Here is a 72,089-nt window from a genome sequence, read left to right on the forward strand (position 1 = left end):
GGTCCTAGCAATAGCACCAAAGTACAAGAGATCCAACCACCACCGATGACAGAAGGCAAAGGCAAGGGCCTGTTGTATCTGATTTTGTCTATCCTCATGCTCCAAACCATAATTACCACAACCACCCAAGGCATCACTAGCACGGTGGATGCAAGCAATCTCATCCTAGGTGTAATATCTAGTGAATAAAGTGCAAGAAATAGCCTTAGACTCGAGTGGAGAAGCTCCAACAAACTGAAAAATGAAGAAATCAATAGCTGTGAATGCCAAATCAAGGCAAGATCCTAAGAGGCGGAAGATAGAGGCATCGACAATGTCTATACCTACAGTAATGCCCTTGTCCATGGGCTATGAGGAGTATGTCAAGGAGCTTCTTACACACCTAGACAAAGAAAAGGTAGAAAAGAAGATAGTTGTGTGGCTAAATTGGAGGTTGAAAAAGAAGAATTGGTAGCCTTCGAGCTGGAAAGGACTCGCCAAGTAGTAGGGTACCAAAAGGAAATCTACGAGCTAAAGGGGAAGAGCTCAAGACTAAGGAAAATAAATAAGACAATTGGCAAGAGAGGCTTGAGGAAGAAAGACAGAAACTAATAGGTTTGCAAAGGGAGTACAAGCTTATTCTCATGCAACATGAGGAATTAAGAGAGTAGTTGAAAATTATAGAAGAAGCAATGGGAAAACTTGAAGCAGAGGACGCAAAAAAAAGCTTAGAAAGAGGAAGAGCATCGAAGAGACATGAAGGAAATGGAGCATAGGCTGCTAATAGAGCTGGAAGAGCAAGAAAGTCTGGAAAGGGAAATTGAGCACCTGAAAAAAGAGAAAGAAGAAGTAATCCAAAGGTGGAAAGAATAGGAGCCAAGGATGGTGGCCTTAGCACAAAGGAAAAATGAAACCCTAGAGGAAATGAAGCAAAAATCAGAGGAATGGGTGGCCAAGAGTGAGGGAAGAGTGAAAGTATTGGCAAGCCAACTAGCCCATTGATCAAGGCAATAGAGTGCTAGCAAAGAGCAAGGTGGTAGAGGCCACGTACAGATGAGAATGGAAGCCCATCAACATGCCTTCCTCCTCAGCACCATTTTAGATGTCATGCAGCTAGAACAGGAGGAGGCCATTGAAACCTTAAAGAAGAAGCTGAAGATTACTTGCAGAGCCATAAGGCATGGCTTGTGTGTCCAAGCACAAGAAGTAGAAACCAACCCAATCTAGCAAGAGCAAAGGGAGTACCTGTTAAGGGAAGGACTAACAATTCAAAGAGGCAAAATTTCTAGGGTATATGGAGGAACAAGGACCACATGAGCTAGTAAGAGAAGAAGAATAGTAGATACCACTTCTTGAAGTAGGAAAAGACTTCGAGCTGTGGCAACAAGATGAAGAACAAGTCCCACAACCACCCTCTCCAAGATTGAAAGCTTAGCGCGAATTGCCACCAGAAGATACAACTGCGGAAAGAAAAGAAAAAGTCAGGAAAAACAGGAAGAAGATGCTAGAATAAGCATGAAGGAGGGTAAGGGCGCAACCCCTAGCAATCTTGGAAGCTCCTATCCCACAAAAAGAAGAATGCTTTCCTGTCAACTGGAACATGGAACTCGCAGTGTGGGAATAATGAGAAAACAAGTGCAAGCCCTTTGAGTTTATTTTTCGATACCCATCCGCACTCAGGCGAGTGCTATCCCCTAAAGTGGTGGAGGAGATAATAAGCATGGGCAGAAGGCTTGGAGATCGGTGAAACATAGAAAGAGAGAAGAATCCAACACTACAGGGGATGAAGGCATAGGACTATTGGGAAGACAAAGTCATGGAGGTGCCCAAGACTATGAAGGGGTATGAGTCACAGCCAAAGTGGAGGAGAAGAATTTGGGATGGAAACATGGATGCATGGATATCCTTTTGTAACACCCTACCCTATGAGAGAAATGACCCAACATACATGCCGTATCCAAGAAGGGTAGGAGTGTACTTTAACCTCTACATCCATGGTCATTATTATGATTTCCCTAAAATCTATAATGTAAATGCTACTAAGCTAGAGGAAGCCCTTACATTCTCCAAAGATGACCTAGGGCCCTCCATCTTCCATTTCCTTAGTGAATTCTCTTCTTGCCTCGATCCAACTTTCATCACAACCTGTAACTACCTTAGGCTACTTAGATTTTTTCTTAAGCAAGATCCTACCTCTCATGAATATGCCGACATAGATAGTTGTGCAATGGCCAAGCTCATGATGAGAGCCACACTCCTTCCATCCTTTTGCATGACCCTGCTAGATGACATGAATGACAACCAATTTACTAGATGTAACCATCCATTTTTGTTAAAAACCCCTCTAAATGTACATATGACATGTAGAGCAAGAACTTTCTTAGTATGTCCCTCAAGCCCCCAACCTCTTCCTCCCATGACCAGGAATACGATGACTAGTTCCTCATGTACATTCCAAAGAAAATGAAAAACAAAAAGAGAAAAAGAAAAGAAAAAGGAAACAAGAAAAAGAAAAAGAGAAAGAAAAGACCCCATCATCGACTCACATGACCACCCTTCAATCACCCGAGCCCTCATCAACAAAGTTCCGCAAGTGCCATGGGAGGACTAGCACTCGACTAGGAGGGGGTAATGTTAACCCTAGTACAAGACAAAGAAAAAGGAAGCAAAAGAAAATTTAAGAAAATTTAAAAATGCAAAGCAAAGCAAAAAGAGGCGGCCCGACAAAAGGATAAGAGGAAAAAGACCAAAAGTGCAACGGCAACCTTAAAAGTCGAGGCAAAGGCAAAGGCACATTTTAAAATGTAAAGACTCTCCCAAATTTTTATAACAGAGCATCAGGCTCTCTCCTCATGTGCAAGTTGTAAAGAGTAGACGGATATAGGTGAAGGCATAATGTAAATAGAAAGGAATAGGAAAAGAGAACCTTGGCAAGATAGCGAGTGATGCAAGAAAGGGGATGGGTGCCCAAAGGGATAAGAGCATATATAAAAGCCAAAAAGTGAATAGAGAAGCTCATTCTTGGTGTGTGGAAAAAGTGACTCTCCTCTTCTTCTTCTCTTCTCTTCTTCTTCTTCTTCTTGCTTAGTTGTGCTTGTGTTTGAGAGAGGGAGTGTGAGAGTGTGAGGGAGTGAGTGCGTGAGGGTGAGGGACCATGGTGGAAAAGCTCTCCATCTTCTCTTCTTCTCTTCTTTTATCTTCTCTTATCTCATGTGTGTGACTATGGAGCATGGAGCTTGAAGGGAGGATTGAGGTTGCTTGAGATCACATCTCGGATCATGGAGCTACTGGTGTGCTTGAAAGAGAAGGGTACTCGATTGGGCATTGAGGTAAGCTCACTACATTAGTAGGCTTGAGAGTGTGTATGGCTATGTGAGAGGTAGCCATTGGCATTCGGCTTGAAACGCTTGAGAAATAAGCAATCCATGGGTCTTGGTGGTTGAGCGAAAGCTCCCACAGCCTTGCATACTCTTTCTTAATAAATTTATTTGCCTTGGAACAATTTTTGAGTTCTCTGAAAATTACAGGTGAATTTGAGGCCAATAGCTATTTTTAAAAGGTTTTCTTGGTTAGCAAGCTAAATTTCTGGGCTTGAAAACTCAAAAAATAGGCCATATGTACAAAAATTTACATATGTTGGCCAAAACTCACCAAAAACAAATTGAAAACAAAATTTTCTCATACCATTCACCCAATTTTCTAATCTCTTACCTTTGATCAACTGAGGACAAACTAAACATTAGCTCACAACTCACCTATGATGAACTAAAATCATGGGAGTCTCTTATTTTTAACCATGGGCAACATATGACATTGAACACTATTTTTCTTATTTTGTTTCTCCGTTTCACCTATTAGGATGAGTTTTTGTATCTAATGTAACTTGAAGCAAAGGCTTAGCCATCTATTACTTCTACAAGCACCCTAGGCGAAATTTCTCCATGATTTTGATACTATTTCATCTTACAAACTTTTCATCCATAAAACATGTAGAGTCCTAGAGTCAAAAAGTTCTTTATTATATTGGTGGAAATGTGGTAATGGATTCTTACTAATAATATAAAACTTCAATTAGAATAAATAAACAAGGAGGTATCTTCAAAGAAAGTTGAGGGCACTTTAGTCTTCATACTCATGAATTCTTATTAGGACAATCTTGAATAATATGCCTAGGTTCTTTGCAATATAATCGTAATCGATGAAAGCGTCATCGTTGCTTCTCTTGAGTTGATAATGGCTTGAATCAGGTTGAATTAATTTGCATAGTAGGCTTGACACTAGTTTCTTGCTTCTCATGGATAGTTTTATCTATTGTTGTTGTCATTCTCTCTAAACTTAACAAATCCACACCCCCCATGATGCATCACCATGTTTGTGGCATACCCACACTTAGCAAGGTTCAACTCATGACAGCCTCTGTACACTTTACGGTTGTGATTGAGGAAGGATGTTGAGAGTTATGCAATCACACCCATGTGACAGCCTCTTCGTATGGAGCAATAGGGCAAGACTCAACTAGTTTACTAGAGAGGATGCATGAAATGCAAGATGCATAAATCCCATAGGCACAATGGAGAAAAAGGGAACCATCATGAGCCTATAAAGTGATGTACCTTCTTATCATTCAATGATGGAATACTATTGTACTTTGTCAATTCAATCATAGTCAGTGTCATACTCAAGATTGTGTTTATGAGTCCAAGCTTCCATCTTGGAACCTAATTCACTTGAGTGATAGTTGGTCTCTCTAAATCTATGTCATTATGAACATTGTTTGTTTGTTCCAACCGCCATAGCCATGCTCTAGATCCATGCATTTCAATAAGAAGGCTATGTATATATGTTTTTTGTATTTGAACATTGACCTATTTTTCATTGTTCACAGATTGTGGTGTTTTTCAATGAGTTGGAGTCTTTGTTGAGTGCATGACTCTTGGATAGTGCTATATATTTTATTTTATATACTTGTATATAATTCTAAAAATACTTGTAACAGATATAAGCAACATGTGAAGGTGCACTTACATTAAGCTAGGTATCTTGAAAATTGGATCAAAGCTTTGATCCACCCAATCACAAGTTGGATCCATTATTGCTATAGAAGCATTAGGAAAAAAATGAACTCACAAATGGGCCTTTTAGCCCCCCCTCTCTCCTCCTTAAAACAAGGAAAAGAGGAGAGAAGAATAGTAAAATAATCCTCCTCTCTCTCCACTTTTGCAATCTCATTTTGCATTTTTTATATTATCTACAAAGATATACTCAGCTTCCTTCTCTCTCCTTATTCAATAAGTCTTTTTCAACCAAATTTTATATTCAAAAAGGATTTAGTTACAGGAGTGTGGTGCTTCGTTTTAATGCAAAATGATTAATAGATACGAGGTAGCTGATTTTTTAATTGAGAACAAGGAAAATGAAATTTCGGAAGTTCCTTTTAAGATATTTTGGGGATTTTTTATATTCTAGCTTTTGGTCAAAAAACAAACCAACTGGTCAAATTTCGTATTTTTTGGAGATGTTTTTGGAGGTAAAATAGATATATCTAAAATACGAAAAGTCTTGGACATCCCTACTCTCTGAGCTATTTCCCCCCATATCTATACTCTCTCATGGCTCTATTGTGACCTCTTCTCTGTGTTTATGCAACCTTCATTAATAGAGTGAATTACTTACACTCTCCTTTCCCTTGGCACCTTTGTGTGTCTCTCTATGCATCTCCACTCTACCTCTTGTGACAACTAAGTAGGCTCCCCGTTCTATTAATAGTAAAATAAATACAGGAAAGAAGGAGCTGCATATTGAAATAGAGATTGAATATGCTCCATTATTCAAAAGAACGTAGCGTACCAGTGTCAACCCTCACGTTTTGCAGAGTTACAGATAAATGGGATTAAAACACGTGAATTTGTGGGTAGATGGGGGAATCTACCCAATTGACCCCTTAAACAATAGACCTCCAACTTTCTCAGGAATCACAAATTTGCTGAAGTATGTGTGCGAGGGTGAAAATGGATTACTCTGTTATACTAGGAGGCCAAGTGTTCAAAGTATTTACAACTTGCCAAGCAACCATAAAAAATTACCATGATGTGATCGATGCACATCAACTTCATATATAATAGCTCATAAGACAAGTGGTACATCTGAATGACACTATAATTCAACAAAACAATCAAATTATTTCAATGCAAGGCATTATCCATGACATTGGTATCTCATATGAGGAGGCAAAGGCACAATTGGACAACTTGAGAAAGTTCAACAACAAGCTAACACATGAGCGCAAACAAAAGAAGAAGCCAATCAATGAGTTAATTGTGAATAGCGGCCAGTGGAAGCGACGTATCAAAGCATGTAAGGTAGCTCAGAAAGAGAACCTAGGTGAGGGTGAGGTTGGATCGTGTATTAGTAGATTGCTAAAGGTAAGTACATTGGAAAGTGCTTTAAGCAATCCTAAGTTTAAGGTTGTGAAGGAAAAGGTGATTGAGTGCACATTAAAAGATGTGTGAAATGAGTTCTCAGCTATGGATGCACAATCTATTTGTGATAGGACCGGTATTAGCACAATGACTTACTCAAAGATATTCAAAGGTGTGAAGACTCGGTTTGGTCATGTGCTGAAGAGAAATAGAATCGTGCCTCTTCCTCAACCTTCAAAGTTAATAGAGGCCCGACTGTAACTTAATAACTTAATACAAAGGTTAGGAGTTGATAGGAGATCCCATGCATGTTCAATGTGTAGAAACACTAAAGGTTGGGACCAAAAATGCATATGAGGTGAAGTTCACCGAACTCAACAATTACTATTTAGATTTGAACAAGGTGCAGTCAATAATGGTAATGTACTACAATATGTCTATTGAGGAATGTAATGGTAAATTGTAGTTTGTTATAAAAATATATGAAAGTGAGGTCATCAAAGGAGTAAAGCTTGAAAGAGTTAGTGTAACTCTGATGAATAGAGCTTTACAATTCGACAAGAACAACCCAGGGAACTTTAGTGTTCAATCTGAGTGCCATGTGTGGTGGCTCACTGCATTTGAAGTTCCTAAGGAAACATTTGAGGTGATGCAACTGTTCTTTATGCACATAAGCATTCCAAGCATCATCAATCGTCAATAACATGGTGAGATGCTCTCAGTTGAAGGGTATGGTCAATACTTGGTTGAATGGCATCTTACAGGAGACTTGAAAACTTTAAAATGCATGTGTGGAATCTCCAATGGTGCAAATACAAAGAATTCATGCCTATATTGCTTGACAGAAAGTGTGGAAGGAAAGGACGGAAAGAAGAATTGGTGAAGGGTGACAAGCGCTACACCGACGCGCAATAGAGAAGATCCCACTTGGAAGCCCATCTTCAACATTCCCTTGGATCGTATTCACATTTGTTCATTGCATGCTTTTGTCAGGAATCATGGAGAAACTTGTATATGAATACATTTGCTTTGCTTATAGGATGCAACTAGAAAAAGAAGCCATTGCAACGTGTAGGAATGTGGAGCAAGTGCTATCAAAAATTGGGCTACACAAGCATCAAGTGAACGATTAAAAAATATGAGAAGAGATCAGGAAAATCTAGTAACTTGCCAAAAAATCCTTACTTTGGAGGAGCAAAGGCTAGGAATTTTCTCTCAGCACCCATTAATGAGGAAGGGAATGTAATGGTTCATAGACCACAGGACTATCATGGGTGGAAAAAGTTACATTTTGTAGTTCATGATCAAAGTAATGGAGGAAAAACAAGATTGGCCAAAGCTAAAGTTTGGATAAGTCTTAAAAAATCAGCTCCCTTACTTCACAAGATGGTGTTCAACAATGAAAACATAGTGGAAGTATGGTGGAAGCATGGGACAAAATCTCTATCACACATTACATGGTGCGTACTAAGTCAATATTTTAAAATTGTATGAATTGTATAAACTATTGAGAATAGTTTTACTCATGTGTGATATGTGTCTTTCTAGCATATCCTTGAGGCACATGAGCCATACTTTTTACAGAAAAGCGAAGCATCAAAATTTGGTCCACACAAGGGATGGAAAATTCACATTGGATAGCACATGGTGCATACTAAAGAAAACTGATCATGGTGGAGGGGTGAATGGTAGCAATCCAATGATCCAATTGCTATCTCGGTGGTATAGGATTATAGTAGTGAATGAAGCTAATCTCTCGCAAAAGAGAGCAAATGAAAGTGCTGATGAATCGGTTGTAGACATGATGGAATCACATCGTGTCACTAAAAGAGTGCGTTATGAAGCCTCAAGTGCCAAAGAAAACCATGCCAAGTGGCTAGAAACAAGGCTTCGATAAGGCAGCAAATGGGTTCAAAGAGAGCTAAGATAGTAAGATGAACAATGTGTTCAGTGTGAATGCAATTCATAGTTTAAGAGAGAAAGAGAGTGTGTGTATCTATGTGAATGAGTCTCACAGTCTAGGGTTATATAAAAGAGGGTTTCACTTTCTATCTTATTCATTGAGTTCTCACATCTCTTGTGTAGGAAAGATGGCTAGGTTTAAGGTAGTTGCAAATAAGCTTCCGCTCAGAGCCCCATATCATGTTCAGCCCCTTGGAGCATCTACTAGCTCAGATGCACCCCATTCTCAATCTAATCCACCTTCCTTAAGCCGCCCTCACAAGGGTCCTCTTCAGCATCCCCACAAGAAATGCAAGTGGAAGCCAAGTACAGTGGCCTTGAGAGAAATTAGGAGGTATCAACGCTCTTTTGATCTCATCATTCCGAATGCAAGCTTCTCGAGACTTGTTCGCGAGATTATGCAAGACCTCTACCGCACAGAAAGCAGGAGATGGTTTTTGGCACAAGGTCAAGATAGACCTGATCACTTCACAAAAGAATGTCTTCATGCTCTACAGTGTATTGCAAAGGCCATTTTAGTTGACTTGATGACTGATGCTCAATGTTGTGCAATACATGGGAAGCGCATCACTGTAACTCCCAAGGACTTCCAACTTATAAGAAATCTTCAAGCAGTGAAGGATGCATTCGTTCCAATGGAATGAACACTGTTTGTAATGTTATCTTTTTTGGCATAGTGTTATCCTCATGCATTGGACATATGACTATGTCCCAGTGCAAAATATTGTATGCGCCCTGAAAATATGAATTAAAATTTTACACTTGTCTTTCGCTCTCAACTTTGACTGTGCATCTTCGCTGTATTTTCAATTCTTACTTACAGTTTTTGTTAGCATTGTCAATTTCAATAGGAATAACATGCAAAAATTTGCCATTTCTTGTTACATACTTTACTCCTAATACCTCTGTATAGTCTATGTGGTGCGAAGTTTCTAAGGGCCAGTAGTCACGATGTTGATTTCTCAATTATCAATCCATCCATAATTTTGGTATGGGATAGTTTTTAAAATACTAAACTGTATCGAAATACGATGAAACTTCACACGCGCACTCGTTAGGTGGCCGAGAGCCCAAAGTTTTTTTGTTTGAAAAAAAAATGCATGTAGATCCCTAGTCCGAAGTCTAGCGTTTGGAGCTACTTTCCTAGCTCCCTCACCCATGTGATGGCGTCGTGAAATGCGCGTTGATAGCTCCACCCAGTATACGTGAAATCTTGTCCCGCAAGCCTTCCGAATTTCTTGTAAATATACTCGTGCCTTAGTTGCACTTTGGAATACATATTTGGGCCTTCACTTGGACCGTGGTTTTTTCATACCATGTTATCTTCATTCCGTGTCGTGTTACCTTGTCCCATGACGTGTTACACTCCCGCTAGCTCATGACGTGTTACGCTTCCGTGTTCCGTGCCATGTCATGATATACTTTCACAAAACTTTGGGACCGTTGATTAGGGGGTGATCCCTCATGAGGCAGGTTCCACGGGGTGGGTGTTGCCTACTCCATAATAGGCCTCAGAAGGAGTATCCATTACACTTGGCAGGAAAGTGGCTCTAAATGCCACACTTCAAACCAAGGGTCTGCATGCATTTTTTTTTCAAAAAAAAAATTCTTTGGGCTCTTGGCCACCTAGTGAGTGCACGTGTGACGCATTCCAATAAAAGGTTATGGATTTACGATCACACGATGGACAATGCGTATGAAGTTGCATTAACCCTGTTTTGGGGTTTAAAAGGGTTAAAAGTTAATTCTTCTTCTCATTTTCACATCTTCCTTTCTTTGCTTCCTCCATTTTCACAACCCTAACCTCTATCTCTTCTCCATCTTACCCTCCTTGAGCTTGCATGGCATGCACCAAGCAAGCATGTCACAGTTTTGGCCCCGGGAATACATCACACCAAGGCCCGCCACCTAGAGTACAAGGTGGAGCCTCCTCTAGTGTAGCAACAGGTTCTCCCCATAGAGCACAAGGACCACCATAGAAGAAGAGGAGATGGAAACCGGGCACTGTTGCCCTTTAAGAGATAAGGAGAATCCAATGCGGATACAAGGTTCTCATCCAGAAAATTTCTTTTCATAAGGTTTTTCAAGAAGTCATACAAGACTTGGAGCTAAAAGGGATGGGAAGATTTTGGGAATGAGTGCGGGATGGCCCACCAGGCATGAAGGTGGACTATTGCAGCTATGGAGACCCTACAAACAGCTGCTGTAGAGGGGTTTCTCATCGACTTGTTCGATGAGCGTGTCACAATCACATATAAAGGCATGAACTTTATCATTCAGCTTCGACATGGCAAGGGGACTCTGTCATAGTTTACTAGATTAATGATGCAAGGTTTGTAATGAGTGTTATAGTGCCATAACATCTTGAAAGGCCAAAAAATTTTGTATACTTTGCCACATTGGAATATTTATTTATATATACATAATATCTCATGCGATGTGTACTGAATTCAAATAATTGAGTAAAGTTGTTTTGTTTTGTTTCTTGAAATGCATGACTCTTAATTTTTGTTTAACGTACGAACGCATCAAAATTAGTAATACGTACGAATACAAGTTACTTTATTGCTTATGCATAATCGCAAGTGCAGTACTATGCGTTGAATTATGTTAATGTATGCAGATGCGTCATTCACGTATCACACATTATTGTCACACTTACACAATCACAAGTACTGTACTACGCATTGAATTATGTTAACATATGCAAATGCGTCATTCACATACCACACATTATCGTCACACTTATACGAATCACACATTTATTTAATAAATATTTATTTGTAGGGACAAAGTAAAGTATCTTATATTCATCAAGAAAAATACATGTGATGGATGTTAGAGATGGTAGATACAAAAAGTCGATAGCCAACAAGAACTCTCAATTGCTCCTTGGCTTTTTCATCGGTGGAGAGGAGGGGCCAGCTTTTGATGAAAATATAAGTTCCTTCTTTGCTTCAAAAATGATGCGCTCCCCCTTCAGCTCTTTCTCCAAGAGAAGAGGATTTGACACTTTAGCGAGGTCGCCTAATGTAGCAAGCACACACATTGATCCACCACGCGTTTGGTCAAACAAGTAAAGAAGCTTTGACCACTTGATTAGTACCACCTTCTCCAAGCTAGATGTCACAGGTATCTCTCAAAAATGTCCAAACTTGGTCAAAGCTCAAATTTTCATGATTATTTCTTGCCCTCCTAGTGAGAACTTCTCATGGAAGACCACCAAATCTGCAACAAGGCTACCAATATACTCCTTCAAAGTTGAATCCTTCCGTCGATCTGCATGTCGAGCTCCTTCTTGCCTTGATGCAAACTCATCTATATATAGTATGTCCTGCATGAAAAATTCAAATCAAACAATATATTTAGCGACTAACCTACAGTTATCAGAAAGGAATGAAACTTGACGATAAGGTGCGTCGGGTCCCCTAGAGTCCACCGGTGAAATCTTGGCCAAAAATAATGCCTATAGACACCAAAAAGTGGCCCCAGATGCCAGAGTTCGGACAGGATAGCTCCATGCATCATTTTTAGCCAAGATTTCACCGGTGGACTCCAGGGACTCGGCGCACCCTACCGTCAAGTTTCATCACATAAAAATATATGGTAGTTAGAAATCTCACCTTCTCCAGATCATCTTGTATCTTCATTTCCTTGCGTGTCAGGGAGGCACCTCTTTGGGTAGAGGGATCTAAAAACTCCTTGGTAGGAAGCTGGGGGCCTTGGTCCAAACAAATCATGCTGTAGTGCTTCAAATTCAGCATCTGGTACAAGGTAATCTTCTTCAACCGAGGTAATATTCTCATGTGCTTCTATGATGGCACTCACAGTATCTAAGCTTGTGCCATCATATCTTCCAATCTCTACCATCGTCGGATGCACATCCATGTAATCATATTCAATCAAGTCTTCCATTGAATCCCTGACTAGGATAGAAAACAACTCTTCTTCCTTCATTTCCAAGTATTGCAGTACATCTGATAGAAGTAAGTAATGTACACCATCTACTTCAATGGGCGTCAAGGAGGCAAGGTTGGGTTTATTGATTTGTGGCTATTCTGAAGAAGATGGCACCATGAAAGCCAACCCTTGCTCTGCCACCACTCGATGAAAGCCAACCCTTACTCTGAAGAAGATGGCACCATGAAAGCCAACCCTTACTCTGCCACCACCCGATGAAAGCCAACCCTTATTTTGAAGAAGATGGCACCATGAAAGCCAACCCTTACTCTGCCACCACCCGATGTTCCTTTTCAACATTTATGAGCTCTTCAATTGGTTCTTCTCCCGTTTATGTGATAGAAACAACCTATGGAGTTGTATCTTCATTGCTCGTCTCCTCTAGGGGTGCATCCAATGCAAGGAGGTAAATTGCCAATGTGCAATCACACTCCGCGAGATCCAAAGGTAATGTACCTCGTGCACTTCCCATGGGAACAGTGCATACTCTTTGCAAAGGATCCACATGGGTCAAATACCTATTCACCACTTTTTAGTGATTCTTCCTTGCCTGAAATACCATGAGTTGTTCCAGAGGCACCCAAGTCATGTCGGATCCCTCAATGGAGTATGTGGATGTAGCAATGGTGCTCAAAAAGTCTTCCAAAACTTGAAGGGGGGGATCCGACTATGAGAGCACGCTTTCAAGGTTGAAGTTCTTAGAGAAAACCTGGAATATCTCGACACCCTGGTTAACAAATTAGATAGTCTCATGGATCCACTCATCAAAGTGTGCGCAAGCATCCATCGTAGCAGGTAGAAGGGATGTGATGGATATAAAGAGATGAAGAGAGAAAGTGTGAAATGAAACAATGAAACAAGAACTAAACTAGTTCTACCTTTAAAACCTTAAGTTTTAAACCATTAAGGGTTATTCGAATACGATATTTAGTTATGGCTTTACTTACTTCTTTGTAAAGTTTACATGCATATATAAATGTGTTGATGTGGAAAGTGTATAACAAGTGTATGATTTTGCATAAATACTATATTTTTTAAATATTTCAAGTTTGTAAGCGACAATATTCTATTGGCCAAAAAAACCCAAAAATTTATAGGTATTGGATATTACAACTTGTGGTGTTGGGATTTTTAGGGAGACTCTATAATTTCTAAAATATGTGGAGCCATGCACTTTCCACTGGTAACAGTATCCTTAGCTCGGCTTCGAATTTTCCTACCATCTAGTTTAAAATAGAAGCTAACAGGTGGATTCTAGATTAACATTGTAATTTCCTAGCGCATTATACTCAAGGGCCAATCATCCTCCATTTGCAACACTTGGGGCTCACGGCCCTCACAAATGACAGTAACATCCACAGCTGCACTTTCACACATGTCTTGATTAAGGCACAACCATTTACCCTTGAGGATCCTCCATCTACGATACTTGAACACGGCATAAAGTCTGTCGTGCGACAAAGTACGTGTAATTGGAAAGGAAAGTTAGCCAATTCATCCCAAAGTCAGATAATAGTCAACTAAGAGAGAAAAATTTTACCTGAAAGCCATGTTCCTTGTTGTGACTCGACACTCCACTGTGTCAGGACTATGATTTACTTTTTATGTCCAAGTTTTGTACAGAATCCTTGTTACATAATTCTTTGATGCATTTTTTATGGCATACGTGCTTTTGGTACATCTGAAACCCTTACATTCCTTAAACATGTGTGCAAAAATTGCAATTGGTATGAACTAGCTTAGATGTACATTCTTTGAGGTAGTGCTTGGCTTCATAGAATTCAATATATCTGCTGAAATTTTTGTGCTACACATGTGCAAAATGTCGCTCTGCTACACAATGGCAATTCTATGCTATTGAGATTTGGTATGTGCATAGACTCAAGGGTTCCATATTCTCGACTCCCCTTGGGCAATATGTACTTGGAATCATAGAAGAAAAACAAGTTCCTTTGCGAGCTGCTTAGCTATACGCCCCTTAGAGAGAAATCTATCAATTTCAAGGTGGTAACACTTAAAAGAACTAGTGAAACTCTCAACATTTTGCCACTCACATCAATCCGAAGGGTATACTTTTGTAAATATGAGACAAGTTGTTACATAGATATCATGAAATTTCTCATTCTCAATGAGTTGCAAATACTTACTATTTGCAATGTTTCGTTGAAAGGGCATAGTGGGTGCAATATGTATTTGTTTTTACATGAATACATATTGTACAAATGCCTTTGTTACAAGGTGAGAATCAACATTCCTTTGTCTGAGAGCTAAAATTTTACCCTTCCAATGCTTTGATGCATCTGCAATTCTAGATGCTTTCACCTTGAAAGCTCCCTTCATACTTGGACGCATATGTACCCAAGATGAGCAATGATACATATGAGTGATCCAATTCTCCCGTTCACAGACGAGGAAAGGGAGCAGTATCGCATCCATCTAGAGAACCGAGCCTTCGGCCAGCTTAAGTTCCGAACCATCCACAACACAGAAGTTGTGGTGGCCAAAGAGGAAGCAGCCAGGAGGGTGGTGGAACAATGCAACCTCACAAAATATATTGAAAAATTCTCGCAGGAGCCGGATCACCTAAGGTGCATAGAATTCCTCAGAACATACAACCCTGACCAAGAAGGTGGTATTGTAAGAGTGGGCCGAGGAGAGGGTGCAAAGCAGGTACAAGTCCGGTTGGATCCAGCCTTGGTGGAGAAGGCTTTGGGATTGGTGCCAAAGACAGAAAGGGAGCAAAAAATGGATGTTTATGCCATGCTGAAAATGAAGAAGGAAGAGGTGCTCACGAATGACTGCATAAGCATCCAAGACATCCCTGACACAGAAGCCAGGTTGCAGGCCAAGTTGGTACATGTGCTCTTCTCTAGCCAGCGTTACAATTCCTTAATGCATCAAATTAGCATACCAGTGCTGGAGAATATAGCAGCCCGTACCCTAGACGAAGTAGATTGGAATGGGTACGTGCCAAAAACGATTGATCAAGCGGCCAAAGCTCTAGCCCTAGGAAGTGCACCAACAGGAGGAGAATCTCCGTCTTCTAAAGTTACGGGAAGGAAGAAAGCCTCCTCCAAAGCCTCCTTCATTGGGTATGGAGGAGTCTTGAGTGCACTCATCTAGGAGGCAGTAAAAGAAGCACAGGAGGTGGAGGAGGGAGAAGGAGAAACACCAGAGAGGTCACCTCCTCACCAGGACACAGACAGGTCCACCGACAGAACTGAAACAGAAGAAGAAGGGGAGGGACAGACTAGCAAAAAGACAATCAGGAAAACCAAGAAGAAGGCGACACAAAAGAAGAAGAAGGATGACGAAGGTAGGAAGAAGGAGAGAGAAGACTTGGAAAGGATGACGAAAGAATCCCTGAAAGAAGCAAAGGAGAGAGAGAGGACAAAGAGACAAGAGGAGGAGAGGGAAAAGGAGGAGTTACAGAAAGCAAAGGAGGCATTGAAACAAGAAGCAGAAGAAAAGAAAAGGAGGGAAAAAGAACAAAAAGGAAAAAATAAGGAAGAGCAAAAAAAATCGGAGGAGGAAAGGAAGAGAAAAGCGGAGGAAGAAGAGGAAGAGCTACGAAGAAAGGAGGAAGAGGACCTGGCGGAAGCCACCCACCGGTCCATCGAACAACAGAGCCGAGCAGATGAACTCAGGAGCCTGAGCCCGCATAGAGAAGAGGGACCAGGGTCGAGCATGCAAGTGCCAGAGTATGTGCCACCTCCAGTCCCTAAGGGCAAGGGCAAGGCCCCGCTCCATCCGATCCCTACCCTCCTGGTGCCTTCCGCCGAACTCACCACCATCACTCCCAACATCCCGACCAGTGCAGACGTGTCAAACTTCGTTGCGTGGATGCAGTATTTCATCAACAAGGAGATGGGCCAGGGACAGAGCACAGAGACTACGGCCACAGGACAAAAGAGGCCAGCCACGGATGCGGAGTCCAGGTAAGAGCCCAAAAAGCAAAGAGTCGAAGCCTCAACCTCGCCCATCCACACAAAGATGACGCTGTCGTGATGCTGCGCATCTGAGTCGTGAACACCTCCATTTTTGTTGTGCATTTGTGTTAATTTCTGCGTGTGATTCATCATTTGTGTGGTGCATTTTAATAAACTACATCCAATGTATGTATATATTCCCTTAAATGTATTGTACACACGATGCTTGTACTAGGAAGGAAAACTTATCCTACCCTTTGTAGACCGTCCTGTTCGTGGGAGCATCCGAAACTTGGAGCAAGCTTACAATGAGTCCTTCACAGATCCAGATTGTAATCAGGACTCTAGTGATAAGGTCCCTGATTTTGTTGAGACTATGATATACTGTTTAAACGAGGCTGTTCGTATGGTTGATCACTATGCGTCAAAGGAGGAATTTACAAATGGAAAGATAGGAAGCTAAAGATAGAGGAAAAATATTCGTATGGCAAAAAGAAGGGGAAAAGGAGGATTTGAATGGCTAAAAGGGGGGGGAAAAGTTCAGAAAATCCAGGACCTCTCCGTGCTCGAAATGGGAGAGCTATTTTTGAAATGGACGGTATCATTCCCTTCTTCCTGGGATCTTCTTCCTTCCAGCTTCAAATCGAGGTCACTAATTTATTTTCCGCTATCCTGGGTGTTGCATAATCTACTATGTTCATGGGCTTTGCAGCACTCCCGTAAGACTCTGTGGCACTGAGTTCTCGCATCCTTCACCCCTGCAGAACAAGTCCAGCATCAAGGGGAAACATTCTCCACCGGAACTTTGAGCTACAATGGAATGATCGAGAAGAGCATCTTCTTGTACTGATAAAACTGCTACGGTAGGAACTCCTTGATGCCGCACAATGCAACTACTCCAGCTATTGTTGTGGTAGAAACTCCTTGATGCCACACAATGCAGCTGCTCCGGCTATCGTCGATGGCTGGAACTCAAGAAACCTTAGATCTCGATTGACAAGGCATGGAGAACCCGTTGAGCACTGTTGCTTAGCCCGACTCTTCGCATTAAGTAATCAAGGGTGGATCGGGCATCCTGTGCAAGCTCAAGAGAGTCACAGACTGGCTCAGCGCAAGCATCTACGCAGCCTTCTTCACGTCCTGGTGGACAGGTGCTCCTGCGTGATGCTAGACACGCTTGATTTTCCCGACCAGGAGAGGACCAAGGGGGCAGATGAATGCTGGAGCCTGTGTATGGAGGAGGCGAAGGGTCCCAATTAGATGAGGCTCTCTTCCGCTTCCCCCAATTGTCCTCCAAATTCGTGCAACTCTACTCTGCGTTCCCCCCCCGGAGGAAATTGATCTTCAAAATTTGGACTTGATGTGTGGTCGATGCTCGCATCCAACACCTCAGGCGGGCTATTGTCCTTTCCTTGAAGCACGCATACTTACCAATGGAGCTGCAGGACAAGCAATCCCCTTTTCGTTCATTAACAGGAGCCGAAATTCACTTGGCGATTGATCTCTCTGAGATTCTACAACCTTTGCCTCAGATTCTCCTACCGTTGCTGCCGCTTTTTGTCCAGAGAAGTTGTGGAATTGCTTGCTGAGATGAATCGATGTCTTACACGACCAGTTTAGTGAAGATAGCTAATCTTCGGATGGGAAAAAGGATAAAGATGTCAGTAATATACGCCATATCGCTGCCCAGGTTTTTACTAATGCTTGATAGGTGAAGGAGGTTTTGGTCGAGTGTACAAAGGCTAATTGGAGAGTACCAACCACAGGTTGCGACAGTGAAGCAGCTTGATCGTAATGGTCTACAAGGAAACAGAGAATTCCTCGTTGAAGTCTTAATGCTCAGTTTGTTCCATCATCCCAATCTAGTTAATTTGATAGGCTATTGTGCCGATGGTGATCAGAGACTTCTTGTTTATGAATACTTATCGTTGGGATCTTTGGTAGATCACTTGCATGACTTATCCCCTAAAAGAGAACCCCTTGATTGGAATACACGCATGAAGATTGAGGCAGGATGGAAGAACATCACAGATGATATTCTCTATTCCTGTTCAGCATCTAATTTTGCAATGTAATTCTGAGTAGATATGTCAAAGGGCTGCTTTGCTTGAAGCTAATTTAGCCATTCAAACGTGCAGTCTTCAAACTTGTCAGACGGGCACTAGCCATGAACAATAGGTACAAGGATCCAGACTGTTTCTCCTTTCTTGCAAACCAGAATGTTTACACCATTTCAGACTGTGTTTGCAAGGTGAAGGTCAAGGACTGCAATTTTGTGAACTTCATGGACAGGTCTTTCCCTGGATAGCAAATCTGAAAGAGCTCACAGTTTTTTTCATCGCTTGATGTAACCAACTTCCATGTTGCAAGTATCCCAAAGGCTCTGTTTAGGCTGAAAGTTCAGTAATCCAGTTCCCCTTCTCAGCAATCCTCTCGACAAAATTTTCATCTTCAAACATGGCATGCTACAGCTGAACGACCACGAGCAAGTCTTTACTTGATGCTGTACTTATTGAAATACAAAAACTGTTCATGACAGCTTATCAAGAACATGAATTTACTCAATTTCTTTGTTGTAACTCTATGATTATGATAAGGAATATAGTGATCATTGACTTCCAACATTTGAGTTCTTCTTGTTAGCCTCATTTCTTGCTGTACCTTGAACCCCGTGTTCTGCAGCTCTCGCACAATCTCTTTGACATTTCTGGTGAACCCGACGTGAAAGTGCTGCGTCATCAACAAGATGGGAGACTCGCAAGAAGAGATGACAGATGATAATGTTATGAAGAACCTGTTTCAGTCATTTACCATGTATATGCAGCAGCAAGCTCATGCAAAACGTGACAGTGATGCTATGGATGCTTTGAAAGCTGTCCAACAGGAGATGAAGCAGTTTAATGGCCAGCAAGTGTCAACTTACTTGCATTTGTATGAAGAAAAGATGAAGTTTTTTGGAGTTTCTCAAGATGTTTGGAGCCGCTACTTCTTGCGGATCGTGGTGCGCGCTCTTGAAGGGCGAATTGCAGAAATTCAAGAGGCACATGCAGGTTGGGCTGAATTTAAAAAGGCATTAAAAGATGAATATTTCCTGGAGGATACAGGTCTTATGAATCGCAGGAATTTTTTAGCATGGGTGTCTATGCCTAATAAGGGACTTTCTGTTACTGCTCTTTTGCGAGAGTTTGAAAGCCGTTATGATCAGTTGGATGGGACTGAACAACAAGCTTTGGAGATGCAGAAAGTGGAGTTGTTTTTGCAAGCTGCAGATGCTGATTTGCAGGAAAAGTTGGATGATCTTTTGGAAGATCAAGCTACTGATTCAGGTTTAAAGACTGAGTGGAGGCATGTTATTGATGTTGTGAATGCTCTTGTCAAGAAGCAGCGCAGGAGAGTCAGATTGCATCGTAATTCAGGAACAGTTCCTGAAAAATCCATGGAGACTTCTTCTTCTACTCCTGCTACTTCTTTGCCTAAGCCTACTCCTCCTGTTATGAATCCACCACCTGCTGCTCCAGTGCCCTTATCTGTAGATGATGTTATTAAAGGCTTGGCGGATTTGACGATTGAAGCAGTCAAAGCTGAAGTTGGTAAGTTAAAGGAGCAACTTATGTCAGTACCTGCTGTAGCACCTGCTCCAGTGACTGCTTTTCCAGCTGGTCAAAGAAAAGGGCGACGATGTATTTGGTGTGATAGCACAGAGCACCAACACTGCAGAGATTGTGATGCTTTTCAGGAAGCACGTAGGAAGAATGTAGTGTTCTGGGGACAAGATGGGAAGATATGGCTGACAGAGACTGGCGCTCCTCTTGACACGAACTTCGGTAAGGGAGGTATGAAGAAGCTTGTTGATGATATGGCTGCGCGATCAGCTTATGTGAGTGTTAGAGGAGATGCTTCAGCTTTTGGAGTCCAGCTTGAGCAGAAATCTGATGGAGACTCTGCCTTATGGTCTTTCGCCTTGGAGATAGCGAGAAGAGGGAAAGTTCAAACTTCTACTATGACTTGTGTGGGCTCTAGCATCCGAGGAGAAACAGGATGGGATTCTCCTGTTGACAGGTATTCTATTTTTGCTTATATTGCTAAAACGCAGGGTTTAGATGCCATGGTTGAAGAAAAGAGAAGAAGAGATGAGGAGGGTCCTAGCTCCTCCAAAAAAACTAGAGGGGGTGACTTTGTTTCACCACCTGTTACAGCTCCACCTATGCCAAATTCTCCAACTCAAACAGGTTCCGATCAACCAATGGGAGACAAGCAGAAGGAAAAGAAGCAACCAAGAAAAGAGCCAGGATTCAAGCTCTTGTCAGACCTTGAAATGCAAACGGATATGAGTAAGATTTTTCATGAAAGAATTTTGAATAGTGAAGTCACTTTAACTGTTGGAGAGGCTCTTGGGATTGCTAGAAGAGAAATACAGGATCAGATGCAGGATCTTTTGCGGAGGAAACGACATGCGATGGAAGGACCTGCTTTACAGGGATTGTGGCATGGAGCTCTTGAGAAAGAGCATGATGATGATGCAGTGATGGTTGAGAATGCTTCTGTTAATCCGCAATCGGAGAAAATAGTGCAGCCTATGCAGTATGAAGATGATGAGAACCCTATTCTCATTCCTCGCAGCCATTTTTCACGAAGTCATTGGGCTAGAGCAACCACTGAGACAGTGGTAAGGATTGGAGAGAAACAAATTCCCTTGATTGCTTTAGTTGATCATGGTTCTGAAATTAATCTTATTGCTCGAGGTGTTTATGAGAGTGGCAAGTGGCCTATGGATGCAGAGCATGGCTGGCGCATGAGAGCCGCCAATAATACTTCTGGTGATATGTATGCTGCTTGTCCGAGTATAAGAATTTCTATTGGTAATGTTGAAGAGGATTATCATTGCTTTGTTCAGGATTCATGCTCTTATCCGATTATTCTTGGACAGCCTTTCATTACAGAAGCAAGAATGGAAACAAAAGTGATGGATGATGGGTCAGCTTATGCGCGAATACGCAGTAAAGATGGTATGCGAGCTGTTCAGTTTATGACTGTTGGGGTAAATCATCCGAGAAACAGGGACTCCTTGCGTGAGGCACCACTACCTGCGAAGGAGTTGGATTTTCATTAGGTACCGCTGTCTTGCGAGACGCCAGTGGTACGGAGCGGAGAAAAGAGGAGATCTCGCCTCCTGGCAGCCAGTCTTTCTCCAATAACTTTGTTGGATTTACTTCAGATAGTTCGGTAAGTTATCAGAAAATTTCAGATTTGCCTAGAGCTGCCAGGCAGTACATTGGTCGTAAGGAGAAAGAGTTGAAGAATGCAGGTATTTTGCAAGCAGAAGACCATGTGGATGGATTGTATGAAGGGATGTCTTATGCAGATACATTGTTTGAGATGAGTGTAATGGTGAAAACTGATGTATGTAAGGGTTCAAAGATTATACCTGTGCAAACCTTGGATATGTTTCAGGAAATTTCTGGTTTTATGCTGCAAACAGAGTTAGAGGCTGAGAAAACTCAGCAAACTGAATTTATGGCTGATCTTGATCAGCTAATAGAAGTGCAGAGGGCTGAATCCATTCAGCCAACAGAGTTGAATGCAGAAAAATTTCTGCATACAGAGTTTCAGGCTGCACTCATGCAGTCCATAGAGCTAAAGGCTGAAAATTTTCAGCCAACAGAGTTGAATGCAGAAAAATTTCTGCATACAGAGTTTCAGACTGCACCCATGCAGTCTATAGAGCTAAAGGCTGAAATTTTTCAGCCAACAGAGTTGAAAGATGCTGAAAATTTGCAGAAATTGCAGCAAAGGAAAGAATGCTTGAATGATGCCAAGGTTGACACGAAGTATAAAACAGTTGATAAGAAGGTTAAGCCGGTTGCAGGCCTGCTTCCTTCTGATAGTGATGAGTAGATTGAAAAAGCTATGAAGCAGCCTATGTTGAGGGATCCTGCGAATATTGGATATAAGTTTACAGCTGAAACTCTTGCAGAATTGAAGATTGGAAATGAAGATTTTTTGCTTCCAGTGGAAAAAGAATGTTTTAGAGAGATGCTTGGACGTCATGGTAAGGCATTTGCTTTCTTTCCACATGAAATTGGCTGCATTAGTCCCGAATTGGTAGCACCTATGGTTATCTTCACTGTTCCTCATGTACCATGGAATATACGTCCTATACCTGTGCCTAAAGCACACTTGCCAAAGCTGATAGAGTTGCTGAATGAGAAGATTAAAATGGGGATTCTGGAGCCCTCTTCTGCACCCTATTCTAACAGGTGGTTTACTGTACCAAAGAAGAATGGTACTTTGAGATTCATTCAGGATATGCAGCCTGTGAACAAAGTGACAATCAGGAATGTGGGTACAGGTCCAGTTGTGGATGAATTTGCTGAGGCTTTTGCAGGACGAGCCATCTATTCACTAGGTGACTTGTATTCAGGTTATGATCAGTTTCAGCTTGCCTTGGAAAGCAGGGATATTACTACTATGTGGACACCTATTGGTCTTGTGAGGATGTGTACCTTGCCTCAAGGTGCTACAAACTCAGTTGCTCATATGATGAATGCTATGCATATAGTTCTTCGAGACTATATTCCGCAGTATACCATGCCATTTCTAGATGATGTGCCTATTAAGGGTTGTGTAGAAGAAGAAAAGAATGAAAGTCTTGATTTGCGTGGATGTAGACAGTTTGTGGCTGATCACTTGAATGCTTGTGAGCAAATATTGACACGATTAGAGGAGGTAAATTTGACACTTTCAGGGCTGAAATCTGTCTTTGCTGTTAATGAAGTCATCATAGTTGGGCATATGGTTGGATATTATGGCAGAAAGCCTTCTCCTGCAAAGGTGGATGCCATAAACAGGATTGCAGAGTATTGCTCGACTACTTCAGAGGTGCGGAGATTTGTGGGAGCTTGTGTATTTTACATGATTTGGATTCCTCATTTTGCTCATATTGCAGATGTTCTCTATCAGCTGCTTCGAAAGGGGCAGAAATTTCATTGGGATGAGAAGCATTCAAGAGCCATGCGTAAGCTCAAGAAGCTGTTGCAATCAGCTCCTACTCTACGCAAGGCGGATTATCAGTGTGGACGGCCAATCATGTTGACAGTTGATACTAGCCCTATTGGCATAAGTTGGGCTGTGGGACAGGATGATGCTGATGGAAATAGGTATGCTATCCGCTTTGGAGCTAAAGTTCTTAATGAGCGACAAAGGAGATATCCGCAGATCAAAAGAGAGTTGTGGGGAGTAGTCACTGCACTGAAGTGTGATAAAGGGTATTTCATTGGAGCTTCAGTTATTGTGGAAACAGATTGTTTGCCTTTGCTTGGCATGATTACTAGTTGCTCGACTCCAGATATAGCGATGCTTCGATGGATTGCCTATATCAAATCATTGAATCCAGAATTTCGACACATAGAAGGGAAAGATAATCCAGTTGCTGACATGCTTTCTAGAGCGAGATATGAGGATGAGGAGTCAATGCTTGCAGAAGATGATGAGACAGAGTTTGCTACTTTTGTCCTTACTCATGATTGTCATGTATCTACTATTGAAGCTTTTATTGAAGAGCTTTATGTTGATGAGTGGCTGCAAATTGGACAGTATCTAAGTTCATTGACTCGAAGAGCTGATTGGACAGATGATGAATTCAAGAAAATCAGAAGAAAGGCTTATGGGTATTTCTTGAAAGATGGTTTTCTTTGGAAGCATCCAAGGAAGAGAGGAGGATTGCCCTTGAGAGTAGTTTGTGATGAAGCCATGCAAATACAGATTATGCGAGAGTTTCATGAGAGCTCATGGGCAGGACATAGAGGTGTGTGGGCTACCTATGAGAAAATCAAAGAAAGGTACTGGTGGAAAGGGATGTATAAAGATGTTTCTCACTTTGTGGAGACTTGCAGGGATTGCCAGCTTTACTCTATAGTGCGACATCGTGATGAGTTGCATCCGACTTATCCACTATGTATGCATTACAAGTGGGTAGTAGACTTGGTTACTTTGCCAGTGGGACTTTGGCAGATGAGATATCTTGTCTTGGCTAGGGAGGATCTTACAAACTATGTTGAAGGAAGACCGTTGCGGACGAAGAACACCACTACAATATGTAAATTCTTGTTGGAAGAAATATTTTGCAGGTATGGATGTATAGGCAAGATTACAGCTAATCGTGGAGAGCTAGATGCTGATGAAGCTAGAGAATTCTTCTCACGGCTTGGGATTAAATTGGCTCTTACTACTGCCTACAATCCAGAGGGAAATGGTAAAAGTGAAAGAGGACATCCGCCAATAGTTAAAGCATTGGCAAAAGCTTGTAGAGGTCGGATTGGAGATTGGCCGAGATTACTACCTTTTGCATTATGGGCTGATCGCTCTACACATAGTGTGACTACTGGATACATGCCTGCGGAGTTGATGTATAGGCAAAAACCTATCATGCCTACTGAAATTTGTGTTCTCACTTGGAGTGTTCTTCCTTGGCATGAGAATTTATCAAGGGAAGAGTTGTTAGCCCTTCGGATTCGTCAACTAGAGAGAGGGGCAGAAGATGTGCAGCTAGCTGTTGACCGTTTGAAGGCAGCCCGTCTCAGAAATAAGGACAGGTTTGATTTAAGGCATCGCTTGAGGCCTAGAGCCATAAAAGAAGGAGATTGGGTTCTAGTCTACGACAGTAGTCTAGAAAATCAGCATAGTAGCATGAGAAAAATGGTTCAAAGATGGTTTGGACCATATGAAGTGAAAAAGGTTTTCGACAATGGAACCTATGAGCTGGCTGAATTAGATGGTACATTATTGAGGGTGCCTATTGCTGGAAAACGAGTCAAGATTTTTAAGAGAAGAGAAGATGAAGAATATGAGCTTGAAGCATTGACAGAAGATGAGCAGGTAGGAGAAAGACATGTTGAAGAAACAGAGGACATAGAAGATGGAGCCGATGGAGAAACAGGTCCGCTAGAATCAGAAGATGAACTTGACCTGTTTGTGGACTTGAATGATCCTGGATAGTTGGCACATCCGGAGGATGCGCAGGTTTAGAGGGGGTGGATGTCGTGATGCTGCGCATCTGAGTCGTGAACACCTCCATTTTTGTTGTGTATTTGTGTTAATTTCTGCGTGTGATTCATCGTTTGTGTGGTGCATTTTAATAAACTACATCCAATGTATGTATATATTCCCTTAAATGTATTGTACACACGATGCTTGTACTAGGAAGGAAAACTTATCCTACCCTTTGTAGACCGTCCTGTTCGTGGGAGCATCCGAAACTTGGAGCAAGCTTACAATGAGTCCTTCACAGATCCAGATTGTAATCAGGACTCTAGTGATAAGGTCCCTGATTTTGTTGAGACTATGATATACTGTTTAAACGAGGCTGTTCGTATGGTTGATCACTATGCGTCAAAGGAGGAATTTACAAATGGAAAGATAGGAAGCTAAAGATAGAGGAAAAATATTCGTATGGCAAAAAGAAGGGGAAAAGGAGGATTTGAATGGCTAAAAGGGGGGGAAAAAGTTCAGAAAATCCAGGACCTCTCCGTGCTCGAAATGGGAGAGCTATTTTTGAAATGGACGGTATCATTCCCTTCTTCCTGGGATCTTCTTCCTTCCAGCTTCAAATCGAGGTCACTAGTTTATTTTCCGCTATCCTGGGTGTTGCATAATCTACTATGTTCATGGGCTTTGCAGCACTCCCGTAAGACTCTGTGGCACTGAGTTCTCGCATCCTTCACCCCTGTAGAACAAGTCCAGCATCAAGGGGAAACATTCTCCACCGGAACTTTGAGCTACAATGGAATGATCGAGAAGAGCATCTTCTTGTACTGATAAAACTGCTACGGTAGGAACTCCTTGATGCCGCACAATGCAACTACTCCAGCTATTGTTGTGGTAGAAACTCCTTGATGCCACACAATGCAGCTGCTCCGGCTATCGTCGATGGCTGGAACTCAAGAAACCTTAGATCTCGATTGACAAGGCATGGAGAACCCGTTGAGCACTGTTTCTTAGCCCGACTCTTCGCATTAAGTAATCAAGGGTGGATCGGGCATCCTGTGCAAGCTCAAGAGAGTCACAGACTGGCTCAGCGCAAGCATCTACGCAGCCTTCTTCACGTCCTGGTGGACAGGTGCTCCTGCGTGATGCTAGACATGCTTGATTTTCCCGACCAGGAGAGGACCAAGGGGGCAGATGAATGCTGGAGCCTGTGTATGGAGGAGGCGAAGGGTCCCAATTAGATGAGGCTCTCTTCCGCTTCCCCCAATTGTCCTCCAAATTCGTGCAACTCTACTCTGCGTTCCCCCCCCGGAGGAAATTGATCTTCAAAATTTGGACTTGATGTGTGGTCGATGCTCGCATCCAACACCTCAGGCGGGCTATTGTCCTTTCCTTGAAGCACGCATACTTACCAATGGAGCTGCAGGACAAGCAATCCCCTTTTCGTTCATTAACAGGAGCCGAAATTCACTTGGCGATTGATCTCTCTGAGATTCTGCAACCTTTGCCTCAGATTCTCCTACCGTTGCTGCCGCTTTTTGTCCAGAGAAGTTGTGGAATTGCTTGCTGAGATGAATCGATGTCTTACACGACCAGTTTAGTGAAGATAGCTAATCTTCGGATGGGAAAAAGGATAAAGATGTCAGTAATATACGCCATATCGCTGCCCAGGTTTTTACTAATGCTTGATAGGTGAAGGAGGTTTTGGTCGAGTGTACAAAGGCTAATTGGAGAGTACCAACCACAGGTTGCGACAGTGAAGCAGCTTGATCGTAATGGTCTACAAGGAAACAGAGAATTCCTCGTTGAAGTCTTAATGCTCAGTTTGTTCCATCATCCCAATCTAGTTAATTTGATAGGCTATTGTGCCGATGGTGATCAGAGACTTCTTGTTTATGAATACTTATCGTTGGGATCTTTGGTAGATCACTTGCATGACTTATCCCCTAAAAGAGAACCCCTTGATTGGAATACACGCATGAAGATTGAGGCAGGATGGAAGAACATCACAGATGATATTCTCTATTCCTGTTCAGCATCTAATTTTGCAATGTAATTCTGAGTAGATATGTCAAAGGGCTGCTTTGCTTGAAGCTAATTTAGCCATTCAAACGTGCAGTCTTCAAACTTGTCAGACGGGCACTAGCCATGAACAATAGGTACAAGGATCCAGACTGTTTCTCCTTTCTTGCAAACCAGAATGTTTACACCATTTCAGACTGTGTTTGCAAGGTGAAGGTCAAGGACTGCAATTTTGTGAACTTCATGGACAGGTCTTTCCCTGGATAGCAAATCTGAAAGAGCTCACAGTTTTTTTCATCGCTTGATGTAACCAACTTCCATGTTGCAAGTATCCCAAAGGCTCTGTTTAGGCTGAAAGTTCAGTAATCCAGTTCCCCTTCTCAGCAATCCTCTCGACAAAATTTTCATCTTCAAACATGGCATGCTACAGCTGAACGACCACGAGCAAGTCTTTACTTGATGCTGTACTTATTGAAATACAAAAACTGTTCATGACAGCTTATCAAGAACATGAATTTACTCAATTTCTTTGTTGTAACTCTATGATTATGATAAGGAATATAGTGATCATTGACTTCCAACATTTGAGTTCTTCTTGTTAGCCTCATTTCTTGCTGTACCTTGAACCCCGTGTTCTGCAGCTCTCGCACAATCTCTTTGACAACGCCATTGGCTAATTACGATGAATACGTTGCCGAGCTGCTCTCCCAATTAGAGAAAGCTAAGGAAGAACACAAGATAGCCGTGGCTGAGTTGGCAGCCGCCGAGAAGGAATCAGTGGCCGCCTTCCAGCTGGATAAAACAAGAATGATAGCCTTGCAGCAGCGAGAGATTGCAGATCTCAGATAAGAACTGAAGGCTAGGGATGAGAGGGAGGAACACTGGAGACAACTGCTCAAAAATGAGACATAGGAGTTGATAAAAATGCAAAGAGAGCACAAGCTCCTAATAGTGCAATACCAGGAGCTTGCTGCGAAATCTGCTCAGATTGATGCACTCGTGGTGGAGCTGAATGCCAGGGACGAAGAAAGAAAATGAGGCATCGAGGAACAGCAGGAGGAACTCGAGCGCCTGACAGACCAGCTGACCTCTGAAAGAGAAGAACAAGAGAGGCTAGTCAGGGAACTAGAAGATTATGAGCAGAAACTTATGATGCTAACCCTAAGACAGGGAGAGGGCTTAGAAGTGATGAACAAAAGAGCAGAGGAGTGGGCTGCGCACAACGAAAAGAGGGTGAAGACACTGGTGCGGCGCCTTGCTCTGGCAAAAAAGGAGAAGATCATCACAGAGAGCAAGGCAGAGGCAGCCCAAGTGGCCTTCAGCACTCAATAGAAGGCCTTCCTCGACACCATCCTGGACGCCACCCACGCAGCACAAGGAGAGCCACTGGAGGTCATGCAAAGAAAGCTCGGCATGGCATGAAGAGCCCTACATGCTGGATTGCAGATGCCACCATTACCTGCGGAGGTTAGGCTGAGCTTGGAGGAGCAACGGAAATACCTAATGCTGGCTGGCCTAGCCCCCTAGGAGATTGACGCCCTCGGGTTCGAGGAAGAAGCAACACACGCAGAACGACAGGGGGAAGAAGTAGAACTGGAGATCGATATGAATCGATTCAGGGAGGATGTAGTCCCGCAACCCCCCTCGCCGCAAACAGAGCCGCTACAAGAGGACCCATCTGTGGAAAGAAAAGCCGCCTCTAGGGAAAGATGCAAAAAGCTGGTGGAGGAAACCAGAAAAAAATTGAGAGCCAAGCCAACTGTGCTACCATCCGCACCTCTCCCACTGTGCCCTGATGATCTTCCTGCAGGATTCCACGCAGAAGTGGTGTTGTGGGAGATACAGGAACTAGGAAAGGATCCATTCCCCTTTGGTTTCCTCCTACCCAACAGTCTGCGGAGGGTCCTGCTGCTCAAGGTGATGGACGAGGTAATTGCGGTCGATGGCCGGTTGGGGCAAAAATGGTTGGAAGAGTGGGAAAAGACCCCGACCTCGTGGGGCATAGAAGCGGCCGACTACTGGCAAGATGAAGTTTTTGAAGTCCCACACTTTGTACAGGGCTACAAAAGCCAACCCCTGTGGAGGAGGCGAGTGTGCGACATCAGCATGCTCGCCTAGATGGCGTTTTGTAACACCCTACCATTCGGGCGGAACAACCCTACCTACATGGCGTACCCTCGAAGGGTAGGGGTAGATTTTGATGCCACCCTCCACGGGCGGTATGATTTTCCCATTATTTATAACTCCACTGTATCATCCTTTGAGCATGCCCTTCTTTTTACCGCCGAAAGCCTAGATGCATTTATGATGCACTTTCTTGCGGATTTCTCCTCATGTCATGACCCCGCTTTTGTTACAACTTGTAATTATCTTAGGTTACTTAGGCTACTTCTTAAGCAAGACCCGACTCCACAAGAGCGCGGCCTGCCTCCCCTATTCTTTGATCCTAACGCTATAGACAACTGCACCATGGCTCGTCTCATGATGAGGGCTAGTCTCCTTCCTTCTTTTTGCCTAGCCTTCCTAGAAGATATGAACGACAGCCAATTCACTAGTGCAATCACCCCTTCCTCTCCACCACTTCTCTTCATGTTCGCATGAATCTAAAGAATTACGTACAAAGTCGCCAGTTTTTGAGTAAATCTATCCGACCCCCTTCTCCTCCTCATTCCGATGAAGACAATTAGGCCTATGTATCATTTCAAAAAAAATTTAAAAAAAAGCACCACAGTCACCGCACCTAGGGTTCTCCCTAGCCCCCTCCCCACTTCACACTTAGAGCACATCAAGGGCAGGACTTTCAGACCTGTCACCCTAAGACTTGCACCGCACCTCCAACGACGCACGAACTGGGTCCTCAAGTGTGGGACATTACCAAGGGCTCGCCCAAGGTTAGACCCATCTCCCAGTACCACTGCCACGGACACCACGCACTCCACGGCAAGGCAGACACACCCCCTAGGGAGTGCACAACTTTTATTGCAGGTTATGATCAAGTCTCAAGAAATGGCTACTCCACTGAAGAGGATCACCCACGACATCCTTTAATGACCAAAACTTTTTCCCCGTACTGGTGTCCAGCCATCTGCCTTACTGATGGCTACCATGATTGAACCAAACCAGGATAGATCTGCCATTGGCATAGATCTTGGAACCTCATCTTCCAAAGATGCATGCCCAACGCCTCAAGATCCACGGATCGCTTATTAATTCCACAAGCCTGAAGACTTTCAACTCAAAGATGAAGACCTTCAACTCAAAGACAAGGATCTTCAATCAACACCACAGATTTTCAAGGCAAACAGCATTCGGGGGGTTTCTCCAGAATAAATCCCTCCAATACCATCCTCCTAAGGGATTGCTTATTGTTTCAAGTGTTTCTGATACTCGAAGGACGACTGGCTACATAAGGCAGACCACAGCGGTGTGAAAGATGCCGAGTATCTTCATGGAGCCTAAAGCACGCCGGAATCTCCCTTGGTCATCGTCCCTCCACTCCATCACCTGTCATTCACCCAACCATCTTGAAAGCAGTGTCATCCACCTACCTGTTCCACCTCGCAAAGCCGACCTAGCTAGCCGCTACGTCCCACCACAGTGCCATGGGACTGGCACTTGGCTAGGAGGGGGGTGATGTTACCGTGTTTCCCGCAGCACAGAGGAGCGGAAAATGAAAAAAAGCAAGATAAAAGTAGAAAAAGGCACCCTGACCCGTAACCAGACCCTGAAAAATCTAAATGTTCGAGCACGACCCTCAGAAAGCCTCGATGTCACTCCGAGACAACAAAAGGATGTAGCACACCATTTAAATGTGGGAGCACCCCCGAATCTTTGTAAAAGAGCGCAGTGTATGCATTAGTTGGGAATAGGATAAATTAGAATGGTGGGAAATGGGAAAAATGGCCTAGGCTACGGCCGGGCATGTAAAAGAGGGAAAAGGGGATGACTGCCCAAAAAGGATTTAGGGGTTTGTATATAAATTTGAAAAGTGAATGAGAAGGGCATTCTTTTGTTGTGTGGCAAACAGAGTCTTCTTCTTCCTCTCTTCTTCTCTCCTTCTTGCTTGTGTGTGCTTTTGAGAGAGGGAATGTGAGAGTGTAAGAGAGTGAGTGTGTGTGGGAGTGAGGGATCAAGAGGGTGAATCTCTTCACCATCTCCTCTTCTCTTCTTCCCTTCTCTTCTCTTCTCTTCTCTTGTGCGCGCGGCTATGGAGGATGGAGCTTGGAGATGGAGGAGGCTTGAGGATGCTTGAGCTAGCATCAAGAATCATGGAGCTACCGGAGTGCAAGAGAGAAGAGGGTACTCGGTCGAGCATCAATGTAAGCTCACCACACTCATAGGATCGACGGCGCGTCGGCTAGGTGAGAGATAGCCATTAGAGCTCGCTTGGAACGCTTGAAACAATAAGCGGTCCGTGGGTCTTGGCAGTTGAGTGTCAGCTCCCATAGAGAGAGAGAAAACATAAGCCCTACACATGAGAGAGAGAGAGGGGAGGGGGTTTTAATTTTTAAAAAGGGAGGGGGGAGGCTTTAATGAAAAAAGGGAGGGGGAAGAGAAAATGAGAGATAGCATGCGAGAAAGAGGGGAGGGGAGGGGGTTTTGATTGAAAAAAGGAAGCCCTCTAGAGGTTTGGGGCTTTCGAAACCTATAGTGAAAATAATATAGTAGTAGGATATTACTTGTAAATGTGTAAATAAAAGGTATAACCATCTAATATTGACAATTGATTTACTAGTGGCTCTTAGTGGCAATTCTTTTTTCAATAAGAAAAATAGCATCAAAGAGAGAAAAGGGTTTTGCATCCAATGTCAGAGAGAAACCTTGACAATACGTTTCCTCTCCTTGGATTTTCTCACTTATTTCTTTATTTCTCTTGTCATCTCAATGTATTGCCAACAAACCAAAGAATATAGTGATTTGCAACCATGAATTTTGAAGTTAGAGGTTATCCCTATCCTCACAAAATGCAGCCCATCAAAGAGACCCACCATGTTAAAATCTTTTGGGTTGTTTCACTATTTAGAGCTTGCATATCTTATGCTTGTACAATGCTCTTCTATTCCATGAATGCATCCTCAAATGTTTTAAAAAAGGATACCTTTTGTGCACACACACATGTATTGAGAGAGAGTGTGTGTGCATACACATCAAAACAAAGTTCAAGAAAGAGTATCGTGTGCATGCATATATATATATAGATCTCCACATACTTGTGTTCAAGAGTGAGATGCACTTCTACACACCCTTTCTTAGATCTATATATAACATATACTAGTGTTTTGTGCGGTACACAAAACGCTAGGCCGCTCGCTTCACAACAGCTTCGCTGTCTGGAAGCGGCAAGTGAAGTTGTCGTGCGATAGCTCAACAATCCATTTCTCATCTTTCTCTCTCCTCTTTTCCCTCTCTGTTTTTAATTTTTTTCTTCACCCTCTCTCTCTCCTTCTCTTTTCTCCCCCCAATTCCCTGTCTAATTCTCTCTCTCTCTCTCTCTCTCTCTCTCTCTCTCTCTCTCTCTCTCTCTCTCTCTCTCTCTCTCTCTCTCTCTCTCTCTCTCTCTCTCTCTCTCTCTCTCTCCCTCCATTGATTCTCCCTCCTATGCCCTCTCTTTTCCTTCTCTCTCCCTCCTCTTTTTTCCTTTTTTCTTCTATTTCTTCTCTCTCTCTTCATTCTCTTTTTAATTTTTTATTTTCTCTCTCTTTTAGATTTTATCTTTCCTCTCTATTATTCTCTCTCTCTCTCTCTCTCTCTCTCTCTCTCTCTCTCTCTCTCTCTCTCTCTCTCTCTCTCTCTCTCTCTCTCTCTCTCTCTCTCTCTCTCTCGGTTTATATTCTCTCTTCTTCTTCTTCTTCTTCTCCTCTCTCTCTCTCTCTCTCTTCCTTTTCTTCTTTCACTTTCTGTCTCTTCCTCAGTCTCTCTTAAAGTATATAAATTTTATCTTTTTCTTATATATAATTCTCTCTCCTTATATTCATATTCTCTCTCTTTTCTCCCCCTTCTCTCTCTCTCTCTTTATTCTCTCTCTCTCTCTCTCTCTCTCTCTCTCTCTCTCTCTCTCTCTCTCTCTCTCTCTCTGCCCCCTTTTCTTCTCCCCTTTCTCCTAATTCTCCTTTTTTTCTTCTCTTCCTCTCTCTCTTTTAAATTTTATATTTTCTCTCTCTCTCTTCCCCCCTCTCTCCTTCTCTCTTCCTTCCCCTTTCTCTCAAAAAATATTTAAATTTAAAAAATACTTTTCTCTTTCCTCTTTTTCCCATCTCTCTTCCTCTTTCTTCTTCTTTTTCTTCTTCTCTCTCTTTCTCTCCCTGCTTTTCTTCTCTCTTCCCTCTCTTTTCCTTCTCTCTCCCTCTCCTCTTTTTTCCTTTTTTCTCTTCATTCTCTCTTTAATTTTTTTATTCTCTTTCTTTTAAAATATATCTTTTCTCTCTCTATAATTCTCTCTCTTCTTCTTCTTTTCTCTCTCCTTTTCTTCTCTCCCCGCTTTTCTTCTCTCTGTCTCTCTCCCCTTTTCTTCTCCCCCTCTTTTCCTTTTTTCTTTTCCTCTCCCTCTCTCTTAAATTTTATATTTTCTCTCTCTATAATTCTCTTTCTCTATGTTTCCCCTCTCTCTCCCTTTCTTTCTTTTTCACTCTCTTTGTATCTTTCTCTCAGTTTCTCTCTTCTCTCTCTATTTTTCTCTTTCCTTTCTCTCCCCCTATTTTCTCTCTATTTCAAATTATATATTTCTTCCATGTCTCTCTTTCTAAGTCAAAAACTATATAAAAAAAGTTTAATTTAAAAAAGATTGTTCGTCTTTTTCTCTTTCTTTTTCTTCCCTCTCTCCATCTTTTTCTCTTTCTTCTTCTTCTTCTTCTTCTTCTTCTTCTTCTTCTATCTCCCTCTCAAAGTGTGCGAAAAACTTTTAAATTAAAAATAAGTTTAATCTAATTTTATGAGAGAGAATGAGAGAAACTTTTGATTTAAAAAGAAGTTTGATTTAATTAAAGAAGAGAGAGAGAGAGAGAGAGAGAGAGAGAAAATTTTGATTTAAAAAGAAGTTTGATTTAAGCAAAGGGGGGGAGAGAGAGAGAGAGCCTAGGCCCTATAATGAGAGAGAGAAGGGGTGGGAGGGGGGGAGGGAGAAGGGGCTTGTAATTAAAAAGGGGAGGGGGAAGAGAAAAAGAGAGATTACACGTGAGAGAAAGGGAAGGGGAGGGGGTTTTAACTCAAAAAGGGAGGTTTGGCAAAGGTTGTAGGTTCGGGAAGCCCTCTAGAGATTCGAGGCTTTCCAAACCTACAATCAAAATAATATAGTAGTAAGATGTTTATATATACATATGTACGTGTAGAGAGAGAAAGCTTCATTATGAAAGGAGATAATGATGATACCTAATCAAGAATAGATAACTCATCAGAATATTAGTGTTGACAATCGTTGCTCCATCTATGCTAGTAAAAGAATAGATGGAATACTTAAATTCTCTCTTACTCAATTTCATTCAATAGTTGAAGTCAAGGGGATTTTGAATGCCTTGTAGAACCATGATGGTTTGCCCACCTATAGAAGCTATAGGATTCTATATTGAAGTATATCAATTTTTGCTTTCAATTTAGCAAATCCATTCCAAATAGTATAAAATGCCTTCTGCGAATTTCTTGCCCTCTTTTTAGGTCTAGTATAGCTTGCACACCACACTCAAATTAATTGCCAAGAAATAGTATACCTTCCTTGCAGATCCTAAGGAAACAATCCATCAATATGATCAAGCTTGCAAGCACACAAATTGTCAAAATCATGAGCTACTAAGAAACTTACTTTGTTGGGCAAAAAGTCATCATGGCACGCACACGTGTACAAACACACACAAGCTCTCTCTCTCTCTCTCTCTCTCTCTCTCTCTCTCTCTCTCTCTCTCTCTCTCTCTCTCTCTCTCTCTCTCTCTCTCTCTCTCTCTCTCTCTCTCTCTCTCTCTCTCTCTCTCTCTCTCTCTCTCTCTCTCTCTCTCTCTCTCTCTCTCTCTCTCTCTCTCTCTCTCTCTCTCTCTCTCTCTCTCCTTGCCTATGCACCAATTTGCAAATCACTTTCCATATTCCACATGAAGATCAAGTGAAATATTCCTATATATGTCAGCACATGAAATCATAACACAACCCCTATACTTACTCTTCCTAACATGTAGAATCTCATAGTAATCATATCATTATGTAACAACTCTCAAAAAGTGCTATGTATGTAATGCATTTGTATAATCTCTCATACCATTACGCAACAACTCTCAAAAGTGCCATGTATGTAATGAATCTGTATAATCTCTCATATATTGGTTACTTAGAGAGTAATTTGATAGAGCGTATGATGATATTAGAAGTATAAATTTCCCCTTCCCAGCTATAAATTGCATGTGTGGCATGGTATTACTCACCTACTAAGAGAAACTGACCAAGATGGTTCTTCCTCGCCCCTTTTGCATTCAACATAATGCCACCACCATTAATAGGGCCTCTACAATAGGGCTATGAGATCCACACACAAAGAGAGAGAGAGAGAGAGAGAGAGAGAGAGAGAGAGAGAGAGAGAGAACTAAGTAGTGCCAAAAGGGGTCACACATCACATCGGTGCTATACAAATCTTAGCAAAGGCATTATTTTACCAATGTTTTATTTGGTGAATTGTGGGATAGATAACAAAAACATTTGATTTTTGAAACATATAACATAATCTCACATAATATAGGCTAACCAGCTAGTCATCCCATGGGCAATATGACCCATTTTTAGATTTTAAAACTAGATTCTTTTTTCGAATGAAAGGTGCATTGTCGTCATCTGTTTTAATCCCAATGGGTAAAGAAGCATTCCAGCATGGGCACATGATCAACCAAGTTGAAGAAGTTGAGGAGGTCGAAGCCTTCATAGAACATGCAAGGAGCTCTATAACTTCTTGTGTGGGTCATCGAAGGAGAAGCAAGAGTTGAAGGTTGAGGTGATAATGGTATTGAGGGAAACACGCTAGAGAAAGGAGCAAAGAATGATGACGAGGGAGGCAAATGCAACAATGGAGAGGGAGGCGAGCATGAGGGATCACACCTTGGCGAGATGGATGAGACGTGCCACATCTCCTACATGCATGTCCATTGCTTTGCATGTTTTTTATCATCATTGTATTTGATAGGAAGATACTCTGCCAAGAAAATAAGCTTACCAAAGTAGTCTTGGCGCATGATCATGTAGTAATAATGCCCCTCAATGAGGATGCTTGTGCAGCCACTCTAGCATCCATCCATGAAGGCAGTCGTGTGGCCACACCAATCTATGTCCAGTACCCTTTGGGGGTGCACCTGTAAGAAATCATCTATATAACATGCGTAAGGGTATTATGAAATATCATTTCTTTACATGTTATAAGGCATCTAATGACCCTTTCTACTTTACTAAACATATAAAATTTTTAAAAATTTTAATTAAACTCATGTGGTATATTGCATATTCTATGAGTTGTAGCCTCGGGCAATTTCCCAACATTGCGGTGTGCAAGTCAAACCTCCATGTGAAGCTCATTGAAGCCAGTATTCTGTGTTTGACTCTAGCAATGTAGACAAAACAACCTTCCTTGACTTGGGCTAGCTTCGAGGCCATGAGGTGATACTTGATGATAGGAGAGAGATATGGACATGTAGATCTCTGGGAGCTATGGCAAGAGGCATAGCCATTGGAATGCCATTGCACCACATGACGTACCATAGCTAGTAGCAAGTGCTGATGATTATGTGGCACCATCATTTGGCTACCAATTCCACTTTGATCATGATGGGGGCTCCTCCCATGCTCAGCGGACTCAATCTTTCATCACAAGGGCATTGATCTGGCATGAGTGTGTGCTGGATACTTAGGTTTGGAGTGTATGATTTGTTACCATGTAGGATAGGAGATCAGCTTGGTATTTATTGGCATGTAGGTTAGGAGACCAGCCTTGTATTTCTTTCAATTATAGAGTAATGGTATAGCCATATATTTTCAAATGTTTCCACTCTTACTACACCAGACCTCACACAATCCTATATGGCACACATCCAAAGAATCCAAAGAGGAAAATATGATTTTAGTTTAGAGAGAGCTTCTCTCTATCTAATCTACATGGTATTACTCTCTTATTTTCAAATGTTCCAGCTCTACTACTAGACCTCACACAATCCTACATGGTACATATCCAAAAAATAGAAAGAGGAAGGATGATTTTATTTTTGAAGGGAGCTTTCTTCTTTCTAATCTACATGGTGTGCAACTTGCAAGAGACTTGAGTTTCTCTCTTCGCCATGTGTGCTTCACATGGGCTATATTAAATTACCAATGAGCTTCAAGGTGCCTCTCTTGCTCTTGGTTCCCTTCGTATCCATAGCCTTAATGCTACTACTAGTGAGAATGCCATTGTCTTTGAGAAAGTTAGTTCCCTAATTGTGCACCAAGCCTTTGAATGGTGTTGTGGCTACATTGCACTTCTATATCTATCCACCCAATTTGGACCTTCATTATTATCTACTTCAAGCTAGCTTTGAATCTAGCTTGAGACAAAGAGAGCTAGAGAATCCCTCAAATAACGATTGTCAAATTAGTTAAGGGCATAAGTTCCCTCACTTCAAGACACCCTAGGATTGTGCCACAATGATGCCGACATGCTAACGGAGTTCTTCCCAATGGGAGGGTCGATTCGAGCTTGCATTTCCTCAACCTTGTATACACACAGAGCTCCATGTCCCATCTCTTAGATGATGGAGGGGTAGTAGCATGCCAAAGCCACTAATAAGAATATGAGCAAGAGCAAGAGAGTAGAGTATGAAAATGGAAAGCTTATCATTATTACATTGGACACTAGTCCAATTGGAATTGGTTTGGTATAGGTTAAGATGATGAAGAAGGGAATAAATATACAATGCATTAAAGTGTGATAAAGAGTACTTCATCAATGTTCTAGTATAGTAGAAACAGATGATTTGCCTTTACTAGGCATGATAAACTAGCTGCTCTACTCTAGATATAGCCATGTTAAGATGGATTGCTTATATAAGGTCAATGAACCTAGAATTGAGACATAATGTAGGTAAAGAAAACCCAGTAAAAGCAAACATGCTATCTAAAGCCAGATATGAGGATGAAGAGGATATGCTAGCAAAGGATGATGATGCTGAGATTTCAACCATCACCATAGTGGATCATGAATGCCATATATTTTCTAGAGAATATTTTGGAAAGAAATTGAATGAGGGTGAATAGCTACATACTGGCCATTACTTGAGTATATTGATCACAATGTACATTGACCTACCTTGCAACAAATGTGGACAATAAAGGTAGAAATTGGACATGCAAATTAAATTAGAGGCATTAAAGGGGAAAGAAGGCTCCATCACTAGAAGAGTAAGTCTTGTGTCTTGCCAAGGGAGAGGAGAGTTCTTTGTCTTCATCTTGTTGTCTAGAATAGGGAATTACATGAAATAGAATATGGTAGCTTGCTATCACCACCACTAGCAAGAGTAGAAAAGTCTTGAGAAAATCAAGAGCGCAAGCTCTTACAGAGGCAGAGTTTTAGAGGATTAAAATGAAGGATTATGGCTACTTCTTGAGAGGTGGTTTCTTATGGAAGCATCCAAATAAGAAAAGAGGATCACCATTGAGTATGTGATGATAGAGATATGTAGGTTTAGGTTATGAAGGACTTCCATGAAAAGCAACACTAAGTGGACAATAGGCAATAATTGAAAATGCCATGTCATGGCGGTCCTTATAGATACAAATGGGTTGATGGGATTGCATGGTAGGCTTTAGTTCTCTTCAAATCCTTTGCTCCATCAATAATGGCTTCTACAAAGCGGCAAGCCCTAGCATTGAGTTCCATAATACCACCAATAATGACATGTTTCACAATGTCATCAATAGCACAAGTGATCACTTTAGATTTTGCGTTGGTAGCAATATCCATCTAGTCATATTCTCAGGTGTTACTACTGTATTTCATTTGATTAATAGATTTCCATGTATTGCTCTTAGTGCTAGAGTTGTAGAGGAGGTATGGCTTGGTAAACCTCCTTTCTATGCACACTTGGAAGTCTTTAAATTTGAGGCATTTTGCCATATTCCCAAAGACAAGTGCAACAAGTTGGATCCAAAGTCTATTAAATACATCTTTCTTAGATATGGTGACATAAGTGAGATGGGATATTGTCTTTGGGATCTATTGGCTTGAAAAGTTATCCACAACCATGATGTTGTATTTCATGAGGATAATATACATAAAAAGATTGAGCATGTGATTAAGGTACGTAGGGTGATCTTTTAGGAGGAACCTTGAGCTCATCAAGAAAATCATCCACTCTAGGAATTGGATCCCTGTTCTTCACTGTGATCTTGTTTATATCCCTTTGGTCTATACACATTCTAAAGGATCCTTCTTTCTTTTTTATTAACAAGACTAGTTAAGCATATGGTGAAGAACTAGGCTCAATGAAACGCATATGTAAAAGCTCCTTCATTTTCTTGGCCACTTCTTCGCATGCACATTTAGACAATCTATAGGGTGGCTTATTGACTGGCTTGGAGTGAGGCTCTAAGTCTATAGGGTGATCCACTGCTCTCTTGGGAGGTAATGATGTAGGCACCTCAATCAAATCCATGTATCTATCAAGTAGAGCTTTTAAAGCTATATTATCAAATTTGATTCCCTAGAGTGATCTTCTACCTCTTTATTCGAAAGTAAAACAAAAATCTAAGAATGTCTTTTGTACTCCTTCTTGAGCTGCCTAATGGTGATAATTTAAAAAATTTACTTACTATGGATTCCTTGTAGATGGATAGGTTGCCCTATAATGGAAAACTCCATGTATAACTGCAAAAAATCCATAGCAATCCTTCCTAAAGTCATTAGTCACTCACACCCAAGTATTACACCTATGGGCTCCATTTCCAAGGTAATCAAGTTCACCTTTGCTTGATAATTTTTAGCTAACTATATGGGAATCTATGGACATATCTGGGTGCTAATTTCTTCTTTGCCATTGGCTACTTGAACTCTTGTGGGCTACTTTAAATTAGTAGAAAGATTATTTAGCTTGTCAACAACTAACTTATTTATAAAACTATGTGTACTACCACTATCTATCAAGAGAACACATCTTTCTTATGAATGATACCCTTCATGGAGGTGTATTAGGGCTCCTAAAACCTATCCAAGCATCCATGGAGATAGAGCAAAGTGTAGTGGTAGTAGTATACAAATCTATCCTACTTGGATCAAATGAAACATGCCCACTAGGGTCAAATAAAAATCCATCTACTAGGTCATAAAATTGATCTTGCTCAAGATCCTCAAATTCAACTTGTGTACCCACAATTGATTCCTCGCACTCTTCCTCATCAAGATCCTCAAGCACAATCATGTTATAGCCCTTAGCTTTGGTATTCTTATAAGTGCACTTGGATGCATGACCAGCAATGTATTTTTCACCACACTTGAAACATATACCCTTCTCTTTGTGCTCTCTAAAAATATCCACATGCATAAATTTTCCACCATTGGTTAGATTATTATTGGGTCTACCTTGAAGCATTAAATATAGGATATGTGGGGACTTTGGGATTGCCAAATGAAGTGCTAGATCCACTATAATTGCAACCAAAGTTACAAAGACTATTAATAGCCCTTTAATGCTATCCAAAAGAAGCTTGCATAGGGATATCCTTCTTGTACTTACAAGCATATCTCTTAGCTAACTCAATAACTTGGAATACTATGGTAGGTTTCTCAGCCATAACATCAATTGACAAATTCAGCTCCAAACCATAGATGTATTGGCCACACTCTTAGTATACATGGTAAGGTTCAAGGCCTAATTGGTATACTCTCTAAGAGATAGGCTTCTTTGGTCCAATTGATACCATCTCCTAGCCAATTCTTCTTTCTCTATGAGAGATATAAACACAAGTCATTTTTGCCTTAAATTCTTCATAACTGTCAACTTGTTGGTTCTCTCTTTTTGTGTACCTCCACCATGTATAAGCAAATCCCTCAAGGTAGTGTAGCAAGTGAATCTTCTAATCATCAAACTTAGAAAAGATGTCAAAGTAGGACCTTAATTTAAAGGTTCACTCCTCCAAATCTATTAGTGAAGATGAATGGCCACTATATTTAGTTATCACTATCTTATCACAAAGCTCTTTTTCTAAAAAGACTTCATGCCCATTTGATGCTTGGGGATATGTATCCATATAGTTACCAATCAAATCTGAAAGATTAGAAGTTGTCCTATGATAGTTAGTTTGAAATCTTCTTGGTAGAATAGATAGTTAACTTCTAACTCCTCGAGGAGGGTTAGATGTATGAATACTCAAAATTGGCTCATTAACCCTAAAAGATATCTCCCCAATCTCATTAGTAGCATATGGTATGTCCTTGTTTCCAATGATACCAAGCTGTGGATTAGGATTTGAAGGCTGAAATAATTGTTGAAAAGATTGCTTATCTCTACTTTCTTTGTCTCCTATTTGTACTACCACAAGCATGGATATTTGAGCATTAAGCTTCTCTAAAGACACTTTAATAGAAGAAGTAAATTTCTCCAAGGAGTCCCTAGTAGATTCACCTATTTGCTCAATAAATTCATTGTTTGGGCATTTGATTGAACCATCTGCTCAATCACTTGATCTAACTTTGCAACTAGATCATAATGTCTAATGTAATGGCTAGTTTCATGTTGATAAAGTGTGGCATTTAGCATATTACATGCACCATACTAATGTGATTCCTCTTCATCATGGTGTGGCTTAGGTATTGCTTTATCTCTATCTTTAATTTGTTGTTGGACATTCTTATTAGCTTGATTCTTACCTTTATTTCTAGCCATTTTTGCTCAATGTCAAAATGTAGTCCAAGTAGATCTCATGTCACAAAATGGACCATAACTTTTCACCAAAATATTCTAACAAGAAACTTTGTGGCTCAAAGCAAAGCTAATGAGTAGCTATTTGAGGTAAGCTATCACATTTCACTTTAGAATTAAACTAGAATATTTTGGAAACGTATTTTTTGTGCTATACAAAATAGTCCATTGTCCTATAAACTAAATGTTTTGGCCTCTCAAGAACGTGTAGGTTCAAAATAAGGTCTCTAAACCTTGCATCAACTTGAATAAGACATGTATGCATTGAGTACTTGAATAAGCCCTATTTAAACTTTGAAATTCTCTATAGTATCTATAATCAAGTGTATAGTGCCACCAAAATGATTCCTAGTACCCTATTTCACAGTAATAACCTATAAGCAATCTGTTAATGACTTGGAATAACCTATAGCACCTGTAAATGACTAAAAATATATCCCTATAAATGCTCAAGTGCCTTATTAAATTTTCAAGTACCTGTACCCTATTATTAAAGGCCAAAAAAACTTGTAATCAACCTATAATCCTTATAATCTAATCAATAAGTGCCATGTTTGAATACTCTTTAGTTGAGATCTTCAAGTCTTCAAGTACTCCAGTCATGATATTTGTGTGAGGCATAAAATGGGTGGTAGAATGGACTCCCTATATAAGCTCCAAATATTGAGAGGTGGGTAAAGTTTCCATTGGGTTCAGTTTGTTGCACCCCTTTGGGATCTTCAATAGTGAGGGAGGTCACCTCTCTTTTATACCACTATCTCCCCTAGCATCCATCTTATTCCTTAGTGGGTATATCAATGACAAGAGCATTCTACTCTATGAAAACAATGATGAAATAGATTTATGAAATAATTATTTTAGCATTTAATGATATACACAAATTGATCAATCAAAAGAGGATCTTACTATTATATATTGATGACTCACTGATTGCAATACTTATGCTTTACAATTTATTTCTTGGTTTAACAGAATCAAAAGTATAAATAAGGGTCATTAGGAGAAATATGGACTCTATTTTTTGCCCCTTAAGGAGTGAATAAAGAAATATAGGCCTAACCAATGAGAGGGCTGGGATTCTAGATTCATGTAACATGAATCTTCTATCCATATCTTAGCACAAATCTTCCCTCAACAATAAAATAAGGGAAAATATGGGGAATACAATGTTGACACTTCTCGAAAGTTTGTGACTCGAATTTTCATTTTCTTATTTTTTAATGTTTGACTTTTCATTTCTCCTGTTTTCAATTTTCCCCTCTTTCTTAGGCGGAACTCAAATTTATCATATCTCTTTCCTCACTTCTTCTTTCTTGACGAAATCTTACAGCCTCATTGTTGCTTGCCCTATATAACCATGTGAAATTTCATTTCCTCTACACAAACACAGAGTGAGTTTCACACATTTTATGAGAGCAGAGCTTGTTCTACCAAAGCCCTAAGATTTTCTTCACAAAACTTTATAGGCATATTGTTCTCTTCCATGGATGTTCTATGGTAAAATTTTATCTCGTTTGGACAAAGCCTGTGCAAGCTATGTGCATTCTCTGACATGTAATTTATTTTTTTTTGGTACTCCAGGAGTCTCTTACAATCAAGACCAATGATCTTTTGAACACTCAACTTCTTCTTCAACCTCTTAAGATTTTCTTTGTAAACAAAGTTACAGGTATGTTGTCTTGTTTTTTTGCTGCTCCATGGTTAAATTTTATCTCGTTTGGACAAAGTGTATGCAAGCTATATTCATACTGAGTTTTCCTTTGTTTTTTCACTTCCAAAGTCTTTGAGGGTGGAGAATGATGAATTTTTTAAAAACTCAACTTCTTCAACATCTTTGGGCTTCTTTTGCAAAGAGAGCAACATGTATATTGCCACTTTTTTTTATTGCTCCATGGTTAAGTTTCAACTCATTTGGACAAAGCCTATGTAAGTTATATGTATGCTTTGACTCAATATTTCTTATGTTTTTGTACTCTAGGAATTTATCAGTGAAGGAACAATGGTCTTGTTATAAGTCAACTTCTTGTTCAACATCTTTGGGCTTCTTTGTGAAAAGAATTGCAGGTACAATGTTTTTTTAAAATTACTCCATTTAAATTTCATTTCATTTGGAGAGAACATTTGCAAATTATACACATGTTGATAGGTAACTTTTCTATTTGATTATCATAGATGTCTTCATGGAGGAAAAACATCAGTAACATACTTGCAGTGGAGGTCTTCAATAGGAAAGATAATCTTTTTTACTACTTTGAATGCCTTGATTTAATTGACATAGGTCTTGCTTAGATGAATTGTTGTGTTATTCGCCTTTACTTACCATTATTTTTGTTTTTATTACAAGTATTTCATTGCTAGACAAACTCTGTGCATTCGCTTTCAATATAGAAGATGGTGACTTTTGCGAGGGGAGTGGATCAGCTTGGATCAAGATACTCGAGATGAGACACATATAGCTCTCATAGATGTGGTTATCTTGTGGAATGGTCATAATCCTTTTATGGTCAGCGTAGAGAGCCATGGGCCCATTTATTTTTTGAGACAAGAAATCCAATTAATGTCCAATGAGCCCCTCTGCAACTTCTATTTCAAGTTAGATAATAGAAAAGTAAGCAATCCATGACATGTAAACAATGTGCTTCTCCACATATCCTCGAGATAGTGGAATCCTTGTACTTTTTAAAAAAATAAAAAATAAATATAAATTTTTTTTAAACTTCTAAGTACTTTCAATTTAGATAATCTTAGTTTACTATGATCCAAGCATTTGATAATACATATTGTAATTAGTCAATCATAATTAAATTGCAGGCTAGAGTTCTATAATCTATGCAATATTGTCTTTGCATAATGATATATTGTAGCTCATCTCTTCTACTTATTTCTTAAAATTAAATATTAAATTAGATTCAAGGAATTTTGAAGGTCTTTCAGATTTCTTTTCTTAAAGATTTTCTATATTTTCTATAGTTGGACTTGAATATACTCAACGATCCAAGTATGTTCGAGGATATAATAATGTAGAACGAAGCACTTGTCTGTATGAGTATTTAATTGATACTTTAAAGTATTGAAATAAAGAAATTAAGGTAAGAGTTTTAATTTGAAACTTTAGGGTTTAGAAAAACCTTTATTTAAAACCTTAGATATATAAAAGCTATAACTCCAATCTCATTTTCACTTTCATTCTCTACTTCCCTAACTTGTGCTCTCCTCCCTTCTCTCTTTGTGTGCCATGGCTACCACTCCTACCTTCGCCGCATGGATTAGCTCCACATGCTATGCACACATAGGAAACCAGATATACCCTAGGTTTTGTGCGACCTTGAGTCTAGAGAGCTCGCTTTCTACCGTAAACCTTAGCTCTAATATACTGGCATTCGTTTTGTGATGTGGCAAACTCTCTCACTTGCTCTATTCCAGACTCTGCTCTCAGATGGGTCCCCATAGATTTCCTATATAGTTTACATGTTGGATCAAGCCATGCAAAGGTAATAAATTGAGCCCTCGTGCATATGGGGTAGCATCTCCGTGCCAGAGCAGTGCCCACCTCATCCCAGGACCACGTCACGATGGATCTCATCAAGCGCGATGCAATATTTGCCATATATGTTTTGTGCACTGAGGTCCAAGATGGCAGTGAGGAAGACATCAACACACCCTCTCAGCCACAGCTAGAGTATTTCAAGAGGGAGCCTTAGAGGTAGCACAAAGCTTAGCCATTGTGCACTCATCTCCTTGCCCTATTGAGATGCCGACAAGCGATGAGCCACCCCTCGCTTCTCTCCATGCTATCATCACCAAGGGGGTGGAATATTTACTTATGCTGGATGTACTAGAAATTTTGGAGCTAAGGGAAGAAGAGCTATATTGTATCATAGTGTGTGATGCACCTGATGATTTTATAGATTTTGATATACAAGATGCACCAGTACATGTTGATGAGGTGGCTCGATATGATGGCACAAGTGTCGATGACATCTCTGCCATTGTGAGAATCCAAGAGCACACTGAGAATGCGACGCCACAGTATGAGATCTCAGATGAGGAGTTTGAGCAGTTGCAAGAAAGCATTTTTGGATCTCGACCTGACTACGCAGTACCTTCCCAAGAGAGAGTCGAGGGTGGCCCAATTGTAGGAGCAGACCTGGATGCTCCATTACAGCAACAGATAGATGATGCAAAGAAGGTAATGTTATGGAATTAATGTTATCGGATTTGCGTCAAAATTTACCAGTAGGGCCTCTAGGTATCGGTAGTATACACATCAAATTTTGTCAGGATTGGGTTCCCAGAGCTGCCCTGGCCGAAGGCTTGCGTCTGCCTCTGACCTGATTTAGGTCCCCAGAAGTAGATGCAAGCCTCTGGCCAAATTCAAGCCCCTAGATGCAAACATAAGCCTCCAACCAAGGCAGCTCTGGGGCTCCCAATCAGATTCAGGCCCCCATACGCGAGCCTCCAGTCATGGTAGGTCTAGGGGTCCGATCCCAGTAAAATTTGATGTGCATACTCCCAATGCCCTAGGGGCCCTATTGGTAAATTTTGACACAAATCCGATGTATATATTTTTACCACACTCCGTGCATAGTGAGTTTGACACAGTGAGTCTGACAATGAACTTATGTGATGCAGGAAATTATCTATATAGATGAATTTTCATCTAGACAAGGTGGACGATCTGGTAGCCAAGGAAGGATGTAGGACTCGGCATTGACGAAGTATATCGGCCAACTTGTGAGTGACATTTTTGTATTCCATAAGACATGTTCTCTGGATTTTTTTTAGAACTTCTTGAAGTTGAGGGCACTAACAAAGGCTGGGCCCTTCAAGACCATCCCAACGAACTCTAGCTTGGAGAAAGTAGTGTTACTTTGATGTTCGAAGATCCTCTAATTATTCTCTAGTACTAGATCTAGGCCACTTTTTTCCATGGTGGCCCGTGGCATGGTTGCTGGTGTTGAAGACCCCAATGCCATTTGGCAGGAATTGCTAGGGCAAAATGTGTTGCTGCCTATGATCAAGAATAGCTTTGACCATGGGGAGTCTAGCTCAAAGAAGCCTAGGAGAGAGTAGATGTACTTAGTGCCAAATGATATCTCATCACCAATGCAATGTAATTTGTAATCTTCTCTTGAAGTAATGAAAATCGATATTTGTTGGATTTACATGCAATGTAGTTTGTTATACGTGTTGTTTATTATTGTTTTTTACTTGAATATTATGTTTATTTATTGGATTTATATGCAACACGATTCGTATCCTAAATTTAATACATAGTGCTTTATCGAGTTCATGTGCAACATGTATTCGTTTGAATGCACGTAATAATATCTCAAAGACATAAATAAAATAAATAATGAGCGAATAAACAAAAATAAGACGCGCCAAAAAAATTGTATTCATATTCATAACATTTTACATGGGATCCATTACAACCAGGGTTTTACAAAATCTATTTGGAAGCTACATTCCATATATGTTTTGGTAGTACACCCCTATCATTGTTGATCTTCGTGAGGACTATCCTTCCATTGTTGGAAGAACCTCACTATCCGCAAATCCTTATCGGTGACGCTGACTCTCCTTGCATGTGTTGCTGCATTGACCGAGTCTCCGAACAAGTCCATGATGTAAGCTTTGGCAGCTTCCTATAGTGCAAGGAGGGCTTGGGCAGTCCATCGATCGAGTTGTTGCAAGCGTATTTCATCTGGGAAGTGCCTCATGCTGTTCTTAATGAGTATGCCATCCATAATCTCACACACTAGCTTTTGGAATGGAGCCTTTGATATCGGGAGGTGTGTGTTCTTCAGGTAATGGTGGATCTCACGAAGAGTCACTATGCTTGGCTTCCATCGATGCTTGTGATGCTGGTGTGGTTGTGGTGGTGGAGAAGTTGGGGGAGGTGGCCTCTGCATAGGATTTCTAGAGGGGTGTCTTTGGGCCGCTTGCTTGGTGGGTGCCATGTCTTCTAGGAGAGAAAACCCAAAACTCAAAAGCGAAATGTGTAAAATGAGGTGAAATTTTAAACTTACAGCAAAACTTTCAAAAAACCCTTAAACCCGAATTAATGTATCCAGGCTTTGGAAAAATATGACCAGTGATCCGATTGACGTGAAATTTTACATGTAGACTCCTCTAGGGTACATCAACTACATAGATTTTTTTTTTGGCCTCATCAAAAGTCTCTAGGACACCTGCTTGGAGGCTGGCGTCTGGGGCCCTGAATCCCGAGATGCGAGCCTCCGGACAGGTGTCTCAGAGACTTCTGATGGGGCCAATTTTTTAATATCCATTAGTTTTTATGATGCCCGGTATGTGGGTGAAGTTTCAATAGATTTCGATTTATAAAATTGACGGTTCAATCATTTTTTTGAAAATGCATTAACTGGATTATACTCCATTGATAATAGAAAAACTGACCACCGCACTGAGTGTGTGCAACTGATATTAAATCTGTTGTCAACCAAACTATGTAAAATATTTGAAACTTAAAAATTCACAAAAAATAAGTCATGGGTCAAATGGAATATCACATATCGGATATAGTGTTGCCAAATCGCTAAATACAGTAAAGATATAGTGCATCGGCCCCCATGTACAACTGATCATCACTGATGTGTGCGTGATTACGTGTTGAATTTATCCTTAACAAAATTGCTTTCAAAATTAGAAACTTGGAAATACGCACAATGCAAATCATGGCAAAATAGAATATCAAATATCAGATTTGGCATTACGAAACCATGAAATACATGGTAGATAGTGTATTGCACCAAGTACAACTAGAGTTAGGCAAAATTTAGCTCCATTTTGTAGACCACTGCTATCAAATACTTGAAGGTCTACTGGAAAGATAAACCAAAGCTAAGCTCCTTACAATCTACAACTAAACCTAAGCTAAAAATATAGATCCAACTACAAGGTAGCTTCTCAAAGCATATTGTTGACATTAAGATTAAATGCATCCTTGTTGTTGCGGATCTTACGAACAAGAACCGTATCTATGGGCTTAATAGTGATATGTTGGGCATGAATGGAGAAAACTTGAGAATCACCCATTAGATCAATCAAGTAACTTTCAACTGCTTCTTGGAGAGCAAGCAAGGCTTGGCTTGACCATCACCCCACATTCCTTGCCTGGTTCCTTGAAAAGAACTTGTGATGATGTCCTAACTACAGATCTTGCAGTATTTCTTGCACCAACCTAGAGAATGGTGCCTTAGGAATGATAAGTTGACACTCTTCTGGAATTTCCTTATCTCACATAGGGTAGCTATGCATGGTCTCCATCTTCACTTCTTATGTGTTGGAGGACGTGTATTACCAACTAGATCAGTAGTGGGAGGTGGAGAAACTGGAGCACATGGACCACAATTTTTGGACAATGGAGAACCATCATTATTGATCACACTAGGGCCACCATTGTTGACACAGTAGCACCACCATTATTAGCTACAGTAGGACCACCATTGTTGGTCACCAAGGCACCTTTTTCACTCACAGTACACTCACTAGATTCGGAAGAGTGTTGAGCTCTTGTTCTTGCAGGCGCCTTCTTGATAGGAAGCTTGGAACGTGCCATGGTTGTGATAATGAAGGATAGAGAGGTGGAAGGTAGAGTGAAGAGTAATGGGAAAAAGTGAAAGGAGAGACTTGACTTAAGTATGAAACTTTTAAACTTACTGTGGTGTAAATAAACTTAAAATTAAAAAACATAGTTTGAAATCAACTTTGAAAAACATAGTGACAAACCTTCAAAATTTTAAACAAAATTTGCAAGACATCTCATGTTAAAAATATGAGTATTGATGTGTCATATCTCGGGCACCTATGCTCTCTCATGGACTCTAAATGCATCAAAAGTATTATCTTTATCTAGGTCTCCATTTCTTGTCATCTCTCTCTTGGGTTGCCAACCATTCTACGTGGTGTTGTCTAGCTGTGATGTTTTCACATCTTGCTTTTCTCACTTCATATATTGCCCTACTTATAAATTTTGCTTGAGAGGTTTTGGACTTCTTTTCTTTTTCCTCGTATAGTATCTCTAATCTCCTATACCACCATTGTAATAATTGCCTCATAGAATTGGAATCATTGATGCCACCTCCATGATTAGTTTCCTTTTGAAAAGCATAGAGAGCTTGCTTAATGAGATCATTCTATGCCTTGAGTTGACCATACTGCCAAACTTCCTTGATCTGCAAAGTATGGACCAGGTGCTTCAAGTATATGCTCCACAAGAAGAGAGATTAGAAACATAAACTAATTCGAAATGATGATATTTTTTTGTAATGGTGACAATATTGACCATGTAGTGTGTTATACTATTTGTAGTCCATGCCTCCACCATGGACTTATGAAATTTAGCAACTGTCTCTTTAAATATATTGCCATCACCAACCCTAAACCTCAACTTTTATAAGAGAGCTGCTAATCTATCTAGGTGTATCCACACTTCTGCCTTTGCAATCCTCATTCGTCCCCCATTGCTCCAATCTGGAACAACAAGGTGCAACTTTTTCCATGCTTCATACTTCTCTAGTTGTTTTACAAGTATATTGCCTTCCTCATCTCAAGGTGGAGATATAAACTTCCTAGCCTTGGGTCCACCAAAGCACGGTTTACAAGGGATATTTCCACTCTTTCTCGATTTTTTCTCATCCTTTTTTATTTCTACTTGGTCTCTGTGCAATCCAACTTCAGAGAGGAATTGTTCTACCTTCTTGCATGTAGTATCAGCTTCTGACATAGGCTGCATCTTGTATGCAAAGCATATATATTCATATACTAGCTTCTCAATTATTTTAACCAAACAATGCAATGAGCAAAAGTGAACCCTTGTTAGTGGTATTTCCAAAATAGGGCGCTAGTTTGGATCCACTGGAAGTAGCATTCCATTTCTCATGACTTTTTAATCATGTGTTGGAGCGCCTTGTTGTCCTGCCTTGGCAAGCCATTCTTTCTTTCCATCTTTCCCTTTCTTCCTTGTTTGCATGCAGTCTATGCACGGAAATTTTGCATTCGCTGCATTTGATAAACCAAACATACACTTCAATGTTTTTAAATCACATGCAAGATGCCATTCAACTTGATAGTCCCCAAACCCCTCGACGTGTAAAATTGCTTCATTATTTTGTTGTTGAATACCATTGGGTATATTAGTGAGGTTTAAAAAAACTTTAAGTACTTCATGGTCCTCGTTTGGTACTTCAAATGTTGCAAGCCAGCATATTTCATTCTTTGACTGTACATTGAAGTATAAATGATTTTTCATTGATGTTGGGATCCAATGCTCGATTCATAAGTATTATACTCACAAGTTCAAGTTTTTGCCCCTTAATAATCTCACTCTCATCAAGTTTGAGGACTTGCCTCTACATTCTTCCATAGACATATTGTAAAACTTGACCATAGCAATCTAAACCCTACATATATACAATACAAAGTTGTTGGATGCATTCAATACAAATGCAACTTCTTTGGAACAATACTTCAATATATGTGTATTTTCCAGATGCGTTGGCTCACTAATTAGTTCTAAAACTTTCTCATCTAGTTATTTTTTAGCCTTCTTCACATGAAATGGTTTTGCTAGAGGCATTACTTGCTTAGTTTTGAAGACTTGCTTAAATCTTGTATCCAATTGTTGATAGAGCATACTATATGACTCAGAACTCATTTCCACCTTGTCACATAATCCATGAGAATCTGTAGCAGTAAACAAGTTGCTCACATCCCTAAGATGTTCACTTGCAACACCATCTACAATGTCCTTGAATTTACGATTTTCCAATACATTTTTCACCATATCCTTGCTTAAGACTTTGGCAATAGTATCATTCTCTGCATGAGGGAACATACTTCTCATTGTAGCAGATGGTCTATGATATTGTCCACTTCCTTTGGTTAATTGGTGAATTGGTTTAACTAATCGGATGCACCGACGTGCTTCTTTGGTTTTTAAAGGGAGCCCAATCTCCAAAGTTTTTGTGAGCTTCCTCTTTATGTTTCAATTCTCCTTCTCCAAGTCCATAACTTTAGACTGTAACTCCATATTTTGCACGTGTGTAGCCTGCATAGCATCTTCAATGACATACATTGCTTGTTGTAGGCTCTGGTTCTCCCTATCCTTCTTAGCCAATAATCTATCCTTTTCCATCAAAGATTGCATATTCCCTTGTAATCTTGTCTACATATTTGTTAAGGCTTGATGAATCCCCACTAATCCTTGTGTGACAAGTCTGCATGTGCATCCATATAATCCTTCATTGCCTTTACAAACGAACTTTACAAATGATGTAAGCCCTTCAAATCGTGGTGGCCTTTGAGTGACTGGATCGGGTGGATAAATGCACCCATCAACCCAAAGGTCCATGTTTTTTTTCCTTGCATTTCTTTCTTGTTGCGTCCTGTATCTTATTGCATCATCCCTTTCTACAATTCTTTTAAACTTTAGTGCATATTCATTCTCCAATTGAAAGTGAATATCTCTATTTCTCTTGGTACATCTTGCACCTGCATCATCCTGTAAAGAAAAATATATACCAATTTTAATATTACACAAGTACACCCCTTTGATTAATAGTAAGCTAAGGAGTCGATGCCAATTTTCTGATCAATAGCAAGAACGTCTAAATATCTAGGAGCTGTAGGTCACATCAATCCTCCAGTAGCATGCAACTAATTCTGGATTGGCTCAAATCGCACAATTACACCCCTTTGATTCACTATATCTATGTTCTTTTTTACCTAATTGGATCTTGTCTCTTTCTCTTGATTTCAGTCATGATAGACCCTAAGCAACCCCTAATCTTCCTGTAATCTTAGCTTTTAATCTACATGTAATCTTCTATTCTATCCAAACTATTCTCTCTCTCTCTCTCTCTCTCTCTCTCTCTCTCTCTCTCTCTCTCTCTCTCTCTCTCTCTCTCTCTCTCTCTCTCTCTCTCTCTCCCCTAAAAAAGAATTGATTAAAGATATTTAAACACATTTATACAAAAGCTTGGCTAGTGGAGAACAATAACATTATCTTATCTTCTACCCTGATTTACTATTCGTCACTCTATCACTTATTTTCTTAGTTCATCTCACACAGTCCTCTCTCTTTCCCCCTCCTTTCTCCCTCTCTCCCTCTCCCTCTCCCTCTCCCTCTCCCTCTCCCTCTCCCTCTCCCTCTCCCTCTCCCTCTCTCTCCCTCTCCCTCTCCCTCTCTCTCTCTCTCTCTCTCTCTCTCTCTCTCTCTCTCTCTCTCTCTCTCTCTCTCTCTCTCTCTCTCTCTCTCTCTCTCTCTCTCTCTCTCTCTCTCTCTCTCTCTCTATGAATTGACACTTAAGGATTAAACAACAACTATGAAGAATAATAACATCACAGAGATTTAAAAAATAAAGATACCTCCATTATTAATTGATTGCTTGTAGTATAGAGTGTTGAAGAGGAAGACATCTTATATCACAATAATGAAGAGGGAGGTTGCTTGTAGCAGGGTAGAGAGTGTTGTAGATAGAGATTATTTGATTTCAGCAAATGCTATCAAAATCACTCCTAAGTTTGCTTGTAGCAAGGTAGAGAGTGTTGTAGATAGCACTGAGTATTGCTTTAGAAGAATTCGTATGCAAGAAACCATATTCTAGAGGGAAGGAGAAGACACAAAATTTCGGACAAAACTAAAGCTTTGACAAGGAATGAAAAAATTCCCAGAAATAGGTATATACTTGTCCAAAAACAATAAAAATTTACAAGGAAAATCTCAAGTCAAAAAGGTGTCTCTAGGTAAAAAATAATCTTAAAATATGATGTGTACGTCATCTTATATCGTTTTTTAACTTTTGCCTTTTTAAGAAGCAAGAATGAGAATGATTCTAATATATTTTCATGTTGAAAAGTCATGAGGCATTAAAGAGTCGTATATTAATGATTGGCTCCGTTTTTACAGAAGATAGAATTGTATTTTTTTAGTTATGAGGATTTTGAGAAAAAATGATATTATCCTACAGTTTGAGAATAAAATAATAGGTGAAATCTATTGAAAATACAAATATAATATTTTCTTGATTGTAGAAGATCTATTATTCTAATATTATTTTGGAATCTGTTTTTAGAGAGAGAGAAACCCCTTAAGGGGCAAAAAAGAGAGTCCATATTTCTCCTAATGTATGCATTAAAGCATGCAAAATTGGAACCATGATCGAAAATGGAATGGAATTAATACTAAAATTTGATTTGGAATCTTTTTTAAGCCTAAAAACGTATTAATATATGATCTGTGGCTCTTTAAAGGGCTCAATAAACCATTATCTCTCATCAACAAATAAATAAGATTGAGCGAATGGATTAAGGGAGATTTCAAAGCTTAAAAGAAGATGAAATACCACTTTAAAGTTTGAAGAAGATGCATGATTCAAAGGGAGTCAAGGGTCAACTGTTGATTGAAAAAGAATGCCTCATTCAATCCATTATGCTTCATGCTCCATAATTTTCATGAATTAGTTCATGTTTTGGTTGAAGACCATAAAGCCTTTGAAATATAAGTGTCTTGAGCCTCATTGAATGCTTAAAGACAAGAAATTCAAGCTCTTTGATCAAAAGTCCCAAAATGTAGCCCCATTATGCTTGATATGCTCAAATCTTCTTCAATGTTAAAACATTTAATTTTATATTAATTTTGATATTTTGATTAGAATTGATTTAAAATATACTTTAATATGAATTAGTAATTCACATGTTATACTTATAGATATTACAAAAAGGATATTTATATAATTTTAAAAATTAATTTTATCAAACTATATTAAGCTATTTTATTAAAATAATACAAATGATTCAAATGCTTGAATAATATTCACTTGAGTTTTTGTAAATAATTAATTTTAAAGTAATAATTAAAAAATTTTATGTCCAAAATCTTATCATCTCACATATAATTTTTTCACTGCTATTCTTTATTTGCATAAGAATGTTCAATTTGTTACTATAAGTCAATGAAATTCCCAAATAGAATATATTTCTATATCTCATTTGTGATACTCTTATTCGCATGAAACTCTTGATTTCATTGAAATGTATAATATATTTTTGATAAAAAATATTTGATATATATTGTATATGTAACATATGTCAATGCACAAATTGATCATATTTACTAGTTTTCAAATCTATTTCACTCTAAGTATTATATAAACATATTATTCTGTTGTTAGATTCAATATGTTTAGTTGTAATTTACCATACTTATTGTTTTATATATTGATATTGATACATGCCATTATTAAGTAGAACATAAAATGTTATATTAAAATTTAATTTTTAAATGTATATTTGATTGATGTAAACACAAATTCATAAAAACATTTGAACATACAACATTTGATAATCATTTAAGGGAATATAATAGTGGTCTCATGTATATGTCAATGAATGATATCACTGTTACTATTATCACATAAATTTTGGTAATGTATTATCTAAGCTAAATTGTTTGGATTAATTATTAATAATGTGAGTATAAAATTTGACTAGTGTATACAATATCTATGTTATAGGCATAATCTCACGATGTCAAAAAAAATCAAAAAATAAAAATATTTGAAAATAAAACATTAGATAATTCTTGAAGAGAATGTAATAACAATTTCATGCATTTGTTAATGAATGATATCCTAGTTACTATTATCATATAAATTTTGACAAAATACACTATCTAGCTTGAATTGCTCCAATGTATTTTTAATAATATCAATACAAAATTTGATTGTTATTTGTTATACTTATGTTGAAAAGCTGGATAGTTGGGTTGTATAAAATTGAGTAAAATTTATATAAGTATTGATTTATTGAGATTATATTTATGTAATTATTAAAATATTGTTTAATCTTAGAGTCCCAAAAAAGATGAAGTTCATATACATGTAGATACAAACAAAATAGCATTATTAAATTAGTAATATCTCTTGAGAAGAAAGTAAAAACATTTTATTAAATTTTCTTTTTATCATAAAAATGAATTATTCTATCATTTTAATAAAAATAATTAATATATAATTTTAACATGATATGTTGATTTATTGTATAATAAAAAATAATTAATATGTAATTTTAACATAATATGTTTACTTATTCTATTTTATCATTCTAAAGAGAGATTGATATTATTACATTATTTAAATCATAATAAAATTATAAGTAGGAGTATAAGTTTTTATATTTATGAAAGATTAGAGATATGCTTTTGTAAAGTCACATGTGAAGAAATAATAAAATATAGTTTAAAATTGAAAAATAATAAAATAAACCTTATAATTGTAATTATTATCTATTTTTAAATTATCTTTATTGATAAATGCACAACATGTGGCTGTGGAGCATTGATTCATTATGTTAAAAAACTATTTCAAGACTTTTGTTATTCATCATGGTGAGGATACTTATCTATGAAGAATAAAGAATAACATTGGAGAATACTCAAATTAATGAGACATATATTCAAACAAAATGTATGAATCCAAAACTACCTTATAAAAATATAATATTATGAAATTTGACTTAAGCATTCTAAATTAAAGCAGTGATCACACAATTTGAAATAGTTACTAAATTTTATCTTATATATTTTCATAAACTCTAGTTTGGAATAACTCTAGTTCAAAAAGTTTACATTAAAACATTGATCATACCATAAAAGAAAGTTATTAAAGTTTATCTTTCTTAGAAAGTCACTAAAGTTCCTTTTCTCCTCATATGTTCAGCTTGCATTTCATTTAATTAACATCTTTTTCTTGCTTTTATAGTCATGCACAGTTAGTACTTAGAACTGAAACTATCTATATATAAGCATTGACCATTGCATTTTTATATATTTATATTCATGCACAATTGAAACTATATTCAAGCATTGACAATTGCATTTTTATATATTTATATTGATGCACACACTACAAGATATAGGCCTTATACCGACGTTAAAAGCGACGAAAATGTAAATAACAAAATTTTCCCCCATCGTCGCAAAAAGCATCGTTATTGGCAATGCCATAGAACAGTCGGTATCAGTGTCGCTATTTGCATCGGTATCAGCGTTGCTAATACCGACGCAAATAGCGTCACTGATACCGACGCGCGGAGATGCAAATAACGATGCGTGCATGTAAATTTGTGATGCTAATAGCAATGGTAATAGGGATTTTTTTTTTTGTGGCAGGGTAGAAAAAAAGTGTACTGAAATCATAACACTGATACATGAAATAAATACATGATCGCATAATGAAAGCAACTTGTACAATCATAACAAGATATCATTACTACATAGAAAATGTCTACACAGATCAGGCGACCAAAAAAGAAGGGTGTGTGAGCTCTAGGGATCCAAGGGCAAGCTACATATCCTTGCCATCCGAAAGCTTGTCCCGCCGCAAAGGAGCATCAAACAGACTCTACAAAAAAAGAAACAACAACACATCAGTCCACCATACAATAGTGCATTCTAATTAAACATGGTAACTATGGACAAGAAAGATGAGTGATTTACAGGGCCGCTGTGTCTATACAATCAGTCGATCAATGCAGTGAGACTGTGCCTCTCTACATATCGAGTCTCAAGGCCACTCGAATTGCGATTTGTAATGGAGTGCTGCAAAGAAAACAAAATACTAACTGTTAGAAATATGATTGTCAATACAAAGAATATTGCAAAAAAATAAGCAAGCAAAACAAAAGAAAAACTTACAAAGTCCTCCAGATATATCATGTGGCCACCACTCCTAAGATGATGGACCACTCCAGCCTCTAGTCGTGCCCTCGCTGCCTCGCACTGTTGACTCCAACGTCCTAGAAAATCTGTAGCCTCCTCCCTCAGTCGGCGCAAGTCGTTCATGTCTAGCCACTCGGGCTTTGAAGCCCCGCTCTTGAGTGCCTTGCGTGCATCCGATCATCTGTGTGACATATATGCACGCATGAAATCCATTATCCAGCCTGTAGAAAATCTATATGTTGTTGCTGGAATCGGAAACTCCTTATGCAAGGATGCTACTATATAGTCCTTGCTCCCCTCTGGTATGTTTTTCCAATGATCTAAGATGTTGTGCTGAAAAACTTGTTGGCACAACTCTCTCATGTTAGCCATCACCCTCCTCCCCTCATCATTCATGATGATGGCTCCTGACCTATTATCGACAAGATAGGCATATCCCCTTGGGGTATGCCTAAGATGGGTCCTCTCCCACCTGCATCCACACTTCTGGGCATATCTAGGAGACCCCTGTACATCTGGTGTACCGACCGAGGTAGTATCTATCGGAGTAGCACCCATAGGGGTGCCACCTGCAGACGGCTGAGCAAAAGTTGGAGTAACTGGAGTAGACATCCCCACAGGTGTGACAAATCCTAGAGGTGATGCAACTCCAGCAGAACAACGAGACGGAGACACCACGTACGTGCCTCCATAGCATCCACCTGAGCCACGCTCCTTGGAGCTGCCACGAGAGCGAGGAGTCGCACCTGTATCCCGTGCCGACCGTAGGCTCACTTCCTCCGTATCTCTACAGCATCCCCTTGACCCTAAAGAACTCCCTCCCTCTGGCCTAAGTCTAGAGCGTCGACCTCGTCTGCTCGAAGCAGAAGCATTTGATCGCGATGAAGTAGATCTAGTAGAGCGGCTTGACGATATCCGAGACAGCTCCTGGTCTGCCATGTCTCTGAATCTCACCATCCGATCTGGAGACATGCGCGTGAAGATATCCTGCAACTCCTCATCACTCATTCCTCGACTCATCCTAAAAATGTCACCTACACAGACAAAAAATGATGTTAGCATAATCAATTTAAATCATACAAAACACGATAATATAAATCCTATCAAAACGATCTCACTTAAAATGCATATCTTATGTACCCTTATAAGCGATTAGTCAATGAATTGAGTAAGTGGATGCTCCAAGTATGAAGTATCCTATGGTCCCATGTCAATCTCCTAACACAGCTCCGACTACACTGCAAGGTCGATAGACATGTCACCACAAAAGGATGAGTCCACCTCGTTCTCAAAGAATTATTGGACTCCTGTATTTCCATTATTGTTAGCCGATGCTGGCTCCTCTACATGCTCCAAGCTTTCGGTGGCCTCCACCCCTTGCAATATCAACCCCTCTATTTGCATATTGTCCTCATCTATGCTCGAAACATCGCTTTGATCATATACTCTCACACTTTGGGGATTTGAAGGTATAACATACCACCATCGAGGTTGTCAAGGATTTGGATAGAAGATTACTTGTTCACAAACACGTACAAGAGAGATTAAACTATTGTGCCATGTACCATGTCGTAATACAATTAACAAACAAATGAGTTCATGCACATGTTCGCAATGGGCTGACTGCACAAAGGTGTCACGCAAATCCGTCCATTTTTTTTTCGGAATCTATTTCTAGAAATCCAGATGGACCCCATGGAACTGTTGCTCCAGCTCCTTCAACTACCACTTTGAATCACTGCACATCAAATAGTATTATGGAGAAGCTACGGTAATCCACCGTAACAATACTTTGCAAGTTCCCAAAATACTCCATCTCATCTATAACCATGTTTGGATCCGTTGCTCGTCGTCGGCTCTCCTGCTCGAACCTTGCCATGATACCATAGTCTATTGTGGAGCGCATTTTGTCAATACGCTCCACGCGAAAATGTCGTCCACGTGACCACGCTGCACTATATATTTTGTACTATACATTGAAACACTCAAATTAGTTGTTGCATAGTAAATATATATATGACAAATCCTAAACACGTCATCACCTTTGGACTACATTCCCTCGAGAATTCCCACTTCTCCATTGAGACCTCTGCCCCTTCGCAAGATGCTGCAGTCAAAGCTCCATGCAACCATTGCGTTGACATGAGCCGCGGCATCTCCTCCATGCCCTCGGGATATCGAATCAGTCGATGGTGCATACTACGTTGAAATTCAGATCGCGCTTCCTCTCGATCTTGCCTAGCGATCTGGTACTTGGCGAGCCACGTCTCCATAGAGGCATGGTGCAACATACAAAAGTGAGTTGCCTTCTCCTCCATTGCAACATCCATTCTTTTTTCTACCCCATTTCCAACCACCACATCTTCGGTTAGTCTATCATTGTCCTTTAGTGACCATAGCATTTTGTTGTCTCGATCCACCGTTGGTAGCCATTGTGAAATATGCACTAGCGCCTCAGACACCAACCAACCTTCAGCCATGCTACCTTCTGGCTGAGCTCATTGTCGCACAAAGCCTTGTAGGGTTTTTATGAAGTGCTCCAAGAAGAACATCCATCGCGTATGGACAGGTCCAACAATCTCCACTTCATCTACAAGATGCACAAGAAGGTGGATTTGTATCGTGAGCATGCTGGTTGGCAGGTATTTCTCAAAGAGACAAACCATCTCCACTACTCCTCGCCTCGCGGATTCAATAGAGGACATCTTAATCTCCTTTTGTGAGATCCATTGCACCAAAGTCAACAACCTGTAAATGGCCCCACATATCTCTGGAGTAAGGCATCCTGCGATTGTGATCGGTAGTACAAACTGCCACAAATGAGAAAGCATTATGAACAATGGCTACACTCTAAATAGCAAAATGCGCACGCCAATTACAATCCATTCGTAGTACAAACCTGACATATCTTATGCGAGTCATGGGATTTTAGCCTTGATAATTGGCCGTCTTTAGAAAATGCAGACCTGAGAGAACGCATCATACCCGTTCGAGTGCGGATAGACTTGACTACTTGCTTCACAATGTGCTCTTCTTTAGTGGACAAAACCCAAGGAACATAAGGTAGTTGCATTGACCATCAGCACTCGACTGTGGCCAAAGCGCCTCCATCTTTCCTATCTCCTTCAAATCCATTCATGCTCCTATAGTGTCCCTCTTTCCTGTGATGTGGTCCCATAGCAAGCTATCCACATTCTTGAAAATATGCATGGGATCCAACAAGTGGTTGACTTATAAGTGGGTCCAATATGGCAACTCGTAGAAAATTGAGAATCGCTGCATTCCGTTTGGATGTGACTCCGCGTGGACCATTTTTAGCTCGTACTAGCGTGCGTCATTCATACGTGTTGGAGGTCATCCAAGAAAACCTTTCCTAAGTTCATGACCCTCTGGCAAGAAAGTAGCGTGTCCTTGATATACCATCTTCTTCATGGTTCGTGACGTTTGGGAGTTTAACTGTGGCCCGCAAAATGGACATGCATGATAACCTGAGGTAACCAGACCTGTTCCAATACCTCTATCCAGTGAATACAAACTTAACGAGATAAAATATAGATATTATCAATGAGAACAGAAGCTTGTTTACTTGAGTACTCTCCGAATCTTAGAAAGTCATGCATCGTCCATATGAGAATGGCTCGAATATTGGCGGACCGTCGACCATCGCGCTTGCTCATATCTTGCATGATGACCCCTCCTCCCACAAAATCTTAAGCTCATCGACTAATGGACGAAGATACACGTCCATATTTTTGACTTTGTAGTGGTCGAGGACGAGTAAGCTAAGGATGAGATGTCCTTTCTTCGTAGAAATCCATGGAGGGATATTGTAGTTAACAACGACTATAGGCCACACACTGTAAGAAGTTGAGCGCAGACCGAATGGGTTCATGCCATCCATTGCAAGACTGAGCCGAAGATTCCTTGGCTCTCAGAAAAATCCGGGGAAGGTAGAGTCAATGTGCCTCCATGCGCGTGAATCCGCTGATATTCGTTGAACTCCATCTGTGAACCTATTCTGTGCATGCCATGTTGTCAAGCTCGCCATGCCGAACGTATGAAACATGTGATTTATGCGAGGGATAAGTGAAAAGTGTCTGAGAACTTTTTGAGGGATGGTTTGCTCTTGCAAGTCCTATCAATACCTGTGAGCACCAAACTTTGGACATATCTCCATAGTCTCATATTCTCCTCGAAATAGTATGCAATCGTTGATACATGCATGGATGCTGTTGTAGTCCATGCCAAGCTTTTGTAAAACATGTCGTGTATCATCACAAGACTCAGGCATGGTATTTGCAAGTGGTAATATATGATACTTCAGTAACCTTTAAAAAAATCATAAAACACCTTGAAAAAGCACAAATGTTTTTAATGATAGTGCCGAAAAGAAGTCAACGAAGCGTACGTACAAGGTACCTGATCAACTTGATACTCGGTACCCATCATATAATGGTATGGATGCTTCCTCTCTAAGCGGATCAGAAGTCTCGACATCCATGGGAATCAATGCATTGATCATTGCCTCCATCTCAGGCTCCAAGATTGTAGATAGGTCTGGAAGGCTGCCTGTCTCCTCTGGCATTGACGGTATAGATTGGGGTAGTGCCTTTTTGCAAGTGGTGGATTAGCTCATACACTCCATCCATCACACGCCCAGGAACTCTTCTAATTGGTCACAAAGGATGCACTCCTCCTTGGGATGAGACGTCACCTCCTTGGATAGAAAATTTGCCAGCCACACCTAATCTTCTTGTATATGGTATTCAATTAGCTTGCGAGTACAATGCATGATTGATATTAACTTTTCTTACCGTTTGCTAAAAATCCGCAATTGCCTGATCAATGATCTCAGATTGAAACTCGTCGAAGCATTGTACATGTTTTATAGACAATCGATGTTTTCGTCTAATTGCCAACTTGCATTGAGAGCAAGGACATGGGACACACCGATTAAGATACGCCTCATGATCTTGAACAACAAGACCTTCATCGTTTTTCCATTTTGTCTATATTACGACAAACAATTTGTTTTTGTTATCATTCTTTTTTTCTTTCTCAAATTGTTCTCCTCTCCTTCCATCTCTCTCTCTTTTTCTCTTTCTTTATTATGTTGTATGTATTTCCTCTCTCTCTCTCTCTCTCGTTCCTTCTTCTTTTTTCTCTTCCTCTCTCTCTCTCATTTTCTTTAATGATCATGGCTACAACTACGGTGAAGACCACGACCACGACCACGACCAACACAACCACGACCACGACCACGGCCACGACCACGACCACGGCCACGACCATGACCACGACTACGACCACGACCATGACCATGACCACGACCACGAATACAACTACGACCACGACTACGACTACGACCACGACCACGACCATGACCACGACCATGACCACGACCACGACCACGACCACGACTACGACTACTTATATAGAGACGAAGAGAGAGACAAGAGTTAGGGATCACAGCTACAACTACGATGAAGACCACGATCACAGCTACGACTACAATGAAGACCATGAGCATGACCACGACCATGACCACGACCATGACCATGACCACAACCATGACCACGACCACGACCACAACCACGGCCACGGCCACGACCACGACCACGACCACAACCATGACCACGACGATCACGACCATGACACGACCACGACCCCGACCACGACCACGATGATTACGACCATGACTATGACTATGACTATGACCACGACCATGACCACAACCACGACAACGACGATCACTACGACCACGACTACGAACACGACTATGACCACAACCACGACCATGACCACAACTATGACTATGACTATGATGACCATGACCACGACCACGACGACCATGACTACGACTATGACTATGACACCACCACGACTACGATTATGACCACGACCACGACCATGACTAAGACTATGACTGCTTATATAGAGATGAAGAGAGAGACAAGAGTTAGGGAGAGAGTAAAGTTAGAGAAGAAGAGGAGAGAAATGAGAGAGGTAGAAATAGAAAGAGAGATAGAGAGAGAAAAGAGATAGGGGGAGAGAGAAGGATTTAGGGAGAGTATAGGAAGAGAGAAAAAGGGAAGATTGAGGGAGAGAGAAGGGTTGAGAAAAGAGAGAGGAGAAAGAGAGAGAGATCCGACTAGAGCATTTGACACCCATAGTCAACACACCGTGGAGAACACAAGCACAAATTGACATTGAATTATGGCAAGAAAATCCACCATAAAACAATAGTTATAATACTCGAGGTAGGATTTCAAAGTCTTATTGATTTCAATCGGTCATGGATGCCATACTATGGGTAGGTCGCACTCACTAAGAATAGAATTGGCGATTCACCTCATCTTCTCTCCATCATCAATAGAATTCTCCTTTACCATTTACAACTCACCCACCTTCTCTCCACACTATTGCACACTACAATCTCTATGAGGGCATGAGATTGGGATCTCCACAGATACCAAAGCATGCTCTCTAGCTTGATGGTTGCATATATACTATTACTACTCATGGAATTAACCTTAAAATAGTTATTATGCTCAATTATATGCTTGTTAGAGCAGAAATTTGTTCCTAAGACTATTCTAAGGATGAAAGAGGGTTAATGATAAAAGAGTATCATTCCTTGCAAGTGATTTTATATTATATTTTTAAATTAAAATTGATAGTTGAAGATGAGTTTTCTAAGAGATCTTGTGGTGATGTTGTTTTAGTTTTTGCAAAGCATATGAATGATGCTGTTTTAGTTTTTTGTATTTGTCTTTTTAAGAAGAGATTGATTTTTATGGAATATCCAAAGTTATTTTTGGATTTACGTTATGAAAAATGAATGTTTTTTCTAACTCATAGGCTGATTGCCTTCATTGTATACTTGCGTGGTGGAGGCTACGACAAGCCCCATGTATGAGAGGTCTCTTTGTAGGAAGAACATTATGCTAGGAGGCGCAAGTGTGCTAGGGTTCTCTAGCCATATATCCCTTAGGTTTGAGGATCGGCCTAACCCCTATGAGCCTAGGATGAGCTTGTTGTAAGGTCTTATTTCCTTTTCTCTCTTTCTCTCCCTCTCTCATTTTCTCTCCCTCCCTCACCCCCCTCACCCTCTCTTTCTCTCTTTCCCTATTAGGTTTAATGATTTTTCTCTCTTTTTCTCTCTCCTCTCCCTCTCTCATTTTTTCTCTCTCCTCTCCCTCTATCATTTCCTTTTCTCTCTTTCTCTCCCTCTCTCATTTCCTCTCCCTCCCTCACCCTCTCTTTCTCTCTTTCCCTATTATGTTTAACATCTTTTCTCTCTTTTTCTCTCTCCTCTCATTCTCTCATTTTTTCTCTCTCCTCTCCCTCTCTCATTTCCTTTTGCTCTCTTCCTCTCCCTCTCTTTCTCTCTTCCCTATTATGTTTAATGTTTTTTCTCTCTTTTCCTCTCCCTCCCCCTCTCTTTCTCTCTCCCTCCCTCTCCCTCTCCCTCTCCCTCTCTCTTTTCCTCTCCCTCCCTCTCCCTCTCCGTCCCCCTCCCTCTTTCTTTCCCATTTCCTCCCTGTCTCCCTCTCCCTCTCTTTCTCTCTCTCCCTCCCTCTACCTCTCTCATTTCCTCTCCCTCCCTCTCCCTCTCCCTCTCTCAATACACACGGATTATAACAAAAACAAGTAAAAGAGAGAGAAAAGTCCCTCTCCCTCTCTTTCTCTCCCTCTCCCTCTCCCTCTCTTTCTCTCTCATTTCCTCTCCCTCTCTCAATATACACAAATTATACCAAAAAAAGTAAAAGAGAGAGAGAGAAAACACAAAAGCAAAGCAAGAATGGACAATGCACTCACCGTAAAGACTCGAAGAAGGGTTTGGCAGCTCCTCTTCGCAACGGCGGCTCCTCTTCACCCTCCGTACACCTCCTCCTCTTCTTCGCGAATGGCAGCGGTGGCGGCGGTGAGAAGCTGCCTTCTTTCTCTCTTTCTCTTCCTCTCAGCAAGATGGTTGCTCTCCCTCTTGCTCTCCCTCTCGCTCTCTCTTTCATGAATGCGTGAAAAATGACGCCCTCGGGTTTCGGCCCACGTTTTTTTGCTCTGGGTACCGTCGCTATTTGCGTCACTATTAGTGTCGGAGAGCACTGCACAAGCATCTAGAAATCATTGAAGCAACATGCTAGTTGCATATATAATAGCAATTCTACGATTTTTATCCTCTTCAATCATATCAAGTTTTATCTTTATATACTATTAAATCAAGTATATTTAACATTATTTATCATTTTTTAATTCCAAAATTATACTATTAGTTTATTTTCAAGTGTACCAAAACTAAATCATGACATTTATTATCAAAATTTAATATGAGAAAAGTACATAATACATATCAATACATTTATACACTCAAAAATACAATTGCTATTCAAACATTTTTATTTTTTGTAGTATTGTATTTTTAAACTTAGGCATTAGCTTAGTTTTAATATTTACTCAATATATTATCCTTTGAATTTTATTTTTTGGAGAATTAATATTCCATTGTCTTTAACTTCTACACTTATAGTAGCCCCAAAGTATATATTGTGAAGAACGTCATTTACTCTCAATTCTTAATATTAGAGTGTTACATATATAATTACAATATAAATTTACTATTTTCAAATGTCTTTATTTTTTGTAGTATCATATTTTAAACTTAGGCATTGGCTTGATTTTTATGTGTATCAAATATACTTTTTTCTTTCAAATTTCATATTTTCGGCATTAATCATTTCATTATTAGGAAAAAATAGGAAATATACAAAAAAAATCTTACTTTTTTATATAATATCATAGCTAGTGAACCTAAATATTTTAAACCTTATCTTATATGTAAGATAAGATGGAGAGTAACTTACAAGAGATCCATGATGCATTTAAAGATATAAGCACATAGTCGCATTAAGAAGTTATGGAATCGCATATGGTTATTGTAATTACATTTAGTGGGAGAAATTTGAGGTTAAAAAATGGCCATGTAAAGGAGTTTGACCAAAATATCCCCTCAAAAAGTGGAAGGATGATAAATTTTCAAATCTCCATAAGAGAGGGTGTTGAGGTTAAAACAATGTTTAGGATTAATCATGGATTATTATACCATTTTTGGGTGATGCCATTTGAGCTAACCAATGCCCGACCCACCTTCTAGAATTTGATGAACAATATTTTGTAGCATTTCATCTTCAAGTTTGTTCTAGTGTTCTTTGATGACATACTGATTTCTAACAACACATTGGAGAACCATTTGTCACATATGAGGAAGGTCTTTCATGTGTTAGGGCACCATAGACTCTTTGTTAAGGAGAAAAAGTGTTTATCATATAGATAGAGGTAGAGTACTTAGGCCCCGTTGTCAGTGAGAAAGGAATATATGCTGACCCTCACTACAAGGATACGGAGGCATAGCGACGGCGCTTTTCGACGCAAAATATCAACTCACTATTTGTGTTGCTATTAGTGTTAGCGACGTAAATAGCGATGGCGCTCATACAAAAAAAATACGGTGCAAAACCCGAGCACGTTATTTTGCACGAACAAACGAAAGAGAGAGTGAAAGGGAGGGTGAACTCCATCTTGTATTTGAGAGGGAGAGGGAGAGAAAGAGAGAAAGAGAGAGAAGGAAAGCTTTTCACCGCCACTGCCACCATTTGCGAAGAAGAGGAGGAAGTGTACAGAGGGCGAAGAGGAGCCGCTGAATCCATCCTCGGGCATTTATGGTGAGTGCATTGTTCCTTCTTGCTTTGTTTTTGTTTTTTCTCTTTTTCTTTTACTTGTTTTTGTTAAAAATCATGTGTATTGAGAGAGGGAGAGGAAGAGAGAAAAGGAAAGAAGGAACAAGAGAGAGAGGGAGAAAACATTAAACATAATAGGGAAAGAGAGAAAGAGAGGGAGAGGGAGAGGGAGGGAGGGAGGGAGGGAGGGAGGGAGGGAGGGAGAGAGAGGGAAAGAAGGAATAAGAGAGAGAGGGAGAAAACATTAAACATAATAGGGAAAGAGAGAAAGAGAGGGAGAGGGAGAGGGAGGGAGAGGTTGTTGTTGTTTTATTTCTTCTTTTCTTTTTTTATTGTTTGTTGTTGTTGTGGTAGCGGTAGCGGTAGTTGTTGTTTAATTTCTTATTTTCTTGTTTGTTGTTTTTGTGGTTGTCGTAGTTGCAGTAGTAGTAGCGGTAGCAGTAGTGATAGTTGTTATTTAATTTTTTATTTTCTTGTTTGTTGTTGTTGTGGTAGTCGTCGTAGTAGTAGTGGTAGTGATAGTAGTAGTTGTTGTTTAACTTATTCTCTTCTACTTTGTTGTTGTTGTGGTAGTCGTAGTTGTGGTCATAGTCGTGATTGTAGTAGTAGTAATAGTAGTTTTCTTATTTGTTATTGTAGTAGTAGTAGTTTTTTCTTTTCTTTTCTTGTTTATTGTTATTTAGTTTTCTTGTTTGTTTTTGTTGTTGTTGTTGTTGTAGTAGTAGTAGTAGTAGTTTTTTCTTCTTTTATTGTTTGTAGTAGTAGTAGTAGTAGTAGTAGTAGTAGTAGTAGTAGTGGTGGTGGTTTTCTTATTTGTTGTAGTAGTAGTAGTTTTTTTTCTTTTCTTGTTTATTGTTGTTTAGTTTTCTTGTTTGTTATTGTTGTAGTAGTGGTAGTAGTAGTAGTTTTTCTTTTCTTTTCTTGTTTGTAGTAGTAGTTGTTGTTGTTGTTGTTGTTGTTGATTTTTCTTCTATTCTTGTTTATTGTAGTGGTAGTGGTAGTGGTAGTGGTAGTGGTAGTGGTAGAGAGAGAGAGAGTTGTTGTGGTAGTCGTAGTCATGGTCGTAGTTGTCGTAGTCGTGATTGTAGTAGTAGACTAGTAGTTTTCTTGTTTGTTGTAGTAGTAGTAGTTTTTTCTTTTCTTTTCTTGTTTATTGTTGTTTAGTTTTCTTGTTTTTTTAGTAGTAGTAGTAGTAGTTTTTTCTTCTTTTCTTGTTTGTTGTTATTATAGTAGTAGTAGTAGTAGTAGTAGTTGTTGTTGTTGTTGTTGTTTTTTCTTCTTTTCTTGTTTATTATAGTGGTAGTGGTAGTGGTAGTCGTCGTAGTTGTGGTTGTAGTAGTAGTAGTGGTTTTCTTATTTGTAGTAGTAGTAGTAGTAGTAGTAGTAGTAGTAGTAGTAGTAGTAGTAGTAGTAGTAGTAGTAGTAGTAGTAGTAGTAGTAGTAGTAGTAGTAGTAGTAGTAGTAGTAGTAGTAGTAGTAGTAGTAGTAGTAGTAGTAGTAGTAGTAGTAGTGATTTTCTTATTTGTGGGTGGGTGAAGACTTTACATATGTTAATTTTTGCTGAGTTACAAGAGAAGAAATCCATTCTCAAACAATTTAAGAAAGAAAAAAAGAATGATAACAAAAACAAATTTTTTGTCGTAACGTAGACAAAATGAAAAACGATGAAGGTTGTGATGTTCAAGATCGCAATGCGTATCTTAATTAGCGTGCTCCATGTCCTTGCTCTCAATGTAAGCTGGTAATTAGACGAAAATATCGATTGTCTATAGAACACGTACGACGCTTTGGCGAGTTTCAATTTGAGATCATTGATCAGGCAATCTTAGATTTTGAGCAAAAGGTAAGAAAAGTTTATATCAATCATGCATTGCATTCACAAGCTAATTGAATACCATATACAAAAAGATTGGGTGTGGCTGGCAAATTTTCAATCCAGGAAGGTGATGTCTCGTCCCAAGGAGGAGTGCACCCTTTGTGAATAGTTAGAAGAGTTTGTGGGCATGCGATGGATGGAGTGCCTGAGCCAATCCACCACTTGGAAGGTACTATCCAATCTATACCATCAATACTAGAGGAGACAAGCAGCCTTTGAGACTTACCTACAATCTTGGAGCTTGAGATGAAGGCAATGATCGATACATTGATGCCCATGGATGTCGAGACTTCGTATCCGCTTAGAGAGGAAGCATCCATACCATTATATGATGGGTGCCAAGTATCTCGCCTGAAGACATTGCTTGCACTCCTAAGTGTGCAAGCAAAATACGGGTGGAGCGATGCGAGTGTGATCAAGTTGATCAGGTACCTTGTACGTACACTTCATTGATTTCTTTTCGGCACTATCATTAAAAATATTTGTGCTTTTTCAAGGTGTTTTATGATTTTTTTAAAGGTTACTGAAGTATCATATATTATCACTTGCAAATACCATGCTTGAGTCTTGTGATGATGCACGACATGTTTTACGAAAGCTTGGTATGGACTACAATAGCATCCATGCATGTATCAACGATTGCATATTGTTTTGAGAAGAATACGAGACTATGGAGACATGTCCAAAGTGTGGTGCTCACAGGTATCGACAGGACTTGCAAGAGCAAACCATCCCTAAAAAAGTTCTTAGACACTTTTCACTTATCCCCCATATAAATCACATGTTTCATACGTCCGTCGGCATGGTGAGCTTGACAACGTGTCATGCACAGAATAGGTCCACATATGGAGTTCAACGAATATCAGCGGATTCACACGCATGGAGCCACATTGACTCTACCTTCCTAGGATTTTTCTGAGAGCCAAGGAATCTTCGGCTCGGTCTTGCAATGGATGGCATGAACCCATTCGGTCTGCGCTCAACTTCTTACAGTGTGTGGCCTATAGTTCTTGTAAACTACAATATCCCTCCATGGCTTTCTACGAAGAAAGGACATCTCATCCTTATCTTACTCGTTCCCGGCCGCTACAAAGAAAGGACATCTCATCCTTATCTTACTCGTTCCCGGCCGCTACAAAGTAAAAAATATGGACATGTATCTTTGTCCATTATTTGATGAGCTTAAGATTTTGTGGGAGGAGGGGGTCACTATTATGTAAGATATGAGCAAGCGTGATGATCGATGGTCCGCCAATATTCGAGCCATTCTCATGTGGACGATGCATGACTTTTCGGGATTTGGAGAGTGCTCAGGTAAGTAGGATTCCGTTCTCGTTGGTAATATCTATCATAGCTCATTAAAGTTTGTATTCATTGGATAGAGGTATTGGGACACATCTGGTTACCTCAGGTTATCATGCATTTCCATTGTGCGGACCAAAGTTAGACTCCCGAAGGTCACAAACCATGAAGAAGATGGTATATCAAGGACACGCCACTTTCTTGCCAAAGGATCATGAACTCAGGGAAGGTTTTCTTGGACGACCTCCAGCACGTATGAATGCCCAAAGCTGGTATGAGCTGAAAATGGTCCACAGGGAGTCACAACCAAACGGAATGTGACGGTTCTCAGTTTTCTACGAGTTGCCATATTGGACCCACTTACAAATCAACCACTTATTGGATCCCATGCATATTTTCAAAAACGTGGGCGGCTTGCTATAGGACCACATCACAGGAAAGAGAGACACTATAGGGGCACAAATGGATTTGAAGGAGGTATGTAAGATGGAGGTGCTTTGGCCACAGTCGAGTGCTAATGGTTGCTTGGAGCTACCTCGTGCTCCTTGGGTTTTTTCTACTAAAGAAGAGCGCATTGTGAAGCAAATAGTCAAGTCTATCTGCACTCCGATGGATATGATGCGTTCTCTCAGGTCTGCGTTTTCTAAAGACGACCAATTATCAGGGCTAAAATCCCATGATTGGCATAAGATATGTCAGGTTTGTACTACAAATGGATTGTAAGTGGCCTACATATTTTGCTATTTGGAGTGTAGTCATTGTTCATAATGCTTTCTCGTTTGTGGCAGTTTGTATTACCAATCGCGATTGCAGAATGCCTTACTCCATAAATATGTGGGGCAATTTACAGGCTGTCGACTTTAGTGCAATGGATCTCATAGAAGGAGATTAAGACGTCCTCTATTGAATCCGCGAGGCGGGGAGCAGTGAAGATGGTCTGTCTCTTTGAGAAATACCTACCTATCAGCATGCTCACGATATAAATCCACCTTCTTGTGCATCTTATAGATGAAGTGGAGATTGCTGGACCTTTCCATACGCGATGTATGTTCTTCTTGGAGCGCTTCATGAAAACCCTTAAAGGCTTTGTGCGACAACGAGCTCTGCCATAAGACAGCATGGCTGAAGGTTGGTTGGTGTCTGAGGCGCTAGTGCATATTTCACAATGGCTATCAAGGGTGGATTCAAACAACAGTATGCTATGGTCGCTGAAGGACAATGATAGACTGATCGGAGATGTGGTGGTTGGAAATGGAGTAGAAAAAATAATGGATGT

The sequence above is a fragment of the Lygodium microphyllum genome, chromosome 3 (genome assembly GCF_053477565.2).
Source record: "Lygodium microphyllum isolate KBCC chromosome 3, Lygodium_microphyllum_v1.1.10, whole genome shotgun sequence".
Taxonomy (NCBI): Eukaryota; Viridiplantae; Streptophyta; class Polypodiopsida; order Schizaeales; family Lygodiaceae; genus Lygodium; species Lygodium microphyllum.